Source organism: Tamandua tetradactyla, chromosome 5, assembly GCF_023851605.1.
Source record: "Tamandua tetradactyla isolate mTamTet1 chromosome 5, mTamTet1.pri, whole genome shotgun sequence".
NCBI classification, from domain to species: Eukaryota; Metazoa; Chordata; class Mammalia; order Pilosa; family Myrmecophagidae; genus Tamandua; species Tamandua tetradactyla.
This window is the reverse complement of record NC_135331.1, coordinates 142,675,698-142,747,786: the sequence shown is the minus strand read 5'-3', so window position 1 is coordinate 142,747,786 and position 72,089 is coordinate 142,675,698. Positions and strand designations below refer to the sequence as shown.

At 38.2% G+C, this 72,089-nt stretch overlaps 1 long non-coding RNA gene, 2 other non-coding genes and 2 pseudogenes across 4 annotated transcripts; 3 read left to right on the top strand and 2 right to left on the bottom strand.

Annotated features, from left to right (window-relative positions):
• The first annotated feature begins 4,891 nt into the window (after positions 1-4,891).
• On the top strand, positions 4,892-6,540 carry LOC143682784 (uncharacterized). Of its 2 annotated transcripts, none has more exons than XR_013175277.1 (6): positions 4,892-4,983; positions 5,112-5,525; positions 5,607-5,700; positions 5,788-5,854; positions 6,143-6,191; positions 6,409-6,540. It is a non-coding gene; the product is annotated as an uncharacterized LOC143682784 (long non-coding RNA). The 2 variants fall into 2 exon arrangements; XR_013175278.1 differs by having other exon boundaries at positions 6,121-6,191.
• Positions 5,948-6,018, top strand: LOC143685436 (small nucleolar RNA SNORD50). Its single transcript, XR_013176661.1, has one exon. It is a non-coding gene; the product is annotated as a small nucleolar RNA SNORD50 (small nucleolar RNA).
• LOC143685435 (small nucleolar RNA SNORD50) lies at positions 6,246-6,315 on the top strand. Its single transcript, XR_013176660.1, has one exon. It is a non-coding gene; the product is annotated as a small nucleolar RNA SNORD50 (small nucleolar RNA).
• Positions 6,541-43,611: 37,071 nt separating the features above from the next.
• On the bottom strand, positions 43,612-44,344 carry LOC143682783 (gamma-secretase subunit APH-1B-like; annotated as a pseudogene).
• A 21,392-nt stretch (positions 44,345-65,736) lies between these two features.
• LOC143683344 (serine/threonine-protein phosphatase 6 regulatory subunit 3-like) lies at positions 65,737-70,503 on the bottom strand (annotated as a pseudogene).
• Between the last annotated feature and the right edge of the window lie 1,586 nt (positions 70,504-72,089).

Below are 72,089 nucleotides of genomic sequence, written 5' to 3'. Positions count from 1 at the left end.
AATGAAAGAATGAATAATATCCTATGTATATCTATTAGTTGGAATCACAGCAAGGTAGATCTAATATATTCCACCACCTAGGCAAGTTAAAAGAAAGCACTCCCTCTAAAGATAGCCCGCATTATAGAGTAAAAAATTTCCATAGCCACAAATCACATCCCTCAAAGTCAGTTTACTGCTCAAGGAAAAAGTCCTAAATGCATTTCCTATTAGTAGTAGATCAGCAGCATCATTTTCATACATAAAAGAAGACTTAAGCAGAGAACATGCATTACTGAGAAGTAGTTATAGAAGAGCACATTCTACCACACGTGGAGAGGGTTCAGCTTCTGTAAAAGGACTTTATGTCAAGAAAATCTCTAATGAAGTTGCTTTTGGATAAATTTAACAGTGAACTGAAACTGGAGGGGATCTGCCACTGAGCGTGCTTAAAATTGCCCCACCACCACCACCAAACCCAAAACGAATATAAGTAATGTACAGAAATGACAAGAGAAATGCACAAATAACCAGAGTTCGGGATTGTGGTGAAGGCTCCACAAGGAAACAGCGTGTTACAGGAGACCAAGTTGGGAAGGGTAACATGTGATACATGAAAGACTGCCCCAAGATAGCAGGTTATGATGGGCCAGAGAGGAACTAGAGGGAACATCTCTTCTATCATTTGTACAACACCAAAAACAGGAGACCCAAAAACTAGGGAGATTATGGTAAAACCCCAAAAAGGAAATGGAGAAGTTCTTGGAGGGGCAGAAGTACTTTTTAGTCCTAAGGCGACGCACTGTTGAAGAGGTAAGCAAACTTTGGCAGGGGTAGCCATTCTGCCTTTCCGAATCATGAGCTGAAATATGGAAGTGATTTCCGATCATTTTCTGCTTCTTTGAGGATGTTCGGACAAATACAGTGCAATTTATGTGGAAGCATAGGTGAGCTATATCAGACTGATTCAGGTGAAAAGGAGTTTGCTATATAACTAACCAGCCAATATGTGACATGAAAGGGAGAACTGAAAATTATTTTGGCATCTGCAAATGTGAAAAGAGACAGGGAGTAAAGAGAGAAGAAAAAATTCCAGGATTCCATTCCACCAAGACACTGCCCACTGCCCACAGGTAGATTCAAAATATAGAATCACCACCTCTTAGTTGTCTCCATGTCTTTCAGAGTAATCCCTGGGAAACTCTTAAAAGCATGTGGCTCTGGTCAACTTGATATAGTCCAAAAATAGGTCATTCAAGAAAGTTGGAGGAAAAAAGGGCAAAATCAGATGAAATCCAAAGTAAATGTACCCCTTCCAGGACAAGCACATTGAAAAGTGCTACCTCCTTCCTGCCCCTCCACAAAATGCATGTGCAAGGAGTAATTGGAAAGGTCCTTGTGGTGGCAAGTACCAGACTTCTGGTGCTAGGTGGCAAGAAGCATTATTACAAACAGTTTAGAGATACAACAAAACCTTGTGGGCTAGAAAACAGGAAGAGAGAACCAGTGACTAGACAGGTACAGTAACATAATAGAGCTCCTTGGGTCGGTACTATGAGGGTATCTGGATTCAAGTCTAATACAGATTCCACCCAGACAACCACACTGAGGCTGAAACAACAGTTTTTCAGAACCGGTGGTGTATATGAAGGTCAGAGCCAGGATAGTCCTGAAGGGTATGCCCCCCCCCCGCCCCCAACAAAGGATATGGTACCTACAAAATCTTCTTAAATGGTGGGTAAGTTTCTATTCAATGTGAAAGTGGAAACTAGAAGATCTCTTAAGACCTAGATTCAGAAGTCTCAGAATGTAACTTTGCCACATTCTATTGATCAAGAGAAGTCACAGATTCAGATTAGATTCAAGGGGTAGGGAAATAGACTCCACTTCTTGAATGGAAGGCCACTATGTGCATACAAAGAGCGGAAGGACTGTTGGCAGCCATCTTTGGGGATATCTGTCACATCTTACTAAACTATAAACTCTTTTAGGAGGGACAAGTAATTTTATGTATTCATATGTCTTCCCTGAAACACACTGCAGGAACCAGGGGCTCAATGAACATTGCATTAAAAAAAAAAAAATTAAAATGATCTCATCTGGAAGTTTGTTACTTAATATGAGAATTATTTTCAGTATGCTGAATTCTTCAAAGACACTTTTAATTTCAGTACTGATCTTCATATGGTCTTTCTTAAAACACTTCCACTCTTTTGGTGGCCATTTGTTTGATGTTTTAAGTGTGGGAGCAATGACAGATGGCTTCATCCTTTATTTTGTTTTTCTTAAAGAGATCCACATCCTTAGAGTTGTATAGTAGCTTCACAGTTATTCTACATGTTCACTGGAGGGCCATGTTGTCAATGATCAGGCTCTGGATTAATTTCTTCTTACATTCCTTCTGTTGGAGCTACTCATTTATAAATCAAAAGTAATAAAGAACTCCTGTGACCCAACAACAACAACAAAACAATTTAAAGGTAGGCAAGAACTCAAATAGATATTTCACCAAAAAAGATAAACAAATGATTAACAAATGCATAAAAGATGTCCAACATCAATGATCATTAAGGAAAGACAAATCAAAACTACGAGACACTATTCACATAGACTTTGGGGGATTTTTCTTTAGTAGTTCTAGGTTTTGGCTCCCAAATCTTTCCATTTTTAGCTTCTAGGTAATATAATTGATAAATCAGGGTTGAGAATCATTGTTTTATATCCCTTTTGACCAGGTAATATTGAGTCTTCAACACAGCACACATTGATTCAAAGATAACAAAGAGAGTAATAGTTCTCGATTTCAATTATATAGTAGTTATCACCCTATATGGCAAACCTATTGTTTTTCAATTAGCAAAATACACTGCAAAATAAAATCGTAACACAGAACCTTCTTGTGGGGGGGGTTGGAAGAAGGTGGGAACAATTAGGTAATATCTATCACAAATTTAAGTGCATATAATCTTTGACCCACTTTCACGAATTGATCTTGCAGAATTCTCACAAGCCCACTATGATATAACTAAAGTTTATTTCAGCACTTTTTGAAAAAGTGAAAATTTGGAAACTGATTAAATAAATTATTAAATATCTGACTGAATACTATACAACCTCTGAAAAAGAATAAGGTCTTCTATATGTTCTGATATGGAAAAATGTCTACAATATTTGTAAGGGGGGGGAAGCAAATTGGAAAAAGAGTATGTAAATCCCACTTCTTTGTAAAAAAAAAAATGTACATATATTTGTATATGCACAGAAAGTTTCAAAAAAGTTAATAGTGGTTACTACCGGAGAATAAAACTGGGGAGATTTCTATAGGTGTGGGGAGAATTTTTACTTTGCTTTTTATATCCTTCTGTACTATTTCTTTTACTAAGAGCAATATACAAATTTTACTAAGAGCAATATACAATATACAAATATACACTGTACATTACAAAGCAATATAAAAAAAGCCTATATAATTCTCAGCCACATAAATTCTTCATATGGTTCCTGCTTCAGAAATTTGCTTTTCACTATTACATTTGTGGTCTTCATCCTAATTTTCTAAAAGGCCCCTGCATAGATTCATCCATTCATTCAGCCAGCAACAACTGACAACCTACTTCAAGCCATACACTGTTCTAACCAAAGAGAAATATGAGTGCATAAAACCAGACGTTTTCCCTGCATTCTAGTAAGAAGAAAAACAATAAGTAAACACATAAATTATTCTAATTATTAAGTTCTACAGTGTAAAGAAACCCAGACCTGAATTTTCAAATGCGGAAACATTGAAATGACATGTATTTATATATGTGTGTGTGTGCATATACATATATCCACTCACACGCAAATGAAGACAATCATTGCTTTTGATTTTTTTTTTCTTCTTCTGCACAGGCAGGCACAGGGAAATGAACCCGGGTCTCCGTCATGGCGGGTGAGAACTCTGCCACAGAACCACCTGCTTTTCTGCAAATTCTGCTTTTGAATTTTTTAAGTTTGTCATTTGGACAAACTATTTTAGGATACTTCTCAGGTAAATCCTTCTCGTGCACTCATAACTGATTTAGTAGAAATAAATCAAAAATAGCAAATTTTTGTTTGTGACCTTAAGTAAATTACTCAACTGATGTAGGCCTGTTTCCTCTTCTGCTAAGTGGAATGTGTGCTGTCTTAGTGAGAATTATATAGGATGATTAGGATGATTACAGAGCGCTTGGAAAGTTGCTCGGCACAACGAAACATTGGTGAACAGGACTTGGGGGGGGGGGGTGCGGTGGGCCCCGTTAGGCCTTGCTGCCCGTCCACGGTTCCGGGGGGCCTGCTGCATTGCGGGGCGACCCTCCCGAGAGTCTAATTACTCTCGCTGTGGGCAGGAGGCTAAACTCCGCACTTTCGCACACTGTTCACTTGAGCACTTCTGCCAGCCACCTTCACTTTCCCGGCGAGTTGCAGCCAGTGCCCTCCCGAAGTTTCTGGAGCGGCCGCTAGATGTCAACTCCCCACTGGCGCCAGTCAACTACAACGGCTTCTCTAATCGCTCCTAAACTGAGGCCGCACTGCAGGACGAAACTCAGGTGCACGCCGGCCGCCGGGTCGCCCAATCTGTTCTTGGCGGACTTGGCTCGAGCCAGGCGGCAGCATAGCCTCCAACTACAGCTGTCAGTTTGAATTCTGGCGCCACTCCCACGCCACGTAGAGATGGGTAACCAGCCAGACTGAGAAACGACCGACGGCAGCACGCCGGCGCGCGCGCGCAGCCGACAGGGAGTCCGGCGCAGCACGCTCCGGCACGACAGCGTGCGGAAGGGGCGCTGAAGGAAAGAATCGCCGCGCGCGCTCCCGCTTGCTCGCCCCTGGAAACGGCCCCGCCCCCGGCCCTCCTGCGTCCAATAGTTGCGAGAGGGAGGTGCGACCTCGTTCTGACTCGGCAGAGGCTATATAGGGAGCTGCTGGCCGGCTTGCTCGGTCTTTTACGTCGGGAATTGGCGGTTCTTTCTCTGCTTACAGGTGAGTGGACATCGTGGGCGAATAACCGAACGAGGGAAGGTGACTCGCATGTGGTTGGGTGTCTGCTGTACTGTGAGGCCATTTTAGAGGTTTGCGCTAAAAGCAGCATATTCTTTTTCACGTGATAGACATGTACCCAGACTGCCATGTGCCTCGAGTCAAAGCTGCTGGCTTCCGGCTTAGATATGAGGTGGCAGCTGATCTACTGCGGGCGCCGCGCGCGAGAACTGTGTGCTGGTCTCGAGCAGCCGGATAAACCAGAACGGCGACGGGAGAGCCCTTTTCCAAGCTTTGGGAGTCAATGAACCATTATTAATACAGCGAGTACTTTTCAAATAGAACGGGTGGATTTTTTAAAATACGTAACACGAACCATACTTGAGAATATGCTCTGTATTATGCCCAGCCGGCGTTCGAGTGCAATTCAGATTACTGAAGGAGCCTGGAGATGAAACTTTATTTTAAAAGATACAATTTTAAGTACCGCTCCTCCTTAGGCGCACTATCAGCGATATATCGGAGCTGGTGTGTGCCATGCTAAGGTAAGGTTTTAGAGGGCTGGTGAGATTATTGTGTTTTGCTGTTGTTGTTTTTAACTAAATGAGGAATGTGTTGATTTCCAGGAATGGAAAATGATGAATCTTCTGAAGTTTGCTTCAATTTGTAGATACAAAACCGCGGGGAAACTAGGTCGTTAAGAGCTGACAATTTAAAAAGGTGTGTGTTGAACTGACTTTTACAATTGAGCATGTGTATGCATAAACCATATATAAACTAAATGGTTTTTTGTCGTTTGAACTGCAGCATCCTTGGCTGATATCTAATGAAACTATTGAAGTCTAATGAAACTTATTAACAGCTTCATTTTGAAGTAAGTATTTCTAATATTGTGAGATTTCACCGTGGCTTTGGTTTAGGGTAAATGTCAGTGGAGTTGCTTAATATGTACGCATGTGATTGGTCTGCTCAATGATGTAACCTATCCCGAAACTGATTGCCTGAAGAAAAAATTACTACGGATTCGGCTTCTGAGATAAGACCAATGCTCAGAAAATTTCTTTGTGGGTATTCCTTATATAATTAACGGCTTTGCTAGCTTATAAGCCATCTGGGGTTGAAACTACTAACTTAAAATAGGTTGTCTTTTTTCTGCTAACAGTGAAGGATTGTTGTCCATTGAGGGGCCAGCTGATTGTGAAGTTCCTAAGGTAAGCATTTCAGTGACTAAAGGTTGCTTGCTTAGGAATTATTGTCCTTGGTCTTATCTATGATGATCCTATCCCGAACCTGAATTTCTGTTGAAAAAAGCTATACGGATCTGGCTTCTGAGATACATGATTACAAGGGCAATACATTTAAACACATTTTTTTAAATGTTCTAAGGTTGACAGTCATGGTAAATCTCAAATGTTTTATCTTTTCTAGGGCTCAAACGTGAGGTTGTATTTCAGCAACTGGCAATGAAAATAAGAAAAAACACTTCCTTTGACAGACACGGAGAGACATCACATTAAATGTACATTAATGTATCAATAAAATTCAAAACGTTTCTTTTAACAGTACCCTAGAGTCAAGTTATTAACAATTTGCTTAAATTATAAAGGTAAAAACCTTGTACGTGATGTGTCATGTTAAAAATTCTGTATTTTAGTTTGAATAAATTGAGGAATTCCTACAAAACAAAGGATTTCTTTTTAACTGCTATAGTTTATTGGCCAAATACAACATGAATTGGCCCAGGTATAAGACAATGTAGAAAATGTTAGTGGATATGAACACCTTATCTTAGATATTAGATCTATAATAGATAAGTTATTTCGAGTGTCTTGAATGTGTATAAACTGCCAAATACTCAGAAATTAACATTAAAATATTAATCCTTGTTCAAAGGAAAAATACCTGCATGTGCATGCATTCTTAGATAGGAATAAACACCATTCACAAAATGGGAAAGATTTTTTAATTTATCCTTTGAAGACATAGAGCATTGCTTTGCTGAGGTCAGAAAGCTATGTGCTCTTGCCTCCTAACTTGATGGATCAAGATGTGCCATGGAAGGGTAAAATAAAGTCCTTCCCAGGTATACTACTTGTTCTAGTTTGCTAGCTGCCGGAATGCAATATACCAAAACGGAATGGCTTTTAAAAAGGGGAATTTAATGAGTTGCTAGTTTACAGTTCTAAGGCCGAGAAAATGTCCCAAATGAAACAGGTCTATAGAAATGTCCAATTGAAGGCATCAAGGGAAAGATACCTTGGTTCAAGAAGGCCGATGAAGTTCAGGGTTTCTCAAGTGAGAAGGCACATGGTAAACACAGGGCCTCTCAGCTGGAAGGGCACATGGCGAATACGGTGTCATCTGCTAGCTTTCTTTCCTGGCTTCCTATTTCATGAAGCTCCTCAGGAGGCATTTTCCTTCATTACAAAGATCACTGACTGGTGGATTCTCTGCTTCATGGTGCTGCAACATTCTCTGCTCTCTCTGAGTCTCATTCCCCAAAATATTTCCTCTTTTATAGGACTTCAGAAACTAATCAAGACCCACTCAAATGGGTGGAGACATGTCATCCCCTAATCCAGTTTAACAACCATTCTTAACTAAATCACATCAACCAGGGAGATGATCTCATTACAGTTTCAAATATACAATATTGAATATGGATTATTCTACCTTTAAGAAATGGGATTTATATCAAAACATGGCTTTTCTTAGGGGGCATACTTCCTTTCAAACCAGCACACTACTGAATTTCTGTCTGGCCCTAGTGTGTTTTTTTTTCCTCTAGCAAAAACTATGCCTTTTCATTTCTAAACTCTGCTTAGGACAAAGTGATCACTAAAAATGTGTGTTATTAAATGAAATCAATATATTTAGCATAGGTACTGGTGAAATAACTTAGTTTCTCCGGAACATAAAACATTGATAAAGGTTGGAAACAGGATAAATGGCCACAATTTTGGGAGTATATAAAAGCTAAAGAATTATAAGTAATAGTTATTTTAAAAGCCCTTTTTTCTTTTAGTTCTTTAATTGAAATTGGATCTGTGCTATACTTTTATCATATATTACCAAACAGCTATGCTTTCTCTGTACATTTCAATGTCTAATTTAGTTAGAAAAAATCATTTTTCTAACTTAGAAAGTGTTGGGCGGGCCACTGTGGCTCAGCAGGCAGAGTGCTCACCTGCCATGCCAGAGACTCGAAAAAACGATTGTTGTCTGAAGTTAATGCTTTGCAGTAAAGACATTTTGACATAAATGAAAATAGTTCTTTCATAGTATAACAAAATAATTTAGTCTAAATATTACTTTAGTGTAAATTTCCTTTTTTACATATGAACATTTTGTAGCAGGTTTATTTGAAAAGGAATGTTTTTCTGTAAGAAGTTATACCTAATTTTTTCCCTATTTAAAAGAAAAATCATGTGGCATGAAATAAGTGCTGACTAACATTTATATAGTTCTTTATACTTTCAGAACACCTTGGTATACATCTTGTTGGCTTCTTGCAGTAGCCCTCATCTTAAAGTAGGCATTTAGTATTTGTACATTTTATATATAAGCAATTCAAGATTGAGAGATTTAAAATAGGTTGCTTAATGTCCAGATCACTAGAGGGAATGATCTCACTACCTGTATATATAATATGGCTAAAGCCTAACGATCTAGTAAAAAATATTATAAATCATGATACATGAGCTTCCTCAGAGGAGCAGTTCACTTGTGTTTTATCTAGAAAGCAGTGAAATTGCTAAACTACAACATGACCTAAAAATAAATTTCCCAACATCATGTACTGCCTCCATATATCTCAGTGTGCATTGAATGAAAGTTGGCCTTAACTTGAATTACCTTCCCAAATTTAAATAGATTGTTGACTTCCCAGGGAAATTCAGCTAGTTAGTAATCAAAATAACACTCAACATCTACCTCACTTTTAGTTCAGTGCACAATCCACAAAATGTGGGGCCCTGGCTTCCCAGTGGAAATGAAAACCTGTAGTACAGCATTGTGAATGTAGTTGATTGTATTGAATCATATACTTGAAAGTGATTAAAATGGGAAAATTTATGTTGTATTTTACCATATTGAATTTTTTTAAGTTAGATTTCTTCAGAATTTATTAGTCTGTGGGAATTGGTAAATGCACGTTATATTGGACCTCCAGCCCCTACAAAATACCATTTAAGAAGGAATCCCAGTGAGGGTGTCTCAGATGTGTTCAAGATGTGTTCAAGCAATAGTTTTCAAAGCACTCTTCAACAAGTAGTTACAGGACAGATCCTAGAGTTTGTCATGGGCTACCATACAATCTTCATATTTTTCCTTCTACCTGCTCCAGAATATAGGAGGCTAGAGGACTATTGTATCATCACAATCAACTTTTTTAACTTCCTTTTTTGTGAAAAATAATATGTACAAAAAAGGTATAAATCTCAAAGCACAGCACCACAATTGTAGAACATATTTCAGAGTTTGACATGGATTGACGATTCGTTTTGTCATAAACGTTTTTCCATAGCACTGAGACCTGATTCCTGGGATAAGATTTGGGAGTAATAGTATTTTCCACCATTCTCTGCCCCTTTTTAATTCTTAATTAAAAAAAAATTACAAGAAACAAACATTCCCAACACATACACTCAGCAATTCACAATATCATCACATAGTTACATATTCATCATCATGATCATTTCCCAGAACATTAGCATCAATTCAGAAAAAGAAATAAAAAGACAACAGAAAAATATAACAAACAGAAGAAAAAAAAATTTACATGCCATACCCCTTACTGATCCCTTTCATTGATCACTAGCATTTCAAACTAAATCTATTTTAACATTTGTTCCCCCTTTTTAATTTTTATTCCATATGTTCTACTCATCTGTTGACAAGGTAGATAAAAGGAGCATCAGGCACAAGATTTTCACAATCACAGAGTCACATTGTGAAAGCTATATCATTGTTCAATCATCATCAAGAAACATGGCTACTGGAACATAGCTCTACATTTTCAGGCAGTTCCCTCCAGCCTCTCCATTACATATTGGATAACAAGGTGATATCTACCTAATGCATAAGAATAACCTCCAGGATAACCTCTCGACTCTGTTTGGAATCTCTCAGCTATTGACACTTTGTCTCATTTCACTCTTCCCCCTTTTGGTTGAGAAGGTTTTCTCAATCCCTTGATGCTGGGTCTCAGCTCATTCTAGAGTTTTTCTCAATCCCTTGGTGCTGAATCTCAGCTCATTCTGGGATTTCTGTCCCACGCTGCCAGAAAGATCCACACCCCTGGTAGTCATGTCCCACATAGACAGGGGGAGGGTGGTGAGTCTGCTTGCTGTGTTGGCTGGAGAGAGAGGCCACATCTGAGCAACAAAAGAGGTTCTCTTGGGGGTGCCTCTTAGGCTAAACTTTAAGTAGGCTTGACCTATCCTTTGTGGGGTTAAGTTTCATATGAACAAACCCCAAGACTGGGGGCTCAGCCTATAGCTTTGGTTGTCCACACTGCTTGTGAAAATATCAAGAATTCAACTTGGGGAAGTTGAGTTTTCCCCCGTTCTCACTATTCCCTGAAGGGGACTTTGCAAATACTTTTCCACTCACTGATCAAATCACTCTGGGATTCATCAGGGCATCACCTGGACAAACCAACAAAATCTCATGTTCTATACAAAGTTCCATGTACTTAAGGTGTTCAATCAACTATCTACATAAGTTATATTAGGAGATGCACTAGTCAAAGTATAGATTTGTACCAAATAAACATTTTTTGCTTTAGTCTCACACATTAGTTGAAATTTTAAAATATTAAGTACCATCTATTTTCAGCACACTGCAGTAATGACATTCTTTTGTTCTTCCTCATGCAAAAACATTTTTAAATTTGTACATTTAGTCACTATCATTATACACTCTAGGCATTCCTAGATTACACCATCTCAATCTTTATCGTCTATCTTTCTTTGTGATTTCATTTATGCCCCAGCCCTCCTCCCTCTATCATTCTCATATGCAGCTTCATTCAGTGTTTTAACATAATTGTATTACAGTTAGGTAATATTGTGCTGTCCATTTCTGAGTTTTTATATTCAGTCCTGTTGTACAATCTGTATCCCTTCAACTCCAAGTACCCAATATCTTACCCTATTTCTATCTCCTGATGGTCTCTGTTACCAAGGAAATATTCCAAGTTTATTCACTAATGTCAGTTCATATCAGCGAGACCATACAGTATTTGTCCTTTTGTTTCTGGCTAATCACACTCAGCATAATGTCCTTAAGGTCCATTCATGTTGTTACATATTTCATAACTTTATTCTGTCTTACAGCTGCATAATATTCCATCTTATGTAAATGTCACAGTTTGTTTAGTCAACTGTCTGTTGATGGATATTTTGGCTGTTTCCATCTCTTGGTAATTGTTAATAATGCTGCTATAAACATTGGTGTGTAAATGTCCATTTGTGTCCTTGGCCTCGTGTCCTTTGAGTAGAGACAGCATATAGATGGGTCCTATTTTTTAATCCATTCTGCCAAACAATGTCTTTTGATTGGAGAGTTTAATCCATTAACATTCAGTGTTATTACTGCATGGGTAGTACTTTCTTCTACTATTTTGCCTTCTGGATTTTATATGTCATATCTAATTTTCCTTCTTTTTACCCTTACTCCTAGTCTTCCTTTCTACAGTCTTCTCCACACCTCTCTCTTCTGTCTTCGTATCTGTCTTTACTGCTCCCTTTAGTATTTCTTGCAGAACTGGTCTCTTGGTCACAAATTCTCTCAGTGATTTTTGTCTGAAAATGTTTTAATTTCTACCTCATGTTTGAAGGAAAATTTTGCTGGATATAGAATTCTTGGTTGGCAGTTTTTTAATAATTTAAATATATTATCCCACTGTCTTCTCGCCTCCATGGTTTCTGCTGCGCATAGTCTTATTGGGCTTCCCTTGTATGTGATGGATTGCTTTTCTCTTGCTGCTTTCAAGATTCTCTCTTTCTCTTTGACCTCTGACATATTGATTAGTAAATGTCTTGGAATACTTCTATTTGGATCTATTCTGTTTGGGGTGCGCTGTACTTCTTGGATCTGTAATTTTAAGTCTTTCATAAGAGTTGGGAAATTTTCAGTGATAATTTCCTCCATTAGTTTTTCTCCTCCGTTTCCCATCTCTTCTCCTTCTGGGTCACCCACAACATTTATATTCATGCGCTTCATATTGTCATTCAGTTCCCTGACTCCCTGCTCATATTTTTCCATTCTTTTCCCTATAGTTTCTGTCTCCTATCAGATTTCAGATGTTCTGTCCTCCAGTTCACTAATCCTATCATCTGCCTCTCGAAATCTACCATTGTAGGTTTCCATTGTTTTTTTCATCTCTTCTACTGTGTCTTTCATTCCCATAAGTCCTGTGGTTTGTTTTTTCAGACTTTCAGTTTCTTCTTTTTGTTCTTTCCTTGCCTTCTTTATATCCTCCCTCAATTCATTGATTTGGTTTTTGATGAGGTTTTCCATGTCTGTTCGTACATTCTGAATTAATTGTTTCAGCTCCTGTATGTCATTTGAATTGTTGGTTTGTTCCTTTGATTGGGCCATATCTTCAGTTTTCCTATTGTGATTTGTTATTTTTTGCTGGCATCTAGACATTTAATTACCTTAATTAGTTTATTCTGGAGATTGCTTTCACTTATTTTAACTAGGGTTTTCTTGCTGGATGAATTTGTTGTCTTTCTGTTCTTTGACATTCAGTTCAGTTTTTTCTGGACCTTTAGCTTAAGTTTTGTTTAACAGAGGAGAATTTTTCAGTTCTTGTTTTCTTGTTTCTTGCCCTGCTTGTCTGGTGCCTTCCCCCACATACACACTTAGGAGGGTCTACTTAGATATTATAGACCCCAGCCAGATTTTCCCAGACCAAACTGGCCTCCTATCAGGAGAAAAGAGTCACCTGTGTTGGTTTTCCCTGAGGGTGAGACCCAGCAGGTTGAAAGACTTTCCTGTGAAGTCTCTGGACTCTGTTTTTCTTATCCTGCCCAGTATGTGGTGCTTGTCTGACTGCAGGTCCCACCAACATAAGATGATGTGGTACCTTTAACTTTGGCAGACTCTCCCTGCTGGGGGCATGGTGGAGACAGAGGAGAGGTTGTAGGCTGGTTTTAGTGACTTCAAATTACCAAGCCCTGGGGTCTGAATTCCTTGATGGAGGGATTCCACCTGGGTGGGGCTTCAACCCTCCCCTGGGGAAGGCACAAGCTCCAGATAAGCCCCCAAAAGTGCTCACTTCTGCCTATGCCTGGGGCAGTTGCAGCCTGGAAAGTCCTGCTGCTGTATCCAGAGGCAGTCAAGCCTTTGTAGATACACAGCCACAAAAACCTCTGTTTCCTTCTTTTTTTTCCCCCTTTTTCTGTCAGTCTTGCCCCCTTGGCGCTGGGGCAAAAATGAGCAACCTCCTCTTTGATCAGGTTCACCTAAGCTGGGGGACTATTTTTAGTAGTCAGAATTTGTTAATTAGTTCCACAATTGGCATTTGATTGTGCCCAGTCCCTGCTGCTGGTAAAGTCCTTTCCTTTCCCCTCTGGGAAGTGGCCTGTGGGGGAGGTGCACTGGCCACCACAGCTTTGGGAACTCACAGTTCTGGGGGGTGTTCGCAGCCAGTCCAACTGGTCCAGACTGGGGTACGCTGTGTGTCTGGTCACTGACGTGGCCCCAGGAGCTGTTCTGTACTGTTTCTGGTTATTTAGTAGTTGTTCTGGAGGATGAACTAAAATGCACATGTTGTTAAGCCACCATCTTGACCCAGAAGTCCCCCCATTTCTTTTTGACAAGACTCCTAACTTGCAGTTCCTCCTACTAAACTGGAAGTTGCAGCCTCAGGAAACCAGACGAGTCAGAATCTCAGATTAGGCTTAATACTATGTCAATAGTGACCCAAAATCCATATGCATATACCAATTTGTTATTGATGGCATGACCTGCAGTTATGAAAATAGGGATTTTTGGCACCTATGAAAACACAAATGACAACTATTTTTATATGAAAGTGCATGTGAGACTATAATCAATGAGAAACTGCAAAAAATGTACAAAATGAGTCATCTTGTAATGGCAGAGAGCAGAAAGCTATCAAAAACTGCTAGGGCTGTGTTAAAAGAACTCGAGCCAATTTGGGAGTGGCTCCTACAGTCCAAAGATGAATAATTTGACCATTCAGAATAATAACAATAGATTAAAATACTCAAAAAATGTTCAATACTATGAATAACACTTTTGAAAAAACTGATCTTGATAATAGAGGCTGCTAATGAACCAACTCATTTTCAGAACTGACTAATAAAGAACTTTCCAATATCAACTGAACTGATAACCAAATAAAGCATGACAAAAACTTCCTCTTTATAAAAGTAGTACAGCTAATAAATGAAAAAGATGGATATAACTAGAAGATCTTTTTTTAACTTAATTTATTTATCTTTTGGAAAACATCAGATGTGAGCAAAATTATATTACTACAATTGCACACTCTTTTGCTTTATACAAGTTGTAAACATTAAAGTGGATAAAATTCTTGCCTAAAGTCATTTTTCACAAATCTGACATACATTTTGAGTTAGGGCAAAAGAAAGCTTATGAAATTTCCATGAGATCATCATAATGCAGCAAACTAAATTAGTATATGCTGCTTTTAAATTAACATCTGCCATTTTTTTAAGACTTAAATTTTAGATTATAATTAAAATGATATTTATCTGAAGTTTTATGAAATAACAGAAGCCAACCATACAAATCTTGTTCACAACCATATTGGTCCTTTCATTTAAAAAATAATAAAAGTAAGAAACCCATAACCAGGAAAATTCTACTTAGTTTCAAATAAAAAATATCTTCCAGTAAATTATTTTAGAATATTTTAGGTGTAGATAGAATTCATGAAAACTAGGTTTCATGACAACTTGTTTATATTACTTTTTTTTTTTTTTTTTTTTTTGGCATGGGCAGACTCGGGGAATCGAACTCAGGTCTCCAGCATGGCAGGTGAGAATTCTGTCATTGAGCCACAGTTGCCTGCCCTATATTATATCTTTTTTTTCTTTGACTTTTTTTTATTGTATAATACAACATATATGTAAAGCAAAGAAATAAAAAAGCAATAGTTTTCAAAGCACTCTTCAACAAAAAGTTAAAGGATAGATCTCAGAGTTTGTCATGGGCTACCATACAATCTTCTCATATTTTTCCTTCTAGCTGCTCCAGAATATAGGAGGCTGGAAGACTTATCATCACAATTGACTTTTTTTTGTGAAAAATAATATATGTTCAAAAAAGCTATAAATTTCAAAGCTCAGCACCACAATTAGTTATAGAAAATATTTCAGACTTTGATATGGGTTGCAATTTCACAATTTTAGGTTTTTACTTCTAACTGTTCTAAAATACTGGAGGCTAAGAGAGATCAATTTAATGATTTAGAATTCATATTCATTTGTTAAATCCTATCTTCACTGTATAACTCTACCATCACCTTTGATCTTTCCATACCTTTCTCTAGGGTTATTTGGGCTATGGCAATTCTGAATTTTTGATATTGGAAGTGTTTGTCACTAATATGGGGTGGGAAGATGGAACTATCTGATGTTCAGGAGAGGTTGGGTTAGGTGTTAGGACTTATCTGGACCAGGGATGCATCTGGAGGTTGTAGGTTTCTGGAAAGTTACTCTAGTGCAAGGAACCCTTGTGGAATCATATATTGCCCTAGGTGTTCTTTAGGATTCATTGGAGTGGTCCTGGTTGGGGGTTGGCAGATTATGATAGGTAGCAAGGTCTACCTAACCTGAAGCTTGCATAAGAGCAACCTCCAAGGTAGCCTCTCAACTCTATTTGAACTCTTTCTGCCACTAATATTTTATTAATTATGCTGCTTTTCCCCCTTTTGGTTAGGATGGAATTGTTGATCCCACTTATATTACTTTTTTTTTTTTAACTCAAGGATAATTTTTTATTGCTCAACATTCAAATATCTTTAGACTAGGCACTATGTGGAAATGGTGGCTTTCATGAATACAGGAGTATAAATGGATGATGAGGTAAATTCTATTGAATGAATATACATTTAGCTGTAATAATATACAGTTTTCCCATTAATTTTCATTTAATCACAACGCAAATTTGGGAAGAAATATTTATATCATTTCTAATTCTTCCACATTTCAAACAAACAAACCAAGCATCTTCCTATTGTAAATACTTTTCTCATCCCATTCACATCATTAAAGGGACTAAGTACAAGAGAAAATGTGACTCTAATCACAAACAAGTAAGTAAAAATTAACATAATGCTGACAGTGCTCTGTTTTTTATCCAATCTCCATAAAAGCATTGGGCCTCTATTCTAGAAATGTTCAAATTTTTACATTTATATTGGAATTTTACCTTTATTTTCTGATAAATTAAATTTTATGTGACAGAAGTACAATAACATATAATGAACTAAAGCAGAAACATCATTAGAAATATAGAATGATTACATATTTTGACAAGAACTGAAAGTTTGAAAAATTAAAGCATTCAATTTCAGAAAAGGTACTATAGTAAAACAGAAGAGAGAACAAAATACTATATTTGGAATATATTATTATTTCATAAATAAAATTAGAAATTTAGTTTGAATTTACATTATAACTATAATAATAGTATCCTATATGCAGCTTGAAAGTAACTATAATAATAGTATTCTATATGCAGCTTGAATGTAATAATAGGGTATAGTATAGTATAATATTATAAAATATATATATTTTGTATACATATTATTATATATAAATATATAGTATAATATTACAAAAATGATACTTAGGATGTCCAAAATAAAACTCAAGTCCATGTGATCTAGGGATTTGACATTTATTACAGCAATAAAAAGAAAACTGAGCTCAAGAATATTGATTTCAGATTTCAAAAATGTGCATGTACATGTATACACATATGCAGACAAATATATAGTATGGACTAAATGGGTAATGACTAATGTAAATAACATATTGGGTAGATTTTACACTCATTTTTTCCCACCGTTTGTCTCCTGTGAACAGTACTGTGAATATTTTCTTCTAAGCATTTCACTGACTTGTCCTAAGCATTTGCTGAGTTGTTTTGTGTATGTACTTAGTAATATTTGTGGGTCATATGATTCTATGCTTAACTTTTTTTTTAAATTTTTTATTAATTAAAAAAATTACAAGAAACAAACATTCCCAACACATACACTCAGCAATTCACAATATCATCACATAGTTGCATATTCATCATCATGATCATTTCCCAGAACATTAGCATCAATTCATATATTACTTCTTAATGCTTATATTTTAAAGTAATATTATTTCAAAATAGAACCAAGGCATTTAATACTTTACAATTTCATTCTTTTATAAATTTCAGATTCCAAAGATATTCAAATTAATATTTACAAAACAGACAGCATTCTGAATATATTGTTTGGCAGGCAGAAGGCTTTTTAAACTTTTTAATTGGAATGCCTTCAGGCAGGGCTTACTTGTTCAAGTTGACCACAGTCTCTAGCAGCTTCCCACATTTGTTACCTGCTGGACATGTGAGACTGACACCCTGTTTTATATATTAAAATCTATATTTACTTACAAAAGTCAGTTGCATTCATGGAGCAAAATTTGGAATATTACAAACTTGAGGCTAAATCTTACTAGTTTTATTTCCACTCTGGGATGAATAGGTCAAACCAAAAAGGTCTCACTTTCAGACATATATCATTCCTTACATAAAAAATGATCAGGGGCGGGCCATGATGGCTCAGTAGGCAGAGTTCTCACCTGCCTTGCCAGAGACCTGGGTTCGATTCCTAGTGCCTGCCCATGCAAAGAAAAAAAAAAATTATCACATATATTTGTATATGTGGATATAATATTTTTAAAAAGAATACTGCTGGGCGGTGCAAAGGTTGCTCAATGGCAGAATTCTCTCCTGCTATGCTGGAGACCCGGGTTCAATTCCTGGTGCCTGCCCATGCAAAAAAAAAAAAAAAAAAAAGCTGCTATGAGTAACCTGAAATCTGAGCTGGATAAATCATTCACACCTGAAACTGTGGTATACTGACTTTACCATACAGGTCTTGGCTCCAAACAGTGGGTTTCAAATTAATGCATAAATGCAACATAAAAGTTTTCAAATATTTGAGTTAAAAGAAAAGTTATATTAATGAGGCTAACAGAATAACAAGTAACAAAGATTTTCTTCTGATCTTTGAAATGAAGCAAAAAGGGAGAGAGCTTATAAGGTAAATTTGAAATGTGATCTTGGACCTCATTCCATCGCTACTCCCTCAACTTGTACAAGGGAGAGGAAAGAAAGGCCACAAACTGTTTCTTAGTAGAGAAGCCTGCAAGGAAAGCAAACCAGCTGATTAGTAACAAGGAAAACATAACAAAGAACGTAAAAATTTGTAGTTAGTCAAAAAATTAAGAGATGATGGTAGTTAGTTCAGTTAGAGGTTTAAGAAATGGCAAGGAATAACTAATGAATTAGAAAGGCACAGTAGTCTTATGGCTCTTTCTAAATTACACACAACTAAAAGGCCAAACACTAATTTTTTAGAGGTTTAAATCTGAAAGAGAACACCTAAATACCTTTGAATGTGCCTCCTTTAAGATTAACTTTCTCATCTGAATAAATAGTTTAAAGTTCTTAATTTTCAAAACAAGCTTCTTAGCTACACTTGATGGGGTTATATGAAAAGCTTCATATCATTAATCCCATCAATGCCAAGTTCACTGCGTCTATTTATTAGCATTAATTAGATTTGCTACCACTATCACCATATTATGCAATGAATAGAGACTGAGCCAATTCATTTCTTCAGTAAATATTACACTGAAGTGGTTACTGAAAGCTTTTAGAAACAAGGAAAAAAATTAAACTTTATTCCTACACAGAACAGAATGTCAAAGGTCCTATATTGATAAAAAATATCAGTGAACCAGGAACTATCTTGTTCTATGAATAATGTTCTCCACGACAGAGTTACAAGTTTTTAAAATACCAAGAAGTGGGCACCAGTTTTAAAGTTTATCTGACACAGTTCTCAAAAACCTGGTAGTAGCTTTGTCATAAAACTGATTTAAGGTAGTCATGTCTTTCAGTAATGTTGGAAACAATCCAGCACTTAGTATGAATAATCAAATCACACATTGTACTAAACTAAATGTACAAGGTTTTGTAAACTAGCAGCAATTTTCAGTAGCTATATCAATCAACCATGTAATAGAATTGTAATGTCCTTCTAAGCCATATACATGTCTCATATACAAGTATTAATGGTTTTTTAGATATTTTCACCAACTGTTATAGGAGGAGATTCTGCCTGTGTTACTTCTATTGGTATTTATAAGATAGGAGACCATGTTCTTAGCTCAAGCTGACCTCTCCATGCAGCTGTGTTTACAATATTGTTACAGTACTTTCCAAACTCTTCTGGAATATATATATATATATATATCTCCTTTTTTGGGTTTGTTAAAAAATGGCAGATAGCCTTCCACATGGCTTTGTATATATTTAGAAATTTGAGTTCTTAAAACATTCACAGTTAGAGTACAATCCTGTTCCCCAGAAAAGCCATGCCCTGATCTTGTGGGGCAGACCTGTTGTTGGGTGGGACCCTTTGATTAGGTTATTTGCATGGAGATAAGACCCCACCCATTGAAGGTGGGTCCTAATCCACTTACAAGAGTCCTTTTTTTTTTTTTTTTTTTTTTTTTTTTTACATTTTCTTGTTTTTTTATTGTATTCTGTTTCTCCGTTTTTGTTACATGGGCTGGGGCCGGGAATCGAACCGAGGTCCTCCGGCATAGCAGGCAAGCACTTTGCCCGCTGAGCCACCGCGGCCCGCCCACAAGAGTCCTTTAAGAGCAGAGACATGATAGATGTGTGGAGACAGAAAATGCCCTGGGAGATGCTAAACTAAGAGATGAAATCCCCAGCTTGCCCCAGAAAAGCAAGAGAGGACCCACAGACACTTAGAGGAGGAAAATGCCCCAGGAGAAACCACAAGGACCCATAGGAGCTGAGAGAGTCATTTTGAAACCAAACCAGGAAAGAAGGGCCAGCAGACATCGCCATGTGCCTTCCCACGTGACAAAGAAACCCCTGTCACAATCAGCTTTCCTTGAGTAAAGGTATCTTCTTGTTAGTGCCTTAATGTGTACATTTTCATTGCCTTAGAACTGTTAATTTGTAACCTAATAAATCCCTTTTGTAAAAGCCAATCCATTTCTAGTATATTGCATTCTGGCAGCATTAGCAAATCAAAACAAATTATATCCCAAAAAAGGGAGAGAGGGTTATAAGAACATAGTTTATATATGCTGTTGAAATTGTTAAATTGATATCAAAGCAAACAAGATTGTTATACATTTAAGATGTTAAATTTAAGCCCCATGCTAACCACAAAGGGAATATAAGAGAAGATACAAATTGACAGAGTAAGAAAGTAGAGTTGAGGCTACCAGGAATGGAGAGGAGGTACAATGGGGAGTTAATGCAAAATGGATATAGGGTAAGGACCACCAATTCAATAGGCTGGACTCTCAATCTTGGGGCTCACCCCTATGAGACTTATTCCTACAAAGGAGAGGCTAATCCTACTGATGATTATGCCTAAGAGTCACCCCTAGAGAGTCTCTTGTTGCTCAGTGCAACCTTTCTCTCTAAGCCAACTTGGCAGCTGAACTCACTGCTCTCCCCCCTACATGGGATATGATTCCCAGGGGTGTAAATCTCCCTGGCACCTGACTCCCAGGGATGAGCCAAGACTGGGCATTACCGAAATGAGAAAGTTTTTTTGACCAAAAGGGTAATGAGAGAAATGTGACAAAGTTTCAGTGGCTGAGAAACTTCAAGCAGAGTCGAGAGATTGCCCAGGAGGTTGTTCTTATGCATTTCATAAGAATTTTAGTTTATGCTGTGTTGGTGTGGCTAGAGGGAAGTACCTGAAACTGTTGAACTGTGTTACAATAGTCTTGATCTTTGAAGACAGCTGTATAACTATATAGCTTCAATATGACTGTAATTGTGAAAAATTTATATCTGATGCTCCTTTTATCCAGGGTATGGACAGATGAGTAAAAAAAAAAAAAGGGATAAAAAATGAATAAATGATAGGGAAGGAGGTGATAAAGGTTAAAAAAAAATGCATAGATTGACTACTATAGGTCAATGAGAGGAAGGGGTAAGGAGTATGGGTAGTATTAGTTGTTGGTTTTTTTTCTTTTTATTTCTTTTTCTGGAGTTATGCAAATGTTCTAAAAATGATCATGGTGAAGAATACACAACTATTTGATGATATTTTTAGCCATTGATTATATAATGTGTTTGAAGTGTACGTGTGTGGGTATTTCTCAACAATGTATATATTTAATGAATATAGGATTTCTGTTTGGAGTGAAGGGAAAGTTTTAGGAATGGATGATGGTGAGATACAGCAATATTGTGAATGTGATTAATGCCACCGAGTGATAAACATAGGAGGAGTTGAGTTGAGAAGATCTATGTTGTATACATATATATCCACAATTTTAAAAAAAGAGATAATGAAAGAAATAATGACAGTTAAATGCAATGCATGATACTGGTGGAGTCTAAGAATGACAGGAAAAAGACTCCAAATTTAATTCCTAAGACATAAAAATTGGAATATAGAATGTAAACTTTACATATGTTAAAGTTCTTGAACTTGATAACTGCACTTAAGGTGATTATATATGTGAGTATCCTTGTTCATAGGAAATATCCATGGAAGTGTATGTTCAAGGAGTATGATAGGAACAACCTGCTCTCAAATTTTCAGAAAATAGACAGATAGATAGATGGATAGATAGAAAGATAGATAGATATTATGATACAGTAAAGTTGGCAAAATGTTAAAACTGGTAGATCTGAGTACCAGAGGGTGTTTGTATATGTTTGAGTTTTCTGCATGGGGTTTTTATTATTATTGAAACTTTCCTATAAGCCTGAAATTTTTTCAAAATATAAGGTTTTAAGAAGCATGACCCAAGTATATGCTATATATATATGAGATTTACCTTAAATTCAAAGACACAAGAAGTTTGAAAGTGAAAGAATGGAGAAAAATATACCATGCAAATAGCAGCCAAAAGAGTTCAGGAAAAGCTATACTAATATCAGATAAAATTGACTTTATTTGAAAAACTGCTACAAGGGACAAAGGTCATTATATATATAATTATATAATGATAAAGAGGTCAATTCATCAAGAAGACATAACAATTAGGAATACATACATACCTAGTAGTAAAGCTCCAAAATATATGAAGCAAATACTGACAGATTTGAAATGAGAAATAGACAGTTTTATATTGATGGTAGGAAACTTTGATACACCACTTTCAATAATGGATAGAACTTTTAACAGAAGATCACTGAGGAAATGGAAAATTGAATGATACCATAAACCAACCAGACCTAACAGACATATAGACTATTTCATCCAACAACATCAAAATACATTCTTCTCTAGTGTACATAGATCAGTCCCTAGAATAGACCATATGTTATATCACAAAACAAGTTTCAATATATTAAAATATATGAAATCATACAATGTATTTTCTCATCCACAATGGAATGAAGCTAGAAAGCAATAACGAAGTGAGAAATGGAAAATTCACAAGTATGTGGAAATTAAGCAACATACTCAAAATTGGATTAAAGAGGAAATCAGAAGTGAAATTCTTAAGGTAAATGAAAATGAAAATACAACATACCAAAACTTACGGGATGCAGTAAATGCTGTGCTGAAAGGGAAATTGATAGCTTTTTTTTAATGGTTACATTAAAAAAGAAGAAAGAGGGTGGGCCACAGTGGCTCAGCAGGTAAGAGTGCTTGCCTGCCATGCCCGAGGACTCAGATTCAATTCCCAGTGCCTGCCCATGTAAAAAAAAAAAAAAAGAAAGAACGATCTCAAATCAGAGACATAGCCTCAGAACTTTAGAATCTAGAAAAAGGAAAGCAAATTAAACCCAGTGTGAACAGAAGGAAGGAAATAACAAAGATTAGAGCAGATATAAATGAAATTGAGAATAAAAGTACAATAGAGAGAATCAACAAAATCAATAAACCTTTAGCTGGAATGACAAAGAAAAAAAGAAGACACAACTAAAATAAAAACTAAAAGGGGAGACATTATTGCCAACTCAACAGAAATATGAAAGATTATAAAAATACCTATAAAACACTAAACAACAAATTAGGTAATCTAGATAAAATGGATAAATTCCTTAAAACACAAAAACTACTTACACTGACTGAAGAAGAAATAGGAGAGCTTAACAGAGCAAGTAAAAGGATTGAATCAGTCATCAAAAACCTCCTAACAAAGAAATTGTGCAGATTTTCTATTTGGGATGATGGAAAATTTTGGTAATGGATGGTGGTGATGGTAGCACACATTGTGAACATAATTAACTTCCCAGGACCAGATGGTTTCACTGGTGAACTTTATCAAACATTTCCAGAAGAGTTAACATCAGTCCTTGCTCAAACTCTTCCAAAAAATTGAAGATGAGGGAACACTTCCTAGCTCATTATATGAGGTCAGCACCACCCTAATACCAAAGGCAGATAAAGATACCATAAGAAAAGACAATTACAGAAAAGAATACAGTATTGCTTACGAATATAGATGGAAAAATCCTCAACCAAATCCAAGAGCACATTAAAATAATTCTGCACCATGACCAAGTGGGATTTTCAGGGTGGCTTAACATAAGAAAATCAGTTAATGTAATACCTTAATAGAGTGAGGGGAAAACCATGTGATTATCTCAATAGATACAGAAAAGGCAGTTGAAAAATCCAGGACCGCTTCTTGATAAAAAAACACTTTGAAAACTAGGAATAGAAACAAACGTCCTCAACATGATAAAAGGTACATATGAATAACTTCCAGCTAACATCATATTCAATGGTGAAAGACTGAAAGTTTTCCTATAAGATCAGGACAAGAAAGGGATGCCCACTGTCTCCACAAAGGGTAGGGAATAGAAAATTAATAATTGTACAGTTTCTATTTGAGATGATGGAAACATTTTGGTAATGGATGGTGGTAATGGTAGCACAACATTGTGAATTTAATTAACAACACTGAATTATGTATGTGTATGTAGTTAGAAGAAAAAATTTTAGGTTGCATATATATATTGGTTTGCTAAAGCTGCTGGAATTCAATGTACAAGAAATGGAATGGCTTTTATTAAGGGGTTTATTAAGCTGCAAGATTACAGTTCTGAGGCTATAAAAATGTCCAAACTAAGGCATCCAGGGAAAGATACCTTGACTCAAGAAAGGCTGATGACATTTGGGGTTATCTGTAAGCTGAAAAGGTACATGGCAACATCTGCTCACTTTCTCTCCGGTTTCTTCAAACATCTTACCCAGGGGCGTTTTCTTTCTGCATCTCCAAAGGTTTCTGGCTGTGTGGGCTCTCAAGTTTTTTCCAAAATGGCTCCCTCTTGAGGGACTCCAATAAGTGACCCCAACTTGAATGGGAGGAGATACATCTCCATGGAAACTACCTAATCAAAAAGTGCCACCCACAATTGGGTAGGTCACATCTTCATGGAAACAGCTTAATCAAAAAGATCTCACCCTACAATATTGAGTCAAGATTAAAGAACATGGCTTTTCTGGGGCATACAACCATTTCAAACTGGCACAGCACATGTAAAAAATAACAACTGCTGGAGAGGATGAGTTAAAATAGCAACACTTGTTCATTGTTGTTTGGAATGTAAATGGTGCAGCCACTGTGGAAAAGTTTTGTATGTGACCTGGAAATCCCACTTCCAGGTATATACCCCCAAATAAATGAAAGCAGATACATGAGCAGATATGTGAACACCAATGTTCGTAGCTATGTTGTTCACAATTGCCAAGAGATGGAAGCAACCCACGTGTCATCAACCACTGAACTGACAAATAAAATATGGTGTGTGTGTGTGAAATTCAATATTATTCACTCATTCAGGAGTGAAGTTGCGATACATGCAACAATATGGATGAACCTGAAGACATCATGTTGAAGGCAATAGACCATACAAAAGGACAAATGTATGATCTCACTATTATGAAATTATTAGAATAAACAAATTCATAAAATCAGAAACTATAATACAGGTTACTTAGGAATAGAGTGGGGCTAGGGATTTGGCAGTTAATTGGTACAGAGTTTCTCTTTGGGGTGATGGAAATGTTTTGACAATGTATGTTAATGATGGTAGTACAACATTTTGGATGTCACTGACACCACTAATTATATATTTGAATGTTGTATTAGTCAGGGTTCTCTAGGTGAGCAGAACCAACAGGAGATAACTGTAAATATGAGATTTTATAAAGATGTCTCATGCAACTATGGGGAGTCAAAATTCCATAGGGCAGGCTGCAAGCTTGCAACAGTGATGAAGGTCTTTGATGAATTCCCCAGTAGAGGCTGGCTGGCTGAAGTAGAGGCAAAAGTTCTCTCTTTGACTGCTGAAGTCATCACCTCTCCCTTAAAAGTCTTCAGCTGATTGGATTCTTTCATTGCAGAAGACACTCCCCTTAGTTGATGGTAGATGTAATCAGCTATAAATGTAATCAACTGACTGATTATTTGAGTCCACAAAATGTCCTTGCAGTAGCAGTTAGGCTTGCCTGACCAGACAACTGGACACTGTCACTTGACCAAGTTGACACATAAACCTAACCATCACAGTCCACCCCTTGTAAATTTGGCAGTTATAATTACTTAAACCATACTTACTCTCTAAATAGAGCACAATAGCAGACATATTTTTCACCTAACAATAATCAATTGTCCTACATACAACTGGAAATAAACTAAATCTCTCCAGAATAGGATGCAAGTCCTTTGATAACATTTACTCTTAAACTTGATATCCTATAACTTAAATGAACAATACAACTTATGTCATATGATAATGGGATAAGATAGAGAAGAAAAGAAAAATATTTGCTTTATGTACAAATACAAACATACTCATAGCAAAGCAAGAAATAAATATTCATGCCATACTACCTAACTGTAATGCAATTATGTTAAAACACTGAATGAAGCTGCATGTGAGAATGATAGAGGGAGGAGGGCTGGGGACATAAATGAAATCAGAAAGAAAGATAGATGGTAAAGATCGAGATGGTATAATCTAGGAATGCCTAGAGTATATAATAATAGTGAAATGTACAATGTATAAATTTTAAAAATGTTTTTGCATGAGGAAGAACAAAGGAATGTCATTACTGCAGGGTGCTGAAAATAGATGATAATTAATACTTTAAAATGTCACCTTATGTGTGAGACTAAAGCAAAAAATGCTTATTTGTTACAAAATTTATATTTTGACTAGAGCATTTCCTGATATAACTCATGTAGATAGTTTGATTGAATGTCATAAGTACTTGGAATCTCAGGTAAGACATGAGATTTTGTTGGTTCATCCAGAGTGATGCCCCAATGAATCCCAGAGTGATTTGATCAGTGACTGGAAAAGTATTTGCAAGCCCCTTTCAGGGAATGGTGAGAGCGGGGAGAAATTCAACTTCCCCAAGTTGAATTCTTGATATTCTCACAAGCAGTGTGGACAACCAAAGCTATAGGCTGAGCCCCCAGTCTTGGGGTTTGTTCACATGAAACTTAACCCCACAAAGGATAGGTCAAGTCTACTTAAAATTTAGGCCTAAAAGTCACCCGAAAGAGAGCCTCTTTTGTTGCTCAGATGTGGCCTCTCTCTCCAGCCAACATGACGAGCAGTCTCACCACCCTCCCCCTCTCTGCGTGGGACATGACTCCCAGGGGTGTGGACCTTCCTGGCAACGTGGGACAGAGATCCTGGAATGAGCTGAGACCCCACATCAAGGGACTGATAAAAACCCTAGAATGAGCTGAGAATTAACATCAAGGGATTGAGAGAATCTTCTCGACCAAAGGGGGAAGAGTGAAATGAAACTAAGTGTCAATGGCTGAGAGATTCCAAACAGAGTTGAGAGGTTATCCTGGAGGTTATTCTTAGGCATTAAGTAGATATCACCTTGTTGTTCAAGATGTAGCAGAGAGGCTGGAGGGAACTGCCTGAAAATGTAGAGCTGTGTTCCAGTAGCCATGTTTCTTGATGATGATTGAACAATGATATAGCTTTCACAATGAGACTCTGTGAATGTGAAAACCTTGTGTCTGATGCTCCTTTTAGCTACTATATCAACAGAAGAGTAGAACATATGGAATAAAAATAAATAATAGGGTGAACAAATGTTAAAATAAATTTAGTTTGAAATGCCAGTGGTAAATGAAAGTGAGGGGTAAGGGGTATGGTATGTATAATCTTTTTTTTTCTCTGTTATCGTTTTATTTCTTTTTCTGTTATCTTTTTATTTCTTTTTCTAAATTGATGCAAATGTTCTAAGAAATGATGAATATGCAACTATGTGATGATATTAAGAATTACTGATTGTATATGTAGAATGGAATGATATCTTAATGTTTTATTTGTTAATTTTTTTTAATTAATAAAAGTTAAAAAAAAATTCATGCCATCACAGTCCTCATTTCTGTAACTGGTCACATGGTCATACTTCATATTTATCACCTTCTTCCACTACTATTCCATGTTCCCTTTACCCTCAGCAAGCACTTCAGATATCTATGGATCTTCTCCTAGTGGGATGTGATGGTTAGGTTCTGGTGTCCACTTTTAGCTGAGTGTTTATGCCCAGTTCTCTGGTCAGGCAAGCACTGGCCTGACTGTTGCTGCAAGGATATCTCATGGCTGGTTGATAAACCAGAATGTTAGTATATTAAATCATCATTCAGTTGGTTGCATCTGTGGCTTATTATATCTGCATTCAACTGAGGCCTCCCACCATGAGGTAATCCAATCAGTTGAAGGCTTTTAAAGAAGAAGAGAGACTTGTTCTCTGCTTCATCAGCCAATGAGCCTCTCCTGTGGAGTTTGTCCACACACTTCGTAGTACCTGCCAGCTTCACAGCCTGCCCTATGGATTTTGGCCTCCCATTGCCCTGGTTGCACAAGACACCTGTATAAATCTCATATTTACAGATATCTCCTGTTGATGTGTTTCTGTAGAGAACCCTGACTAATACAGCTTGGTACAAGCAGTGGTGTAGTCCTTGAGAAACAGAATCTTAAAAACAGGTTTTTGCATTTGGTTTTTACTCTGACATGACTCAGAGGCACTAATGATTCTATTTCCAATAATCAAGATGGCACTGACAGTACATGGGGTGAATTGACAAAAGAGATACTCAAAATATCACCATTAGATTCTGCTGATTGTACACTTACATGAGACAAGGCTCTGGGTGAGGGTGTTTGACATTTTCATGGAGTTTTGTGGAATTAAGAAGTATAATGATGTTGTCTGGTTGTTATTAGATATGTTGGATACAATGATGAAGGAAAGGGATGAACTGAAGGTTTCAAATTTGCAATGTAAGCACTGTATGAATGATGTAAGTTTCCATGTTTGTTCTGAAAGAAAATCTTATTTCCGGTAGTTACAGACTTGAGATCTCTGAAAACCAGAAACAGAGCCTCATTGTGCTAGTAGCAGATTTACAACATGAACTAAAATCTCTGTTAAAGTAAGGGCTTTGAATGGAAAAAAAAAGTAGGATCCTAAAACATGGGATAGAGATATATGGCCTGATAATGATGGTGGTGGAGGGGTGAAATCCTTGGAATCTGTTGAGCCTTTTCTAGATAGACCTGTAGTGGACTGCCTTGAGAAACAGCTTCCAAGATTCCAGTATTCCCGGAGGAATCTACCATCCAACTTCCACCTAATGAGATTAACCCTTCAGTGCCTCCTAACCCTGTAACCATGTTCCCTGGAGAATAAGCTCTCATTCCTCTGTGTGCAGACGATAACCCTGTTTTGCCAAATGAAACTGTAAGGGAATGCCCTGTGGAAATTGACTTGAAAGACACTGTAAATTCTTTTAAAGACCCACCCACACCACCCCTCTTTTATTAGAGACATATAACTAGACTAAAATCCCAACAGACCCTGAAAGGTGACATACAAAGTGTGACCCATAAGGAGGTATCCTATACTCCAAAATAACTGCATGAATTTTCCTATTTATATAAACAGAAATCAGGGGAATATGTGTGGAAATGGATATTAAGGGTGTGGGGTAAGTGTGGGAGGAATGTAAAGTTGGATCAGGCTGAATTTATTGATATTGGCCCACTAAGCAGAGATTCTGCATTCAGTGATGTAGCTTGAGGGATTAGAAAGGGTGTTAACAATTTGTTTGGATGGTTGGCTGAAACATGAATCAAAAGGTGGCTAACATTATCTAAGCTAGAAATGCCAGAACTGCCCTGGTATAATGTAGATAAGGTGATCCAGAGGCTTAGAGAGATTAGAACATTAGAGTGGAATTATCATGGAAGATCTCCTTATGCACCCCAGGAATGACCAGAGGACACATCTTTCACCAAAACCTTGAGAAATAAATTCTGGAGACTAGCTCCATCATCCCTGAAGAGCTCTGTAGTTGTCCTTTTCTGTAGATCAGATATTATGGTGGAAACTGCAGTCACTGAGCTGGAATCCTTAAACACAATGGAGATGATCAGATCCTGAGTTGGCAGAAGCCATGTGGTGACAGTTAATTACCATAGACAAAGTGGACATGGCCACCATAATAGTCAGCAGACTCAAAGCAGCAGTCAAAATAACTGGCTTGCAGAGACTTGCGGCATTGGCTAGTGGATCATGGGGTACCTAGAAGTAAAATAGTTAGTCAGTCTAAATTCTTACTTGAGATGTATAAGCAGATGAATTCTAGGGCAAGTGAACAGAAGTCTAACTTGAATTACAAAAAGGAGAGTCACAGGTCCTTAATCAATTCCCAGACTTGAGACAGTTTACAGACCAAGGGCACCTTGAATGAGGGGAGGACCAGGTACCCTTAGGGAAAGACCTTTTTACACCACCCAAAATTTACACTGTCAGTCTTCCTCCCAGCCTCCCCCAAGAAGACCTTCAGACCTTTACCAGGATGGCTGTGCACCGGGGAAAAGGAAATGATGAGATATTTGGAGGATTATTGGACACTGGCTCAGAAGTGACACTAATTCCAGGAGACCCAAAACATCATTCTGATCCACAAATCAGAGTAGGGGCTTAAGGAGGTCAAGTGATCACTGAAGTTTTTGCTCAGGGCTATCTCACAGTGGGTGCCCAGACCCTTCTGTGGACATTTCCCCAGTTCCAGAATGCATAATTGGAATCAACATACTCAGCAACTGGCAAAATCACCACATTGGTTCTCGGACCTGTGGACTAAGGGGTATTACGGTAGGAAATGCCAAGTAGAAGCCACTAGAACTGCCCGTATCTAGCAAAATAGTGAATCAAAAGCAATACCAGATTTCTGGAGGAATTGCAAAGATTAGTGCAACTCTTAAGAACTGGAAGGATTCAGGGGTGGTGATTACCAGTACATCCCCATTCAACTCTTCTTTTTGACCCATGCAGAAAACAGATGGGTCTTGGAGGATGTCAGTTGATTATTGTAAACTTAACCAGGTGGTACACCAACTGCAGCTGCTATTCTAGATGTGGTATCATTGCTTGAGCAAATCAACACATATGCCTGGTATGCAGTTCTTGATCTGGAAAATGCTTTTTTTCTCAATAGCTACCAGTAAGGACCACCAGAAACAGTTTGCATTTAACTGGCAAGGCCAACAGTATACCTTCACAGTCCTGCCTAAGAAGTATAGCATTCTCCAGCCTTGTGTCACAATCTTGTCCACAGGGACCTTGATCATTTCTCCCTCCTGCAGGACATCACACTGGTGCATCACATTGATGATATCATGCTGATTGAATCTCGTGAACCAGAAGTAGCAACTACTCTAGACTTATTTGTAAGGCATTAGCATGTCAGAGGACAGGAATTAAATCCAACAATAATACAAGGATTTGGCCTCAGTGAAATTTCTCAGTGTCCCTTGGTGTGGGGCATGTTGAAATATCCCTTCTAAGGTGAAGGATAAACTGTTGCATTGGGCCCCTCCTATGACCAAAAACTAGCACAACACCTAATTGGCTTTTCGGATTTTGGAGACAACATATTCCTCATTTGGGTGTGCTACACCAGCCCATTTACTGAGTGACCAGAAAAAGTGCTAGTTTTGAGTGCAGACTGGATAAAGAACAGGCTCTGCAACATGTCCAGGCTGTTGTATAAGCTGCTCTCCCACTTGGATCAAGCAGATTCAATGGTGCTGGAAGTATCAGCAGCAAATAGGGATGTGGTCTGGAGCCTTTGCAGGCCCCTACAGGAGAATCACAATGCAGACACTTAGGACTTTGGAGTAAAGTCTTACCATCTGCTGCAGATAACTACTCTCATTTAGAGAAACAGCTTTTAACCTGCTACTGAGCCTTAGTAGAGCCTGAATGCTTAACCATGGGCCATCAAGTTACCATAAGACCTGAGTTGCCTATCATAAGCTGGGTGTTGTCTGATTCACCAAGTCATGAAATTGCATTCAAACAGCAGCACTCCATCATAATATGAGATATACTCATCATATGTGATAGGGCTCAAGCAGGTCCTGAAGACATGTAAGTAAGTTACATGAGAAAGTGGCCCAAATGCCCATGGACCCCACTCCTGTCACATTATCTTCTCTTTTCCAGACCAGAGCTATGTCCTCTTTGAGGGTTCCTTACAGTCAGTTGACTGAAAAGAAAAAACTTGGGCATGGTTTACCAGTGATTCTGCATAATATGCAGTTACCACCCAAAAGTGGACAGCTGTAGCATTGCAGCTCCTTTCTGGGATATCCTTCAAAGATAGGGGTGAGAGGAAATCCTCCCAGTGGGTGAAATTTCGAGCAGTGCACCTGGTTGTTCATTTTGTTTGAAAGGAGAACTGGCCAGTGGTGCATTTATATACTGACTCATGGGCCATTGCTAATGGTTTGGCTGGATGGTCAGGGACTTGGAAGGAGTATCATTGGAAAATTGGTGACAAAAAAGTCTGGGGAAGTGGTATGTGGACAGACCTTTCTGAGTGGCAGAAGAACATGAAGATATTTGTGTCCCATGTGGAATGCTCACCAGAGAGTGACTTCAGCAGAGGATAGAGTATGAGTCTATTCCAGTTAGAACAAATCACTGCCCCTTCCATGATGGAAATGGTCCAATGTAATCAACCCGCCACCAGATCGCAAGCTGATCACCTTGGGGAATGGTGCCATGTCAGGGACTGAGTGTGGGTCTCTGTTGCTGGCAGATTAGGCACTCAGCAGTGGCTGTAGCCAAGTTGGCCTTGGTCAGTGGAAGTTCATGTTGCTACCACCATTACCACTTTGTTCATGAGCCCATTAGGCAATGGGAGGAGTGACTGGGGAAAAGAGGCTGACTGTGTCCAGAGAATGGGTCATGTTATCCACCTGATTATTAAAATCTTCCTCTGCTGAAGTCATTCTCTGGTAAGCATTCACATAGAACGCAAATACCTTCATGCTTTTTGCCCATTCAGAAAGTTCTATCCACATACCTCTTCCCCAGACCTCTTTGTCACCAATTTTCCAATCATGCTCCTTCCAAGTCCCTGACCATCTAGCCAAACCATGAGTCAGTATACAAATGCACTTCTAGCCAGTTTTCCTTCTAAGCAAAATGAACAATCAGGTGCACTGCTCAAAGTTCCACTCACTGGGAGGAAGTGCCCTCACCACTGTCCTTCAGGGTCATCCCAGAAAAGAGCTGCAATGCTGCAGCGGTTCATGTTCAGGTAGTACCTGCATATCATACAGAACCTTTGATAAACCAGGTAGAGTTTTCTCTCCCTCAGTCAACTGATTATAAGGAACATTCCAAGAGCTTTGGTCTGGGAAAGAGAAGGTAATGTGGCAGCAGTGGGAAGCCAGGGACATTTGGGCCACTTCCTCATGTATCTTACTTGTGCCTAGAGGACCTGCTTGAGCTCTCTCTCATATATACCATTTCCATTTTATGATGGAGTGCTGCTCTACACACCCAACTTTATGGCTTGGTGTGTCAGGCAAAACCTAGCTCATGATAGGTAACTCAGATCTCATGGAAACTTGGTGACTCAGTTAAGCCTTCAATCTCTACTAAGGCTCAGTAGTAGAGAGTAGTAGGCCAAAAGCTGTTTCTCAAAGGAGAGTAATTATCTGCAGAGGATGCCAAGGCTTTACTCCAAAATCCTAGGGGCCTGCATTGTGATTCTCCTATAGTGGCCTGCTAAAGGCTCCAGATAGCATCTCTATTTGGCACTGCCATTTCTAGCACCTTTGGATCTGCTTGATCATATGGCCCAAGTGGCAGAGAAGCTTACAGAGCAGCCGGGATTTGTCACAGAGACTCCTCTTGTTCTGGTCCCCACTCAAAACTAGAAACTTTTCTGGTCATTTGATAAATAGGCCAGAGTAGCACACCCGAATGAGAAATATGTTGTCTCCAAAATCCAAAGAGGCCAGCTAGGCACAGTCCCTCCTTTTTGGTTATAGGAGAAGCCAGATGCAACAACTTATCCTTCATCTTAGAAGGGATATCTTGACATGTTCCATACCACTGAGCACTAGAAGTTTCACTGAGGTGGAAGGCCCTGTATTTTTGTTGGATTTATCTCTCATCCTCTAATGCAAATGTTTTACCAATAAGTCTAGGTAGTTGCTACTTCTTGCTTATTAGGGCCAATCAACATGATTTCATCAATGTAATGGACTAGTGTGATGTCTTGTGGGAGGGAGAAATGATCAAGGTCCTTGAGGACAATTTAATGACATAGGACTGGAGACCTGATATACCCCTGAGGTAGGACAGTGAAGATATACTGCTGGCCTTGCCACTTGAAAGCAAACTGTTTCTCATGGTTCTTACTAACAGCTATTGAGAAAAAAGCATTTTCCAGATCAGTAGCTGCACATCAGATACTAGGGAATCTGTTGCTCTCCTAAAGCAATGAAACCACTACTGGAATAGCAGCTACAATTGGAGTTGTCAACTGATTAAATTTACAATAATCTGCTGTCACCCTCCAAGATCCATCTGCTTTCTGTACAGGCCAAATAGGAGAGTTGAGGGGGGTGTGATAGGAATCACCACCCCTGCCTTCATCAAGTCCTTAAGGAATCCCTCCAGGAACCTGGTATTGCTTCTGATTGACTATTTTGCTAGGTATGGGATCATTCTAGTGGCTTCCATTTGGCATTTCCTACCATATTAGATCTGACTCCATGAGTCAGTGAACCAATTCTGGGATTCTGCCAGAACTGGAGAAATGACCACATATTGGGTCTGGGGACCCAATGGAACCACTGTGAGAGGGACCTGAGGTAAAATTCCATTGGTCACCTGGCCTCCATAAGCCCCTATACTGGCCAGTGGACCAGAGTGACATTTTGGGTTTCCTAGAATTAATGTCATGTCTGAGTCATTGTCTAATAATCCCCCAAATATTTCCAAAGTGCATAGGTACCCTGGTAAAAGTTCTAAGATCTCCTTGAGAAAGGCTGTGAGGAAGATTAACAGTATAAATTTTAGGTAGTGTTGTGGAGTCCTTCCCTTAATGTACCTGGCCTTCCCCTCATTCAAGGAGCTCTGGTAAATATCTCATGTCTTGGAAATTAAGGGACTGTGACTCTCTGTTTTTGTAATTTGTTAGACTTTCATTCACTTGACCTAGAATTCTTCTGCTTATACAGATCAAATAAGAATTTGGTAGATTGCCCATTTATTTTACTTCTAGGTACCCCATGGTCTACTAGCTAACATCTTAAGTCTCTGCAAGTCAGATTATTTTGACTGCTGCTTTAACACTGCTGTCCATTGTGGTAGTCATGTCCACCTTGTTTTTGGTCATTAACTGCTTAGGATCTAAGCATCCCCATTCTGTTTAGAGAATCCAGCTCAGTGACAGCAGCTTCCACATATTTGACCTGCAGAGAATGGTGACTACAAAGCTCTTCAGGAACAATGTAGCTGGTCTCACAAATGTATTCATCAAAGTCCTGGTAAAAGGTATGTCCACTGGACATTCCTGTGGTGTGTGCAGAGGTCTTCCATGATAAATCCACTCTAACATTCCAATCTCTCTAAGCCTCTGGATCCCCTCATCTACATTATACTAGGGCAGTTCTGACATTTGACCTCATATAATGGCCACCTTTTAATCCATGTATTCAACCAACTGTCCAAAAAAATTGTTAACACCCTTTCTAATGCCTCAAGCTACATCATTGAATGCAGAATCTCTGCTTAGTGGGCCATATCAATAAATTCAGCCTGACCCAGCTTCATATTCCTTCTGCACTTGCCCCCACACCCTTAATATCCATTTACACACTTATTCCTCTGACTTCTGTCTATATAGATAGGAAAAGTCATGCAGTTATTTTGGAGTATAGAATACCTACTTATGGTCCACACTTTATACTTCACCTTTCAGGGTCTGTTGGGACTTCAGTCCAATTATATGTCTCTAATAAAAGAGGGGTGGTGTGGGTGGGTCATTAAAGAATTAACAGTGTCTTTCAAGTAAATTTCCACAGGGCATTCCTGTGCAGTTTCATTTGGTGAAACAGAATTAATCGCTCCAGAAAGAGGAGTGAGAGCTTTTTCCCCAGGGGAGGTGATTATAGGTTTAGCAGACATTGAAGTGTTAATCTGTTTAGGCTGAGGTTTGGATGTCAGACTCCTCAGGAACATAGGAAAACTCTTTCCTCAGGGAAGCCTGGATATTAGGTGGGTGTTTCCTCAGAACAGACTGGAGGTGGGATGGCTGTTTCTCCAGGGCAGATCATTACAGGTTTATCTAGCAAAAGTTTAGCAGAATCCAGGATTTCAAAGTCCCCATTTTCATCATTATCAACCCATATGTCCCCACCCTAATTTTCAGGATCCCATTTTTTTCCATTCATTGTGCTTGCTTCATCAGCAAGGTTGAGAATTTATTTTGTAAATCTACTACTCACACAATGTGGCTCTGTGTCTGGTTTTCAGAGATCTCAAGTCTGCAGCCACAGGAAATAAGATTTTCTTTCAGGGCACGCATAGAAACTTAAACATCTTTCATATGGCATTTAAGTTGCAAATTTGAAACTTTCAGCTTATCCTTTTCCCTCATAACTGTATGCAGCATATCTAAGAACAACCAACCAACGTCATTATGCATCTTAACTCCAGAAAACTCTGTTAAGATATCAAAAACACTGTCACCCAGAATCTTGCCTCATATAAGAGTATGACTAGGAGAATCAAATGGTGATATTTTGTGTATCAGTTTTGCCAACTCATGCCATGAACTGTCAGTACCAACTTGATTATTGGAAATAGAGTCATTAGTGCCTTACAATCTAATCAGAGTAGAAAAGCAATGCAAAAACCCAGTTTTAAAATCGTTTCTTAAATTCACTCCCAGTACCAAAGCCGTATTAGTAAGTGTTCTCTAGGGAAACAGAAACAACAGGAGATTTTTTTAAAAAACACTTTTTATTGTGAAATATATACACACAAAAAGCATAAATTTCAAAGTACATTGTAACAAGTACTAACAGAACAGATTTCAAAGTTTGATATAGGTTACAGGTCTACAATTTTAGGTTTTTCCTTCTAGCTGCTCTAAGACACTGGAGACTAAAAGAAATATCAATATAATGATTCAGCAGTCATGATTCATTTGTTAAATTCGATCTTCTCTGTTATGAGTCCACCTTCTCTTTTGATCCTTCTCCCAATCTTTAGGGGTATTCAGGCTATGACCATCCTAACTTTTTCATGTTGGAAAGAGCTGTCAATAATATGGGATAGGGGAATGGAACTAATTGACGTTCTTTGGAGAGGTTGGCCCCTCTGCATTTCAGGACTTATCTGGCTTAGGAACCCATCTGGAGGTTGCAGGTTTCTGGAAAGTATCTTAGTGTGTGAAACTTTTGTACAACATCAGCCCTAGGTGTTTTTTAGGGTTAACAGGAAAGGTTTTGTTTGTGGTTTGACAAACTGTGGTAATTAGCAATATATAACTGAAGCTTGCATAAGAGCAGCCTCCAGAACAGCCTTTCTCTTTTTTAAAATCTCTTAGCCACTGATGCCTTGCTTTGATACATTCATTTCTTTTTCCTCTTTTGGTCATAAAGGCATTGTCAACCCCACAGTACTAGGACCAGGCTCATACCTGGGAGTCAAGTCCCACATTGCGAGGGAGACTTTCACCCCTGGATGTCATGTCCCATGTTGGGGGTAGGATAATGATTTTATTTGCAGAGTTGGACTTAGAGAGAGACTACATCTGAGCAAAAAAGAGGTTTCCTTGAAGTAACTCTTAGGCATAATTATAGGTAGGATTCCATCATATGTATACATCACAGTTTGCCATTCTACTTCTCAGACAGTATATCCTATGGCCACCTCTATCCATTGGGTATCATGTCTAATGTCCAAAGTTAACAATCCCTGTCTCACATTATCCTCATTTAGTTGTACAATCATCACCACTCTCAATTTTAGACAATTTTCATTGCTCCAAAAAGAAAATTAACCAATAGATACACTATCACCAAATAGAAAGTACAAATCTCCCCTTAACTCTTTTTTTTTCTATAAAGCAGTTTTATTGAGATAAATGCATATACTATGCAATCTATCTCAAGTGGGCACTTCTTGTCTTCTAGTGTATTCACAGAATTGTGCACACAACACCACAATCAATTCCAGAACATTCTCAACCTGACGAGGGTTCTTTTTATTATACAGTCCCACGGTTCATCCTCTGGCTTTCCTTCTAGTGACATACACAACCCTAAACTTTTCCTTTCAATTGTCATCATACCCACATACCATTACTGTTATTTACACTCACTATATTGTGCTCCCATCATACCTATCCATTTCCACACATTTACATTCAACATAATTGCATATTCAGCACAAATTAAGCATCAGGTCCCCATTCTCTGCCCTTATACTATCTTCTGGTGACCTAAGTTCTAGATATTAACACCATGTGCTTGCTAGTTGTATTTAGATAATATTAGTGAGATCACACAATATTTGTCCTTTTGCATCTGACTTATTTCTCTCAATATATTGTCATCTGGGCTCATCCAGATAGTCACATGCACCATGACTTCACTTCTCATAGATGAATGTGTTACATCATATGTACATCACATCCACTTATCTATTCATTGATTGATGGGCACATGGTTTGTTTCCATCTTTGAGAATTAGTAATTAATACCACTATGAACATCAGTGTGCAAATTTTGTTCACACCTCTGCTTTCAGTTCTTCTGAGTCTATACCTATATGAGCAGGACTGCCAGATCATATGGCAGTTTTATACTTAGCTTCCTGAGGAACTGCCAAAGTGTCTTCCACAGTGTCTGCACCATTCTGCATTTCCACCAGCAGTAAGTGTTGCTATTTTTCCACATCCTTCCCAACATTTGCAGTTTTCTATTTTTTTAAAATAGTAGCCATTCCACTAGATATGAAATGATATCTTATTGTATTTTTTATTTGCATTTCCCTAATACCTAGTGATGCTGAACATCTTTCCATACAATTTTTAGCCATTTGTATTTCCTCTTTGGAAAAATGTCTATTCACGTCTTTGGGCCATTTTTCAATTCAGTGACTTGTCTTTTATAATCAATCTGCAATATCTATTTCTATATCCCAGTTATTAAACTTTTATTGTATATATGCTTTCCATAAGTTTTCTTCTATTGAGCCAGCTGCCCTTCCTCCCTTTTCACAAATTTCTCTGAAATACAAAAATATTCAATTTAAGAGGTCCCATTTATGTATTTTTTTTTTTCATTGCCTGTGATTTGGTGTAAAGTCTAAGAAACCACTTCCTGCCACAAGATCTTGAAGATGCTTCCCTACATTTTCTTCTAAGATTTTCATGGTTCTGGCTTTTACATTTAGGTCTTTCATCCATTTTGAGTTAATTTTTGTATAAGGTATAAGCTAAGGGTCCTCTTTCATTCCTTTGGATTTGGATATCCAGTTCTCCATGCATCATTTGTTGAAGAGACTGTTCTGTCCCTGTTGGATGGACTCAGCAGCCTTGTCAAAAGTAAATTGACCATAGATCTGTGGTTCTAATTCTCAACTCTTGATTCAATTCCATTGGTCAATATTTCTATCTTTATGCCAACACCATCCTATTTTTTTTTTTATCACTATAGCTAGGTAATATGATTTAAATCAGGAAGTGAGAGTCCAACAACTTCATTTTTGTTTTTCAGTTGTTTTTGGCTATTGAGACAACCTTACCATTCCAAATAAATTAAAAAACGGATTTTTCCAGTTCTGTAAGGTAAATCAATTGAATTGTTTAACTTTTTAAATTGTGAAATATAATATATATACAAAAAAGCAATAAATTTCCAAGCATCTTTTTTTTTTTTTTTTTTTTTTTTACATGGGCAGGCACCAGGAACCAAACCTGGGTCCTCGGGCATGGCAGGCAAGCACTCTTACCTGCTAAGCCACCGTGGCCCTCCAAGCATATTTTAACAAATAGTTATAGAACAGATTTTAATGTTTGGTATGGGTTACAGTTCCGCAGTTTTGGTTTTTCTTCTAGCCACTCCAAGACACTGGAGACCAAAAGAAATATCAATGTAATGATTCAGCAGTCATAATCATATGTTAAATCCTATCTTCTCTGTTGTATTCCTTCTTCTCCTTTTTGTGAAAAATAGCATATTTACAAAAAAGCAAAAAATTTCAAAGTACATTGCAACAATTACTTTAGAACAGATTTCAGAGTTTGGTATAGGTTACAATTCCACAATTTTAGGTTTTTACTTCTACCTGCTCTAAGGTACCAGTCGAAAGAAATATCAATTTAGTGATTCAGCAATCATATTCATTTATTAAACTCTATCTTCTCTGTGTAACTCCACCTTCTCCTTTGAGCTTTCTCCCAGTCTTTAGGGTTATTTGCCTATTCTAACTTTTTCATGTTGGAAGGGGCTATCAATAATATGGGATGGGGGAGGTAACTAGTTAATGTTCTGGAGAGGCTGGCCCCTTTACATTTCAGGATTTATCTGATCCAGGGACCCATCTGGAGGTTGTAAGTTTCTAGAAAGTTACTCTAGTGCATGGAAACTTTGTTGAATCTTATATAATGCCCTAGGTATTTTTTTTTTTTTTTTGCCAAACAATCTTTTTATTGTTCACCGAAAAATACAGGTCTGGAAAGATTCTATGGCATCATGTATTAAATGCAAGGTCTGATACTGTAAGATATGACCCATAACATATAAAATGCACACACTTTACATAGATAGTACCTGCCTTTAAAAACTAATAGAATGAAGTAAAGACTCTTATTAAAGGAGAAATATAAACATTGTAATTATAAACAAAATACTCAAAGCAAAACACATTAAAATGGTTTTGTTGTGACATCTACCTTATTTACCATATCTATGTGGAGTTAGGAATGGTGCAGCCCAGAACAAACGTAGCTAACAAAAAGCCAGCATTCTCAAGGAGCGTGTTGCAGAGAGGCTGGCTGCTGATGCCCCCATGGGCAGCGCCCTTCCCAGTTGGCAAGCGAGATCTTGGTGGGCCCCTCAGGCTGGTGCTGACAGCTGCTAATCCCTGATTTGGGGCTAGTTCAAGGTGAATGTATTCAAGAGCACTAGGATGGAGAAAGCTTTCATCACCACTGCTTATACTGCATCAACTCTACAGATAAGAACACTTGGCAGTTTGGATGTGAATCTGCCCCTCTCAGCAAGCATTAAAACATGCTGGAGAATTAAACTATTTACACTGGGAACAAAAGCCATTTTTGATGCAGTCTGCAGGTATCATGATTTATGCCTTTCAGCTATGTTTTCATTAAGAATATCTAAAAGTGACACTACTTAGTGCCAGGCAGGAAGCACAGGAGAGAGGTAATAAAACTTTTCCAGTTACTACTACTAATTCTAATGAATTAAAGATAAATACAGCTTTTACTAGAGAGCAAAAAAATAACCTAGCTTTGACATGGCAACATATTCAAGCACTGTAACAATATACACAATTCCAATGTCAACTTTAATTATACCCACATTTTCCCCCAAACTGAGAAAAATCCTACCTGAAGGAGAGCACACATCGCCATCTCTCTTTTTTCCCAAATACTATTATCATGGCTCAGAAAGTTCATTACAGATAAAAAATGCAAATAATAACAACAACATCATCATCGTCGTCAATACATATGCAGCAACAGGGTAAAACTAGACCCTTCTTCTGGGCTTCCCTGGCACGTGGCAAAGCAAGCCTATTTGAAACAACGGTTCCTAAGCTGACTATGGCTGTGCTCACATTCTAAGACAAATAAGCTTTGTAATAAAAAATTATGAAATAATTTCCTGAACTAAAACAGCAGTCTCACTATCAAATAAATTTTTCTTTTCACCTGAGAAGTTTCTATGAGATGCTGCAATATCCTAGCTTCTTAAACTATTACTGTATAGAGGCCATCCTCAGAGCTCAATTTATTTGAATATTAATATTCTCAGATTTTCTACACTTTACAAATCAACAAATATTTTGTTAGACTATTCATTTAAGAGATTTGTAAATCGATAGTAGTAATCAATTATATATATACACATTTATTCTATTCATCAAGGAACACTACATTCTAATAAGAATAAACCCCAGTTCAATGGGTATCCTATTTCTCTTGAGTCAGCCCAGTAAATTTCACTCTTCAGACTCTCTGTCCTTGACTCTTTATTCTAAGAAAAATCTTGCATAAAACTAAAAAATTACAAACTACATGGCAGAAGCATTGGCATTAGTGCTGATGGAAACTTTAGGGGAATAACTATAATTGTTTATGAGCATTTTCACTGCTTTCTTGAAGCCCCACTCCTTTTGAATCTCTAGACAGAAATTCTAATAAAAACATGGGGTAGGAGGGCAATTCATTGGTAAAAGTCTAGTTGACATGCAAGGTTCTGGTCCCTGGAATGACAAGGGCCAGCCAAATATTGGCCATATTTCTGTTTTAAACATGTTCATATTCTTTCTACAAAAGTATTGTCAAATTCATCCACCTGTCATGTCACTTTTGAGCCCTCTCATTGCTGCATGCCTATTTCTTTTGGTTATTCTACTGCACATACAAGATTCACTGATTATTACTTTAATGTGTAGGTAATTTCAATTTTATACTATCAGCTCCTCCAAAGCTATCCACTGAGAATTTTTTATTAGTATAGGCACAATTCACTGGCATTTCTTCTTTATAAAGGAAATCAAAAGGGTTGATTAAAAGTTGAATGAACAACTTGGATATTCCCACACAGGGAATGCTAAATGTGTTACCAAAATTCAGAGAAGTTAAATAGATCTAAAGATGATAGAGATTATGTAAAACACGAATTTGGCAAATAAGAAATCACATTACTCCCTTTTGGGTGAAAAGCTGTTTAGTATAATAGGAGCAAAATAAGTGTCACAAACACCCTATTGGCTTATTTGGGCATACTTTTGGTTAATTGTTCATACCCAGCTCCAATGAAGCCTGTTCCAGGACACAACATTCAGCTCCCTGCACAGCTGCCCAAAGATAAAACAATGAGCTCCACCTCACAAACCCAGCAGCTAGTATTCTGGTGTTAGACACTGCCACAGTGGCCTAGAGCAAAGCCCAAGAAAAACACTTAATGGAGGACAGACTTTAAAAAGTTGTACAAAAATTCTGATTTTGTGTTAGCGTCCCCAGAAGTCAAGACGTAATCATTTTTAGTTAAAGAAACTGAATCTATTATCAAAAACAATGAAATGCCACAAAAAGCAAAAACAAAATAAGAAAAACTTCAGGAAAATACAGGCTATTAATCAATATCTTCTTTGGGCTCAAATATCATAGGGAATCAGTATAATTTATTATCACATGTAGAAGCTCAGCACACCATTTTCTCATAGACATGGTGCTAGTGATACACATGGAAAAAGATCACAGAGATGATGGCCCTTCTAGCCTTTTGGGACTTCAGAACGGAAAAAGACAAAGGCTATCAGGATTTGACCTTAAGATATTTACTTGTTGAGCCCAAATTAGGAGAGAGCTACTCATCTGATTCTAATTTATTTATAAAGTTTTCATGAAGTTCCCACTCACGACACCAGTGGTTCACAACTTGGCTGCAAACTGGAATCCCTTGGGAGGTTCTTAAAAAATACCAAATGCCCAGACCTACTAAACCTGGAGGGTAGGGCCCAGAACTCACACTCTTTATGTTTACCAGGCAACTCTAATGTTCAGCAAGGATTGCCCCCCTGACTTATGGCTTTAAGAGAGATGTTGCATGAAAGTCATGTGAATGGGACCCATATCTAGATAGTTGTGAGTTGTTTTTTTTTTCCCCTAAATTCCACCAGGAAAATATATTTTTCAGAAAAAGGCACAGTTGTGCTTCCTCTAAAGACACAAAGACACAGCCAGCTGCTTGGGAGGTGTAGGTTCCGGAAGGTTATCTGGAGCACTGGTTGAAAAGGAGGTAGTCCTTGTCTTGGCAGAGAAGACATAGCTTCAGGCTTTGGCAGGCTCCTCCAGCAACAAAGAATGCCCAGATACCCATGAGCACCAAGATTATATATGCGGACACCAGGCTTATTACATAATAAGGACTTAAGACAGTCAGGGCTGATACTAGTAGATGGGTCAAGAGAACTATTAGAAGGGTGCACCGATGTTTCTTCTCACAGCCATCCAAAAATATAACACCCCAGAAGACGTGCAGCAAAATGACAACCAGAGTCATGAAAGTATAGGCCAGCAATCGCATTGACAATGCTGTCTCAAACAGGCTTATGGTCTTCAAACCCTCATTGGCTTTTATGGTACGGCCGGATTTTCAACAAGGATGCCAACTCCACTCAATGGGGAAAGAATAGTTTCTTCAACAAATGGTCCTGGAAACATTTAAAAGGTGATAATATGAAAACCGGAAGGCTTCCTGGATAGTGACTGAGACCAGCACTCCAAATATCAGTAGATATTTCTTTAATGGTTCATCGTTGTTGCTAATAATGGTTCCTGCCATGAACCAGATAAGGGAGGAAAGCAGTAGGGACACCAACCAGAAGAAAGCTCGGGTGATGAGGAATATGACATAGCGAGTGGGTGGCAATGGTGAAGATGTAGAGGGCGAGCGCAGGCCCGAAGGCAATGAAAGCGCAGCGGAAGAACACAGCCGCCGTCATGGCGACCGCAGAAGCCAGCCCAGGTAGCCGGCCCGGACGCAGGGAGCGCACGGCCCTAGGTATTCTTTATGATTAGCAACAATGGTTTTCGTTGGGGTTTGGCAGGTTATAATAGGTAGCAATATCTAACTGAAGTTTGTATGAGTGACCTCTAGAGTAACCTCTCAACTCTTTTTGAACTCTCTCAGCCTCTGATACTTTATTTTTTACATTTCTTTTGCCCCTTTTGGTTAGGATGGTCTTGTTGATTCCATGGTGCCAGAGCCAGGTTCATCCCTGGGAGTCATCTCCCATGCCACCAGGGAAAATTCCAACCCTGGATGTCATTTCCCATGTAGGAGGAAGGGAAATGGTTTTACTTGCAGAGTTGGGTTTAGAGAGAGTGAGACCATATCTGAGTTAGATTATAGTTACAGGAAATTTAGGTTCTAGACAAAATAAACCTTTCTTCTTTTGGTCTCAAAGAATAGGAGAGGTTTTAAAATGCAGACAATGTCTTCCTTACCCCTGTATTCTGAGTTACTTTAATCCTGACCTGGTTGGCTTCATTCTTATCTCTAAATACCAAATTATACATGTAGAAAATAGCCTCTCAAAATCCAGAAGTAACAATTATTGCTCCAGAATAAATGTGACTGCTATACAAGCTTACAATCCAGTTTTCTTATAAGTATTTTCTAAATGAGATCATACAATATTTGCTGTTTTATTTCTGGTTTATTTTTGCCTCACCACATGTTCCATAGGTTCATTCACATCGTTGTATGCATCACGACTTCATTCCTTTTCGTAGCAGCACAATGTTCAATCATATGTATACCTCATCATTCACCAATCTACTTCTCTATCAGTGCTTCCTTCAGCCAATCCATCTACTGGGCCTCATGTAGAACATCCAAATTCAACAGTCCATCAACACTCTCAATTTTAGATAATTTAATTGTTCACAAGAGAAAGATAACCAATAAACACACTCTCACCAAATGTGAAATCCAAGCCTCCCCCTAACTTTTGTCCCTCCCCCCATTATGTACCACTGGTATTGCTGTGGTACCGTTGTTGTTTTTCTGTTAAAAATAGCCCATAGCATGCCATAGGATTTTCCCCCATACCCTGAAATTATCACTCTTTGTACAAGATTCATACCTTTGCAGTAGTTCATGGAAGAACTTATATTTATTTGTAGTGTTAATTGGTGGGATACATGAGTCTATACAACCCCCTTTCAATCGTGTTCACCTTTGATATGGTAACAGTACTTATAGACCTATTAGTGAACCACCTTCACTTCTATCTATTCCCATACAATTAAGTCAACCTCATTAGCTAACTGTTCACCCATCTCAAGCTTCTGTCTATCGCTAGGTCCCTATTCTAGTTTGCTAGCTTTCAGAATGCGATATACCAGAAACAGAATGGCTTTTTAAAAGGGGAATTTATTAAGTTGCAAGTTTACACTTCTAAGGCCATGAAAATGTCCCAATTAAAGCGAATCTATAAAAACGTCCAAATTAAAGCATCAACAGGAAATTACCTTTACTCAAGAAAGGCCAATGAAGTTCCGAATTTCTCTCTTAACTGGAAAGGCACATGCTGAACATGGCGACATCTACTAGCTTTCTTTCCAGGCTTCTTGCTTCATGAAGCTCCTCCAGGGGGCATTCTCCTTCCTTATCTCCAAAGGTCACTGGCTGTGGACTTGTTGTTCTCATGACTGTTATGAGACAAAAGGGGCTGCTCTCCAAAGATGTTTCCTCTTTTAAAGAATTCCAGTAAAGTAATCAAAACTCACCTGGAATGGGTAGAGTCATGATTCCACGGAAGCCATCTAATCTAAAGTTACCACCCACAATTGGGTGAGTCACATCTCCATGGGAACAATCAAAAAGCTCCCAGCCAGCAATATTGAATGATGATTACAGGACATGGCCTTTCTATGGTCCACCACTGATTCAAACCCATGCATTCCACCCTTTGAACCCCCAAAAGACATGTTCTTTCCAAATGCAAAATACATTAATTCCATAACAATATCAGAAAGCCTTAAAGCATTTCAATAAATATGTATATACAATGCAAAGTTACAAACAGTACAAAATCTCATCAGAGTCAGCTACAGGCATCGTTTGTCCTAAGGCAAAATTCTCCTCTATCTCTGGACCTGTAAAACTTAAAACAAGTTATCTACTGCCAACATAAAAAGAAGAAGCAGTCATAGAATACATATACCCATTTCCATAGGGAGAAATTGGAAGGAACAACAGGGATCACTGAACCCAAGGAGCTTAAAAAACCTGGAGGGCAAACTCCATTAGATTTCAAAGTCTGAAAGTCATTTATCTGTGGGGCTTTAGAAAGTGGCAGTCCCACCCTTTCCAAGGAGGAATGCAGCAACCTTGCAGGGACATTGGGAACACCACCTTTTTCTTGGCTCTACCCTTTCCAAGCATTGGGGCCTCACCCGGGCTTTCTGTTATGTTTGGGGCATATGCTCAACCCCTCTATGTGATGGCAGCCAGGCTATCCCCAGTCTCCAAAGAATGTGCTCCACCCTCTCCAAGGCCTGAGGCAGCACCACTCTTCCATTGCAAAGAGGTGGAAGGCCCATCCTCTGCCTTCAGGGAAAACTCACCCTTCCCATGTGCTTTCTGCTTTCCCGGTCTGAGGTTTCTTGACTGTAGACTTTTGCTTCCATAGTTCTGCCTCTGAAGTTATTTTACCTTCACTTTGTCTGTCTGAGCCCCCAGTCCAGACTGGCAGTGGCTCCATTTATATGGGTCCCGCAGCAAGCTTTTTGACTTTCTATGTAGTATAAACAAGGATCATGCCCATCAGACAACAGGAGTTTCCACAAATCCTTCTTGGATAACTCCATTTCCAATTATGGCTTCTTCTGAAATGGCTGACTGGTTCCACATTTAGTTAAATTCTTATGTGGGGCACTACTCTTTGCTGTTTCCCTTCCTAGAAGCCCAGAATTTTCCAATGTCTGGTTTCTTTGTACCCAAGAGTTCAGTTCTCAGCTCATCTTTCCTGTCACATTTTGCTATAAGCTGTGTGGAGAAACCAGGCTGCACTTTCCACATTTGTAGCTTCCTGTTTGTTTAATAGCAGCCATTCTTATAGATGTAAAGTGGTATCTCATTGTAGTCTTGATCTGCATTTCCCTTATAGCTAATGAGAATGAGCATCTATTCATGTGCTTTTTAGCCCTCTATACTTTCTTTTCAGAAAATGTCTATTCATACCTTTAACCCATTTTATAATTGGGTTTTCTGTTCTTTTGTTGTTGAGTTGTATGATTTCTTTATGTATACAGGATATCAAACCTTAGTCTGATGTGTGACTTCAAAATATTTTCTCCCACTGAGTTGACTGCTTCTTCACCTTTTTGGCAAAGACTTTTGAGGGCCCAAAGCATTTGATTTTGAGTCATTCCCATTTATCTCTTCTTCTCTTGTTACTTGTGCTTTGGGTGTAAGCTTTAGGAAGCTACCTCCTATTATTAGGTCTTTAACATGTTTCCCTACATTTTGTTCAAGGAGATTTATGGTATTGGCTCTTATAGTTAGGTGTTTATACAATTTGAGTTAATTTTTGTATAGGGTGTAAGGTAGGGGTCCTCTTTCATTCTTCTGGCTATTGATATGTAATTCTTCCATGCTCATTTATTGAAAAGACTATTTTGTCCCCATTCATTGGATTTGGGGGCCTTGTTGAAAATCAGTTTACCACAGATATGGTGGTCTGCTTCTGTACTGTTGATTCAATTCTACTGGTCAAAACTCATATCTTTGTGTCAGTACCATGCTGTTTTGAACACTGTGGCTTTATAATAAGTTTTAAAATTGGGAAGTGTTAATCCTCCCACTTTGTTCTTTTTAGGATGCTTTTAGCTATTCAAGGTCTCTTTACCTTCCAGAGGAACAATAACTAGCTTTTCCAAGTCTTCAAAGTAGGTTGTTGGAATTTTTATTGGTGCTGTGTTGAATCTGTAGATCAGTTTCAGTAGAACTGATATCTTAAGTATATTTAACCTTCCTATCAACAAGCATGAAATGTCTTTCCATCTTTTTAGATCTTCTTTTATTTCTTTTAGCAATGTTGTGTAGTTCTCTGTGTACAAGTCCTTTACATCCCTAGTTAAGTTCATTTCTAAATACTTGATTCTTTTACTTGCTATTTTGAATGGATTTTTTCCTTAATTGACTCCTCAGGTCATTGCTTGTGTATAGAAACATTACTGATTTTTGCACATTAATTTTATAACCTGCCATCATGCTGAAGTTGTTTATAGTATCATATAACAACTGCAAATAATGTATTTTATTATTATAAAAACATATAGTATCATGTCATCTGCAAATAATAAAAGTTTTACTTCTTCCTTTCCAATTTGGATGCCTTTTATTTCTTTTTCCTGCCTGGTTGCTCTCAGTAGACCTTCTAGTACAATGTCAAATAATAGTGGTGACAGAGGGCATCCTTGTCTCTTAGTGGGAAAGCTTGCAGCCTCTCACCATTGCTGGTATGGGTTTTCATATAGGCTCTTTATCATATGTTTGATCAAAGTTACCTTTGATTCTTTTGGAGTGTTTTTATCAGAAAAGGATGTTGTATTTCATCAAATACTTTTTTCAGCATCAATCAAGATGATCATATGATTGTTCCCTTTTGATTTGTTAATGTGCTGTATTACATTAACTGATTTCCTTGTGTTGAACCATCCTTGCATTCCTAGTATAAAACCCACTTGTTAGTAGTACATTATTCTTTTAATGTTCTGTTGGATATGATTTGCTAATATTTTGTTGTGAATTTTTGCATCTTACGTTCATTAGGGAGATTGGTTTGTAGTTTTCCTTTTTTGTAGCATCTTTACCAAGTTTTGGTATTAAAGTGATGTTAGCTTCATAGAATGAGTTAGGTTGTGTTCCTTTTCCCTCATTTTTGGGGAAAAGTTTGAGCAGGATTGGTTCTCATTCTTTTGCAATGCTTGATAAAATTCCCCTGCATAGCCATCTGGGGAATAGGAAGATTTTTGATGACCATTTGAATCCCTGTACTTGTGATTGTTTTTTTTTTTTTTTTTTGGATCTTCTATTTCTTCTTTTGTCAGTATAGTTTTTTATGTGTTTTCAGGAAGTTGTCCATTTCATCTAAGTTGTCTTGTTTGTTGACGTATAATTGTTCATAGTACCCTCTTATGATTTTTTTAAAATTCCCTCAGCGTCTGTGGTAATGACCCCCTCTCATTTCTGATTTGGTTTATTTGCATCCTCTCTCCTTTTTTCTTTGTCAGCCTTGCTTGTCATGTGATTCAGGATGTCATTTCATCCTGCAGCTGTGTAATATTTCATCGTATGTACATACTACATTTTCCTAACCACTCATCTGTTAATGGGCATTTGGTTTGTTTTCATCTTTTGGTAGTTGTGAATAATGCTGTTATGAACGTCAGTGTGCAAATGTCTGTGTCATTGCTTTCAGCTCTTTGGGTATATAGCAAGTAGTGCTATTGCGGGTCATAGGGTATCTCAATATTTAGTTTCCTAAGGAACCATCAAACTTCATTGTGTCTTCATTGTGGCTACACCATTTTACATTTCCATCAGCAGTGCATAAGTGTCCCATTTTCTCCAAATCCTCTCCCACATTAATAGTTTCCTGTTTGTTTAATAGCAGCTATTCTTATAGGTGTGAGGTGGTAGCTCATTGTAGTTTTGATCTGCATTTCCCTTATAGCCAATGAAAATGAACATCTGCTTTTCTGCTGTCTGTTTTTGCTCTTTGGAAAACATGCCTATTCATATCTTTAGCCCATTTTATAATTGGGTTGTTTGTTCTTTTGTTGTTGAGTTGTATGATTTCTTTGTGTATACAGGATATCAAACATTTGTCTGTTATGTGATTTCCAAATATTTTCTCCCATTGACTTGGCTGCCTCTTCACATTTTTGACAAAGTCTTTTGAGGCGCAGAAGCATTTGATTTTGAGGATTACCCATTCATCTATTTTTTCTTTTGTTGCTTGTGCTTTGGGTGTAAAGTTTAGGAAGCTACCTCCTATTACTAGGTCTTGAAGATGTTTTCCTATATTTTCTTCTAGAAGCTTTATGGTGCTAGTTCTTATATGTAGGTATTTTATTCACTTTGAGCCAATTTTTGTAAAGGGTGTAAGATGGGGATCCTCTTTCATTCATTTGGCTATTGATTCTATGCCCATTTATTGAAAAAACTATTTTGTCCCAGTTCAGAGGATTTGGGGGCTTTGTCAAAAATCAGTTCACCATAGATTTGGTGGACTATTTCTGCACTTTCAATTTGAATCCATTGGTCAATGCTTCTATCTTTATGCCAGTACCATGCTTTTTTTTTTTGTCTTCACCACTGTGTCTTTATAATAGGTTTTAAAGTCAGGGAGAGTTAATCTTCTCACTTCATCCTTCTATTTTATGACACTTTTAGTTATTCAGGGTCTCTTTCCTTTCCAGATGAATGTAGTAACTAGCTTTTCATTTATGTATTATTTATTTATTTATTTTGCATAAGCAGGCACCAGGAATCAAACCTGGGTCTCTGGCATGGCAGGCAAGAACTCTGCCTACCGAGACACCATGGACCGCCCAGTGACTAGCTTTTCCAAATCTTCAAAGTAGGTTGTTGGAATTTTTATCGGTACTGTGTTGAATTCATAGATCAGTTTGGGTAGAATTGACATCTTAACTACACTTAGCCTTCCTATCCATGATCAGGGAATGTCTCCCCACCTATTTAGTTCTTCTTTGATTTCTTTTAGTAATGTTATGTAGTTTTCTGTGTACAAGTCCTTTACATCCCTAGTTAAGTTCATTCCTAAGTACTTGATTCATTTAGTTGCTATTTAGAATGAAATTTTTTCCTTGACTGACTCCTCAGTTAGGTCTTTGCTTGTGTATAGAAACATTAATGATTTTTGCACATTAATTTTATATCCCACCACCTTGCTGAATTTTTTCATTAGCTCAAGTAGCTTTGCTGTAGATTTTTCAGGATCTTCCAAGTATAGTATCATATCATCTACAAATAATGAAAATTTTACTTCTTCATTTCCAATTTGGATGGCTTTCCTTTGTCCTGCCTGTTTGCCCTCCCTAGAACTTCTAGCACAATGTTGAATAATAATGCTGACAGTGGGCATATTCTTCCTGATCATAGGGGGAAAGTTTTCAGTCCCTCTCCAGTGAGTTTGATGCTGGCTATGGGTTTTTTCATATATTCCCCTTATCATATTTAGGTAGTTACCTTTGATTCCTATCTTTTGGAGTGTTTTCACCACAAATGGATGCTGAATTTTGTCGAATGCTTTTTCAGCATCAATTGAGATGATCATGTGATTTTTCCCTTTCTATTTGTTAATGTGCTGAATTACATTAGTTGATTTTCTTGTGTTGAACCATCCTTGCATTCCTGGTATAAACCCCACTTGGTTGTGATGGATAATTCTTTTAACACATTGTTGGATTTGTCTTGCTAATATTTTGTTGAGAATTTTTACATCTATTTTCATTAGGGAGATTGGTCTGTAGTTTTCCTTTCCTATGGCATCTTTACCCAGTTTTGGTACTAAAATGGTATTAGCATCATAAAATGAGTTAGGTAAAGTTCCTTTTTTCTCAATTTTTTTGAAAAGTTTGAGCAGGATTGGTGTTAGTTCTTTTTGGAATGTTTGATAAAATTCCCCTGAGTAACCATCTGGCCTTGGGCTTTTTTTGTAGGAAGATTTTTTGATAACTGATTGAATCACTTTACCTGTGATTGGTTTGTTGAGATCTTGTATTTCTTCCTGAGTCAGTGTAGCTTGTTTGTGTGTCTCCAGGAATTTGTCCATTTCATGTAAGTTGTCTAGTTTGTTGGCATATGGTTGTTCATAGTATACTCTTATGATTTCTTTTATTTTTTCAGGGTCTGTGGTAAGGCACCCCTTCTCATTTCTGATTTGGTTTATTTGCATCCTCTCTCTTTTTTTCTTTGTCAGTCCTGCTAATGGCCCATCAATTTTATTGATTTTCTCAAAGAGACAACTTTGGGTTTTATTAATTCTTTCTATTGCTATTTTATTCTGCCATCCATTTATCTCTGCTTTACTCTTTGTTATTTCTCTTCTTCTATTTGCTTTAGGGTTAATGTGCTGTTCTTTCTCAATTTCCTGCAGGTGTGCATTATGCCTTTGTGGATTGGGGGCAGATGTGACCTGGCTGCACAAGTCATCACTTCCTCAGAGCTAGGAATTGTGGCTGAGGGCCATGCACATGCGTGGTTCTAAGACTGCTGTAAATTGAGGTTCCCAGAGCTGAATGATGTGGTTGGGGGCCCATGTGCATGCATGGGCCTAGAAGTGCCAAACTGATGGGCAGAGCTCAGGGTGGTGCAGGGTGAAGCTTTGCAACACTATGGGTAGGGGACAGGAGTAGCCTGAGTATGGAGGTCAGTGCCTGCAGCCTTTATGTATTGGAAACAGCCTGCCAGGAACAGGGAGGAGGATGTAGTGCTCAGGAGGGGTACAGGAGGGGTGGGTTGGGCTGCTCTTGGAGTGAGGGTTTGGGGCAGGTACATGCACTGGGGGTTGGTGAGATGGGGGTGCCTGGAGCACAAGGAATGGGAACAGGTGACAGGGTTTAAGTGTGTGGCCTGTGGGGTGAGTCGCCCATCACAGGACTGCCCTGGTGTGGGTAGCACATCCAAAGAATGTGGCCTGCCTTACTTCCTAGTCTCTGGCTCCTGTTTTTGCACTCCTGTGGGCTTCATGCCTCCATGCCAGGCTCCAGCTTTCTGCACCTCAGTTCCTTGGCCACTGCAACTGAGTGGTGCAGAAGGCTCTCCCAGGTCAGCTGCACTCCTGAATCACCACCTCAGTTGCCCTCCTCTCCTTTCTCTAACTTTTCCATGGAGCGGGGTTAATCTTGAGCTACTCTATTTGGACATCTTCCCAGGTGTTGCATGTAAATATCTTGATTGGTTTACCTTTGGAGTTGATTTCCTTCAGTAGTCTAAAGCTTTGTGTTTGCAGGATGTGTGTGTAGTCAAATGCAAGATACGGGGTGGATAAAACTGTGTGGTGATGCGTTGTAGCACAGGTATAGTCAAAGGTTGGGATGGTGCTTGTGAATGTGGGCACCTAGTGGCCAGGACTGATGCAGCTGTGCAGGTGCACAGGTCTGGGGGGCATAACCCTGGTGTGCACTAGCCTAGGGTGTAGGGCCCTTTGTGTGCATGTGCAGAGCTATGGCAGCAGATTGACATTATGCCTCATGGGCTAGGGGATGGGTATGACCTGGCTGTGCAGGTCAGCACTTTCTCAGAGTTGAGAAATGTGACTGAGGGCCCTGTGCATGCGTGGGGTCTAAGAGTGCTGTAAACTTAAGTTCCCAGAGCTGAGGTGCATAACTGGAATCTAAGAGCATGTGCACATCTAGGAGCACCTTGAACTGATGAACAGTTCTCAGGGAGGATGGGGTGAGGGTGTGTGGCACTATGGGTGAGGGAAGGGGGCAGTGTAGCCTGGGTATGGAAGTCAGTGCCTGTAGCCTTTATGTTTTGGTGACAGCCTACAGGGAGCAGGGAGGGGGAGGTACATGCAATGGGGGGGGCACCTAGAGCACAGGGAGCAGGAGCGGGTGATGGGTTCAGGTGGGATGTGAGGTGAATGGTGGGTCATGGGACTGCACTGGTGATGGTAGCGTGTTCAAGAAATGCAGCTTGGCTTAATTCCTAGTCCCCATCTCCCCATCCATGCACTCCTGTGAGTTCTGTACCTCCATGTTAGTCTTCAGTTTTCTCATATGATAGAACATTATGTAGCTGTAAGACAGAATAAAGTCATGGAGCATGTGACAATGTGGATGGACCTTGAGAATATTATGGTGAATGAAATTAGCCAGAAAGAAAAGGACAAACACTTGATGGTCTCCCTATAATATGAGCTAAGATTAATGAGTGAACTTGGAGAATTTAAGTTAAGAGCACAGGTTATCAGGAGCTAGAAATAGGGTAGAGAATGGGCAATTGGTGCTGAAGGAATACAGATTGTGTAACAGGGTTGATTGTAAAAATTCAGAAATGGATAGTACAATACTACCTGATGATAGCACAATAAGATGAGCACACTGAATGAAGCTGAATGTGAGTATGATAGAGGGAGAAAGGCTGGGGGCATGTATAAAACCAGAAGGAAAGATAGAGGATAAAAACAGAGACAGTATAATTTAGGAATGCTAAGAGTCTACAATGATGGTGATTAAATGTACAAATTAAAAAATGTTTTTTGCATGAGGAAGAACAAAAGAATGTCAATATTGCAGGGTATTGAAAATAGATGATAATTCATATTTTAAAACTTTACCTTATGAGTGAGACTAAGGCAAAAAATGTTTATTTTGTACAAAATTTCTATTTTGACTAGTGCATTTCCTAATTTAACTCATATGGACAGTTTAATTGAATACTATAAGCATACGGAACCTTGAATAAGGCATATGATTTTGTAGGTTTGTCCAGTGTGATGCCTTGATAAATGCCAGAGTGATGTGAACAGTGAATAAAAACATATTTGCAAAGTTGCCTTAGGGGAATGGTGAGAAAGGGAGAAAATTCAACTTCCTCATTTGGCGAATTCCTGACATTCTCACTAGCAGTGGTGTCATAGTTAGATTCAGTTGTCAACTTGGCCAGGTGAGCATACCTAGTCTTGTTGCTGCGGACATAAGCCAATGGTACGTGAACCTCATCTGTTGCTAATTACATCTGTAGTCAGCTAGGAGGCGTGTCTGCTTCAATGAGTGACGTTTTTACTTAATTGGCTGGTGCTTAAATGAGAGAGCACAATGTTGCACAGCCTAGCAGCTCGACATTCCTCATCTCAGCACTAGCAGCTCAGCCCAGGCCTTTGGAGATGCAGAAAGAAGTCATCCTGGGGAAAGTTGTTGGAACCCAGGGGCCTGGAGAGAAGACCAGCAGAGACCATCTTGTGCCTTCCACGTAAGAAAGAACCTCAGTGGAAAGTTAGCTGCATTTCCTCTGAAGAACCAACAAAATAAATCTCCTTTTATTAAAAGCCAATCCATCTCAGGTGTGTTGCATTCCGGCAGCTAGCAAACTAGAACAAGTGGGGACGACAAAATCAATTGGCCAAGATTTCAATCTTGGGGTTTGTTCATATGAAATTTATCCCTGCAAAAGATAGGCTAAGCCTACTTAAAATGAGGCCTAAGAGTCATTCCCAGAGAACCTCTTTGGTTACTCAGATGTGGCCTATCTCTCTGTCAGCCAACATGGCAAGCAAACTTACTGCCCTCCCTCTGTCTACATAGGACATGACTCCCAGAGATGTAAACCTCCCTGGCAATGTGGGACAGAAATCCTAGAATGAGCTGAACTCAGCATCAAGGGATTAAGAAAACCTTCTCAAGTGAGAGGGGGAAGAGAGAAATGAGACAAAATAAAGTTTCAGTGGCTGAGAGATTTCAAACCGAGTCGAGAGGTTATTCTGGAGGTTATTCTTACACATTATATAGATATCCTCTTTTTAGTTTAAGGTGTATTAGAGAGGCTAAAGGGAAGTGCCTGAAACTGAAGAGCTGTGTTCCAGTAGCTATGTGTCTTGAAGATGAATGTATAATGATATAGCTTTCACAATGTGACTGTGTGGTTGTGAAAACCTTGTGTCTGATGCTCCTTTTATCTATGGTATGGGCAAATGTGTAAAACATATGGATTGAAATAAATAAATAACAAAGGGAACAAATGTTAAAATAAATTGGGTAGAGGGAAGTATTAGTGGTCAATGAGAAGGAGGGGTAAGGGATATGGTGTGTATGAGTTTCTTCTTTTCTCTGTTTCTTTTTGTTTCTTTTTCTGGAGTGATGCAAATGTTCTGAGAAATGATCATGGAGATGAATATACAACTATGTGATGATATTGTGAGCTACTGATTACACACCAAGTATGGAATGTTAACCTCACTTTGGGATTTGAATGAGTATTGACCAGTGGATGTGACAGTTCAGCACTAGAAGGGCTACCCCTAATAAAGCAACTCATAGATCAGGCAAATGGCAGGATTGTAGTAATGCCAGGGGATAACAGACATAAATCTGTAAAGGATCCTTGAGGGTTCAGGAGCTACCGAATTGCATTGTTCTTTTCAGTCTGCCAGAGACTCGAGAATGAAGTTTCAAAATTCCTCTGTTGCCATGGGAGCCTCACTTTCTAACTCAGCATATTCTCTAAAGGTAACAGATGTGACAAAAGTAAGGACTTTGAAGGCTATTGCAAAAAAATATCCTGATTTAACCAGACCCCTTTAAGAGACATGGATGTCTCCAATTTTCTATGATGCAACTTTAACTTTATTCTCTGGCCAGGACAGTCACAATCTTTCTGCACATGAAGAACATTTACCAAGGAGAAAAATAACCTGAAACAGAGCTATAGTCACTTCTTTTGCTTAGTCTTGCTAGCCATCATATCATCATGGTTGAACCTGGTCTGTGCTACTTCCACAGAGGCTTAGTCTGTTAGCAGAGGAATTAATTGATGAACTTAGAAAATCCAACTGCAAAGTATGATTCAGAGTGTGACTTCAGGGTCAATTAAGTAGTGGTATTTTGCTTTATTATTTGTAAAATAAAATTTCTATTATGTTATGATATAGTCTTATCCAGAATAGTCTATAACGAAGTATTAAAGGGGAGGTTTTATATTCTTTTGTTTATTTTTCTTCATTTTTTTAAATTACATACTCATTGGATAGGTGGCCCTGGGCAAGATGCTAAGGGCACAGTAAAATGGTACAGTATAAAAATCCCTAGACTTTGGAAGCAGGCATAAAAGTTCCCAGAATTATAAATGCAGAAGTGATTTCCTGAGTTTATCAGGTGTTTCAGTTTGCCAGCTGCCAGCATGCAATATACCAGAAACAGAATGGTTTTTAAAATGGGGAACTTAGTAAACTGCTAGTTTGCAGTTCTAAGGCTGAGAAAATGTCCCAATTAAAACAAGTCTATAGAAATGTCCAATCAAAGGCATCCAGTGAAACATACCTTGGTTCAAGAAGGTCAATGAAGTTCAGGGTTTCTCTCTCATCCAAGAAGGCACTGATGAACACAGTCAGGGCTTGTATTAGTTACGGTTCTCTAGAGAAACAGAATCAGCAGGGAACACTCACAAATATAAAATTTATACAAGTGTCTCACATGACCACAGGAATGCAGAGTCCAAAGTCCATAAGGCAGGCTGTGAAGCTAATGATTCCAATAGAGGATCTGGATGAACTCCACAGGAGAGGCTCACCAGCCGAAGCAGGAAGAGAGCCTGTCTCTTCTGAATCCTCCTTAAAAGACTTCCAGTGATTAGACTGAGCGTCAGTCATTGCAGAAGACACTCCCCTTGGCTGATTACAAAAACAGTCAACTGTGGATGCAGCTGATGTGATCATGATTTAATTCTATGAAATGTCCTCATTGCAACAGACAGGTCAGAACTTGCCCAACCAGACAAACAGGCACCACCACTTGGCCAAGTTGACACATGAACCTGATCATAACATCAGGTTACTTCTATCTCTGTTCCAGGAGAGAGAAATGGCTTAACCATAGGTCCATCTGAGAAATTTACAAAGACCTATGTAGTAAGAACTGGTAATAGTAATTAAGGAGGTTATCAAAGTAGTCATTTTTTCTTTTTAACAGAAGTTGTAGATAGGAGAATAGGTTCTAGAAATGGAAGTTGTTTTCATATAAGTAGGTACCAGTGGTGAAGTTCATCACTGGCTTTATCTGTCATGGTCAAAGTTACAATCCCATTTTATGCTAACAACCCACCGGTAATAGAACTGCTGTTTCTATTTTAGGAGAATAATGGAAGTACATTATAAAGAGCTTCACCTTGTTTAGGAAGCTAGTTGATTTAGCCTCTATGAATAGTATGCAAAGGTTTCTTACTAATGAATATACGTATCAAAAGCCTTGCCTTTATTTAAATGCGTCCCTTCCTTCACCCTTTTAAAAACGTTCCTCAATTTTTCAGGTACAGTTTCAAAATTGCTAAGAAATTTTTGAAAATATGAGAGGCAAACTATTTAAAAACAAGCAATAACCTCAGTGGTTTCTTTTCTTGCTTGTTCATACTATTACTAAAGATAATAAATATTTCAAAAGGCAAAGAGAGAGAGAGAGAGAAGAAAGAGCAAAAATTGAGGACTTAACTGCTCACCTGGAGGAACTTGAGAAAGAACAGCAAACTAACCCAGAGCAAATAGGAGAAGAGAAATAACAAAGAATTAAACAGAGTTAAATGAATGAGAAAACAAAAGAACAATAGAAAGAATCAGTAAAACCAAAAGTTGGTTCTTTGAGAAAATCAATAAAAACTATGTGCAAAGATAAGCCTTAAGGATATAATGTTGAGTGAAATAAGCTAGACACAGAAGGATAGATTCAGTATGATTCCACTTTTATAACCATAGAAAAGGTAAAATCAGAAGTTTATAATACAGAATATAGGGGACTTAGAGACACATAAAAGCTAGAGATGGGTGACTGGTTAGCTAATGAGGTTGAACTACAATGTACAGGAATAGATAGAAGTGAAGGCAGTGGATCAATAAGTAATATTACTATATTGAAGATGAACAAGATTGAAAGGGGTTGTATAGACCTACATGTCCCACTGATTAACACTAGAAATATAAATTAGTTCTTGCAAGAATGACTTCAAAGGTATTATTTGTGCACAAAGAGTGTTTAAGTCCAAGGTACAGGAGGAATATGACTATTGCATGCTATGGGCTATGTTTAAAAGGAAAACATCAGCTCTACCACAGCAACAGCAGAGGTAAATAATTGTGGGAGGTGGGGACAAGAATTAAGAGGAGATTTAGATTTCCTATTTGGCGAGGGTGTGTTTATTGGCTTTTTTTTTCTTAGGAACAATGAAATTATCTAAAATTGAGAGTGTTGATGGACTGTGGACTTTGGGCAGTATACATGATCCCTGATGAATGCAGGTGAATAAATGATGCACTGACTGAGTAGATTGGTGAACAATGGTATATAGTCATAAATACCTGCTGCTACTAAAGAAGGGGACAAAGTCATGAGGCAACCAACAATGTGAATAAACGTGTGGCACATTTAGCGAGGCAAAATAAGCCAGAAACTAAAGAACAACAATGGTATGGTCTTTTTTAGAAAATGCTTATAAGAAAATGGGGCCTAGATTGTAAGTTTTTATAGCAGACCCATTTAGACCAGAGTGGTAAATATTATTTCTGGATATTACAGGCTGAATATATTTAACCTGATATTAAGAGGTAAGAACAAAGCCAATCAAGTTGGGTTTAAAGTAATTCAGAACACAGGTGTAAGGAAGACAATTTCTATATTTTAGAACCACATATACTCTTTGAGACCAAAGGAAGAAATGTTTATTTGGTCTGGAACCAAAATTTTCATAACACATAATCTAATCTTAGCAATGGAATTGGTGGATCATATGGCCATTCTATAATTAGCTTCCCGGGGAACTGCCAAACTGCTTTCCACAGTGGTTGTACCATTTCACACTACCACCAACAGTGGATATGTGTGCCTCTTTCTACACATCCTCTCCACCACTTGTCATTTTCTGTTTTGTTTTTTTTATAATGGCCATTCTAGTGGGTGAGATGATATCTCATTGTGGTTTTGATTTGTATTTCCCTAATAGCCAGTGGAGTTTAGCATTTTTTATGTGCCTTTTTGCCATTGGCATTCTTCTTCTGAGAAGTGTCTGTTCATGTCTTTTGCCCATTTTGTAATTGGGTTTTTTTTTTTCGTCTTTTTGTTGTTGAATTGAAGAATCTCTTTATATATTCTGGATACTAAACCTTTATCTGATATGTGGTTTCCAAATATTGTCTCCCATTGCATAGACTGCCTTTTTACTTCCTTGACAAAGTTATTTTATACTCAAAAGTGTTTAATTTTGAGGAGTTCCCATTTATCTATTTCTTTCTTCAATGTTTGTGTTTTGGGTGTAAGAGCTAGGAAACTGCCTCCTATTACAAGTTTTATAAGATATTTCCTACATTTTCCTCTTAAAGTTTTATGGCCTTAGCTCTAATGTTTAGGTCTTTGACCCATTTTGAGTTAATTTTTGTATAAAATGTGAGAATTGAATCCTCTTTCATTCTTTTGCATATGTATATCCAGTTCTCCAAACACTATTTATTGAAGCTGTTCAGTACCAGGTGAGTTGGCTTGACTGCCTTTATCAAAGATCGATTGTCCATAGAAGAAAGGGTCTATATCTGAGCACTCTATTCAATTCCATTGGTCAGTATATCTATCTTTATGCTGATGCCTTGCTGTACTGACCACCACAGCTTCATAATATGCTTTAAAATCAGGTAGTTTGATACCTCCCGTTTCATTGTGCTTTCTCAAGATATTTTTAGCTATTCAGGGCACCCTTCCTTTTGAAATAAATTTTGTTATTGTTTTTTCTATTTATGCAGAGTATGTTTTTGGGATTTTAATTGGTATTGCATTGAATCTATAAATCAATTTGGGTCGAATTGACATTTTAACTATATTTACTCTTCCAATCCATGGACATGGTTTGATCTTCCGTTTATTTAAGTCATCCATTATTTCTTTTATCAATTTCTTGTAGTTTTCTGTGTATAGATCTTTTGTATCCTAAATTTACACCTGAATATCTTATTCTTTTGGTTGCTATTGTAAATGGATTTTTTTTCTTGAATTCCTTCTCAGATTGCTCATTACTAGTGTATAAAAGCAGTACTGATTTTTGGGTATTGATCTTGTGCCCTGTACCTTTGCTATACTCATTTATTAGCTCTATTAACTTTGCTGAGGAATTTTTAGGATTTTCAACATATAGTATTATATCATCTGCAAATAGTGAGAGTTTTACTTCTTCCTTTATAATTTAGATGCCTTTTATTTCTTTTTCTTGTCTAATTGCGCTGACTAGAACTTCCAGCTCAATGTTAAATAACAATGGTGACAGTGGACATCCTTGTCTTGTTCCTGATCTTAGGGAGAAACTTTTCAGTATTTCCCCTTTGAGGATGATGTTAGCCTCTATCATGTTGAGGAAGTTCCCTTCTATTCCTATCCTTTGAAGTGTTTTCATCAAGAAAGGATATGGAACTTTGTCAAATGCCTTCTCTGCATCAATCAAGATGGTCATGTGATTTTTCTGCTTTGATTTGTTGTTATGGTGCATTACATTAATTGATTTTCTTATGTCAAACCATCCTTGCATACCTGGAATAAAGCCCATTTAGTCGTGGTGTATAATTCCTTTAATGTGCTGCTGGATTCAATTTGCAAGTATTTTATTGAGGATTTTTGCATCTATATTTATTAGAGAGATTGGTTTGTAATTTTCTTTTCTTGTAATACCTTTGTCTGGCTTTGATATGAGGGTGATGGTTTCATGGAAGGAGTTAGGCGGCCTTCCCTCTTCTTCAATTTTTTTGAAGAGTTTGAGCAGGATTGATACTAATTCTTTCTTGAATGCTTGGCAGAATTCACATGTGAAGCCATCTGGTCCTGGACAGTTCTTCTTTGGCATTTTGTTAATGACTGGTTCAATCTCTTGTGATTGTTTTGTTGGGCCATCTATTTCTTCTCAAGTAATGTTAGTTGCCCCTGCCTTTCTAGGAAGTTGTCCATTTCATCTATGTTGTCTAGTTTATTAGCATAAAGCTGTTCATAGTATCCTCTCATTACCTCCTTTATTTCTGCAGGGTCAGTGGTTATGTCTCCTCTTCCATTTTTTATTTTATTTATTTGCTTCCTCTCTCTTTTTCTTTTTGTCAACATCACTAAAGATCCATCAGTTTTATTGATTTCCTCAAAGAACCAGTTTCTGGTTTTGTTGATTTTCTCAATTGCTTTCATGTTCTCAGTTCACTTATTTCTGCTCTAATCTTCATTATTTCTTTCCTTTTGTTTGCTTTGGGGTTAATTTGCTGTTCTTTCTGTAGTTGTTCAAAGTGAACAGTTAATTCCTCAATTTTTGCACTTTCTTCTTTTTTAATATAGGCATTTATTGCAATAAATTTCCCTCTTAGTACTGCCTTTGCTGCAACCCCTCAATTTTAATATGTTTTGTTTTCATTTTCATTTTCCTTAAGATATTTACTGATTTTTCTTGTGATTTCTTCCTGTATCCACTGTTTGTTTAAGTGTGTGTTGTTTAGCCTCCACATATTTGTGAATTTTTGGCCCTCTGCCTGTTATTGATTTCCAACTTCATTCCATTATGATCCAAGAAAGTGTTTTGTATATTTCAATCTTTTTAAATTTATTGAGACTTGCTTTGTGACTCAGCATTTGATCTATCCTTTAGAATGCTCCATGAGTCCTTGAGAAAAAGGTTTATCCTGCTGTTGTTGAGTGTAATGTTCTGTAAATACCTGTTAAGTCTAGTTCATTTATTGTATTATTCAAATCCTCTGTTTCTTTATTGATCCTCTGTCTAAATGTTCTATCCACTGATGAGAGCAGGGAATTGAAGTTTCCAACTATTATGGTAGAAGTTTCTATTTCTCCTTTCAGTGTTTTCAGTGTTTGCCTCATGTATTTTGGAGCACTCTGGCTTGGTGCATAAATATTTATGATTGTTATGGCTTCTTGTTGAATTCCTCCCTTTATTAATACATGGTGTCCTTCTCTGTCTCTCTTTTTTTTACATATGAAGTCTAATTTGTTGGATATTAGTATAGCTATTCATGTTCTTTTCTGATTGTTGTTTGCATGAAATATCTCTTCCCATCCTTTCACTTTCAACCTACGTTTGTCCCTGGGTCTAAAAATGAGTCTCTTTTAGACAGCATATATATGGGTCCTGCTTTTTTTTCCCCCATGGCCAAGCTCTTGGAATTGAACTGGGATCTTCAGCATGGCAGGTGAGAACTCTGTCTCTGAGCCACCTTTGCACCTCCTGATGGGTCCTGTTTTTTAATCCATTCTGCCAACCTGTGTCTTTTAACTGAGGATTTTAACCCATTAAACTTTAGTGTTATTAATTTCTTCCACCATTTTGCCTTTTGGATTTTATATGTCATACCTAATTTTTTACTGATAGTCTTCATTTCTACATTCTTCTCAAGACATTTCTCTCCTACCCTTTCCAACCCAACTGCATTGCTCCATTTAGCATTTCTTACAGAGCCAGTCTCGCTGGAAGATGGCGGCTTAGTAAGACGCGCGGATCTTAGTTTCTTCTCCAGGACACCTACTAGGGGAGTAGAAACGATACAGAAAGCGCCCAAAGCCACAACAGAGATAAAAAAGACAGCGTACCCCATCCTGGAACGGCTGGCTGGCTGAGAGAAGCAGCTCGGGTGAGATCGCCGAGGCGCGCGGGCCTTACCGGGCGGGGTGGCAAGCAGCCGGAGTTACTCCCTTCCCCCTTCCCGGGCCTGCTGGGAGAATTGGAGAGGCGGTCCCCTGAAACAAAGACGGCTGGCGCCCACACCACGCGCAGCCCCCGGACCAACTGAGAGAATTGGATCGGAAACCCCCAGGCCGCAGAGAACGGTGACGGGTGGGGGAGGCCCCTTCCAAACCCGTGACTCCCGGGGAACGTGCACTCTCTCGGGCGGGCCGCTGCCGCTGGCGCCCTCCCGCCACGCTTGTTGCCCAGGGCCGACTAGGAAATTCGGACGGGCTCTTTCCCTGGCTGCGGCGACCAGCAACCCTCCCTGCGTTCGGACACCCTCCCTGCGTTCGGACACCCTCCCTGCGTTCGGACCCTGGGCCGGCTCAAGCCGCTTCGGCTAGCGAACCCCCAGGACGGCGAGAGTTTTCCAAAGTTAAAGGTCCCACAGCACCTTTTACTGGTGGGACCCGCAGACAAACGTGTGCCACGAGCGCCACCTACTGGGCAGGATAAGAAAAACAGAACCCAGAGATTTCACAGAAAAATATTACAACCTTGCTGGGTCCAACACCAAGAGAAATCTGAATAAATGCCCAGACGCCAGCAGCAGAAGATAACTGTCCACGCTCAAAAGATTGAGAATATGGCTCAGTCAAAGGAACAAACCAATAGCTCAAATGAGACACAAGAGCTGAGACAACTAATGCTGAATATATGAACAGAAATGGAAAACCTCTTCAAAAATGAAATCGATAAATTGAGGGAGGACATGAAGAGGACATGGGCTGAACATAAAGAAGAAATAGAAAAACTGAAAAAACAAATCGCAGAACTTATGGAAGTGAAGGATAAAGTAGCAAACATAGAAAAAATAATGGATAGCTACAATGATAGATTTAAAGAGACAGAAGATAGAATTAGTGATTTGGAGGATGGAACATCTGAATTTCAAAAAGAAACAGAAACTATAGGGAAAAGAATGGAAAGATTTGAACAGGGTATCAGGGAACTCAAGGACAATATGAACCGCACAAATATACGTGTTGTGGGTGTCCCAGAAGGAGAAGAGAAGGGAAAAGGAGGAGAAAAACTAATGGAAGAAATTATCACTGAAAATTTCCCAGCTCTTATGAAAGACCTAAAATTACAGATCCAAGAAGTGCAGCGCACCCCAAAGAGATTAGACCCAAATAGGCGTTCTCCAAGACACTTACTAGTTAGAATGTCAGAGGTCAAAGAGAAAGAGAAGATCTTGAAAGCAGCAAGAGAAAAACAATCCATTACATACAAGAGCCAGTCTCTTGGCCATAATTTTTTTCAGTGATTGTTTGTCTGAAATGTTTTAATCCCCTCCTCATTTTTGGGGGTAGGGTGCATGGTCCGAGAATCAAACCCTGGTCTCCTGAATGAAAGGTGGGCATTCTAACCACTGAATTACCTGTGCACCCTCCCCCTCATTTTTTTCCATGAAGTAGTGTAATTGCCTTCCACTATGGAGTGAGTAATAAGAGGTTTACTTTGATGAGAGTAGCAAGATAATAATCCTAATACCTTCAAAAAGTTATCAAGGTATTGCTTACATTATTTTAAAACATGACAAAAAATTACAGATACAATCCAACAATTACTATATAGATGAAGCAGTGTTACCACATTGCCATTTCATTATTACTGATCAAAGAGATAAAGCAAACCAGAAATAGAGATTAGGAATTTAGGAAGTAGGGATTGGTAAGGTTGTATTCACCATTTCACTAGCAACCAAAGTTACATCATTAAAAGTAAATCCAGAAACTATGTTGGTTAAAAGTTTTTCATATGCTATGAGCAGACGCTTTCTGTCCTCCTCTTCTTGCACCCTGCTTTCTGGGGTGAATCCAACAGTAAGGGAAAAGATACAAATTCTAATCTCTAAAATCACACAGTCCTCAATTGCTTCCTTATAGATGTACATCTTCAAATTCTCATACCCAAGAAAGTTGGTTGGCATGTCTCAAGAAGAGTTAGCAATATCTGGATTGCACTGAACATGGCAGATTCATTTTTCTCTTTATGGAAAATATTTGAGAGAAGCTGCTCTATAATTTCTTGCTTTTCTAGAGTGTCAAGCAGGGAATCTGATTCTGTACTGTTCTGAATTTGTAACATCTGGTCTCTGCTCAGGCATATAATTTCACAAAGTGACTGTGATGCATTTGAATGTCGGTCTTCTTCTTGCGATGGATGAACTATTTCCACAAGCCTCTGGGTGATTTTCTCCTCATTTAACCAATTCAACACATCTTGCCTAGGCTGTGGAGGTTCAATACATGTCATGAGTCTGAGCAACAAATCCATGTTTGCTGAAGTTTCTGTATGTTTTATAATGAGGTCTACAAAATCACATTTCTCTTTTAAGAATCCACAATCTTCATTATTAAAGAATGGGGATCAAGAATTGAATACACCTGCTCTGGTTTTCTGCTGTTAAGAATACTTAGCACCTTGCTGAAGAAACTGGCAGGTAGTGGGTTCAAGGGGAAATCATTTAGAAGGAAGTTATGCAATTTCATTAGCAAAGATTCATCTTCTCCCAGTCTATCTTTCATCTGGGAGACATCAGAAGTGAACAGCTCACAAGATATATTTGGATACTTGTATCTGATCTTTTCATCCATGTCTTGAGGTAGTTCTGCTATAATGAATAAAACTAAATCTTCGAGACATACTGCTTTTAACAGAAACTCTATAAGTTTGCAGTTCTGAGCTTTACGTTCCTGTAAAACATCTTTCTCATCCATTAACTCTTTCAGCATTACATCTTTTCTCTCTAGAAGTATGTCTATGTGGGATAATGAGTGAAGATCAAATTTCCAAAATATACTGGTCGTTTAAACCAAAGTTTAAGAATTAAAAGAAACGTTTCCTTCTCTGTGGTTCCTTGCCCATTACAGATTATCCTGGCAACAGTTATCTTCCAATTTATTGCAGTAGCAGATTAGCAGGAATAAAGTAGAATGTGTAACAGAAGCTTTCCTGGAGGTGCCCACGACCTGCTGCTAGTTGCACTCAGGTGGGAAATGCACTCACTGACACCATCCCCTCCCACTCATTTTTGAAGGACAGTTTTGCTGGATATAGAATTCCTGGTTGACAGATTTTCTCTTTTAGAATCTTAAATATATCTATCATACCACTGCCTTCTCACCTCCAAGGTTTCTGCTGAGAAATTCAGATAGTCTTATTGGGCTTTCCTTGTAGGTGATGGATTGCTTTTCTCTTGCTGCTTTCAAAATTCTCTCTTTCTCTTTGACATCTGAATTCTGATTTGTAAGTGTCATGGAATATGTCTATTTGGATCTATTCTGTTTGGGGTATACTAAACTTCTTGGTTCTGTAATTTTATATCTTTCATAAGAATGGGGAATCTTCAGTGATTATTTCCTTTGTTAGTCTTTCTCCTCCTTTTTCCTTCTCTTCTCCTTCTGGGACACCCACAATATGTACATTCATGTGCTTCATTTTGTGATTCAGTTCCCTGAGACCCTGCTCATATTTTGCCATTCTTTCACCTATCTTTTCTTTTGCATGTTAAATTTCAGATGTCCAGGACTCTAGTTCACTAATCCTTTCTCCTGCCTCTTCAAATCATCATTATAGGTTTCCTTTTTTTCTTCTTCATCTCTTCTATTGTGACTTTCATTCCCATAAGTTCTGTGATTTATTTTTTCAAGCTTTCAGTTTCTTCTTTTTGTTAACCCAGTGCCTTTTTTTATATCCTCCCTCTGCTCATTTATTTGATCTCTGAGATTTTCCATGTCTGTTTGAACATCTTCAATTAGTTGTTTCAACTCCTTTATCTCATTTGAAGTGTTGGTATGTTCCTTTGACTAGGCCAGATCCTCAGTTCCCAAGTATGACTCATTGTTTTTTGTTGGCATCTAGGCATTTGATATCCTTAATTAGTTTGTTCTGGAGATTGCTTTCACTCTTTTATTTGGATTTTCTTGCTGGATGGCTTTGTTCTCTATCTGTTCTTTGATATTCAGTTCAACTTATTCTAGACCTCTAGCATAGGTTTTGTTTCACTGATCAGAATTTTTCAGTTCTTGTTTTTCTGTTGCTTGCCCTCCCTAAATGGAGCCTTTTATTTTTGAGGCATGTCTTCTCATATATTATAGACCCCAGTCAGATTTTTCCAGTCCATACTGAGCTCCTCTCAGGAGAAAAGAGTCACCTGCATCTTAGACTTTCCTATGAAGCCTCTAGACTCTGCGCTTTTCCTATCTTTCTGGTAGTTTCCCACCAGCATAAAGTGGTGTGGTGCCTTTAACTTCAACAGACATTCCTGGCCAGGAGTGTGGTTGAGATAGAAGTGAGGTTGTAGTTGGGCATTAATTGCTTCAGTTTTCCAGTCCCTGGGACCTGAATTCCTTGAGGGAAGGATTCCACTTAAGCTGGGCCCCACCTTTCTCTTGGAGAAGGTACAGCCTTTAGGGAATTAACTCCTTTCACCTGAATAATTACTTTGTCTTTCAAACAAGCTTAATTCCAATCTGGTCTGAGATAGTGCTGGAGCTTTAGAACCCTTCCAGTTCTATCTAATGAGCTGTTAAGTAGTAGAAACAAAGTGAAAAATTCCTTTTCAGAGTAGGACCCCCTGTCCTTGGGATTGTCAACCAAGAGGTTAAGTTGGTATATGCCTCTATGTATCTCCAGGCTCTATGTACCCCCTTTTTTAGGGTCCAGCACTTTTCAAGTATTTTGTGCTATCTGACTCAAAAAGTCTCTTTCTTTTCCATCAGCCCCACCCTCTCTCTGCTGAAACAAAAACCTCTAGACTTTTAGTTCTTATTCCAGGTTTATCTGAGCTGGGGGGCCTATTTTCAGTAGTGAGAATTTGTTAATTATTTCTGCAATTGGAGCTTGGCTGAGCTAAGCCCTTACTACTGGTAAAGTCTGTTTCCTTTCCCCTTGGGGAACCAGCCTGCCATGCCCATGGGGGAGGCGCACTGGCCTCCCCAGCTTGAGGAACTTATAGCTTTGTATGTGGTCTCAGCCAGTGCAGCTTGTCCAGACTGGTGTACACTTTGTCCAGTCACTGATGTGCCCCCAGCAGTTTGAACTCATCTTCTACATGTTTAGACCAACCATCCCATAGGCAGAATATTTCTGCTTACTATTGGATGTGTGATTGTTAAATAGGAGAAACACTATAACTAGCTGAAAATAACATCCTGATCCCTCACACAGATACCCCTCCTTGGCTCAGATAGGACAGTTTGATCAACATACATTATACCATACATCTAAAATTCTGAGTTTCTTTCCATTATCAGTACTGATTAATGGTATTTCTTCATAATCTCCTTACCCAACAAGTTCTACATTTTCCCTTACCTTTTTATTATAAAAATGTTCAAATATAATAAAATATTGAAAAAATAGTACAATGATTTCTGATCTCATAAACATTTTCTTCTCCTTTTTAAAAACATACATATTTTCCTAACCCAAGTAGCAAAAATTCTGTATAATATATTCTATGATTGCCATATAAGTTTTAAAAATTCATATTAATTGAATATCCCCAGTGATCTTGCATTTTGAAAAATTAGATAGTAGAATACACTTTTTACAGCAGCCTAAATATGATCTAATCTGTATTTAGGATCTTTTTTTAAAAACAAAAGGTTTTTAGACTTTTTATTTCATTAGAGAAGTTGTAGATTTACAGCAAAGTCATACATAAAATACAGAGTTCCCGTATATCACCCTACTATTAATACCTTGCATTAGTTTGGTACATGTTCAAGTTTGCTAGCTGCCAGAATGCAACACACCAGAGACAGATTGTCTTTTAATAAAAGGAGGTTTATTTCATTAGTTCTTCAGAGGAAAGGCAGCTAACTTTCAACTGAGGTTCTTTCTTATGTGGGAAGGCACAGGGTGATCTCTGCCGGCCTTCTCTCCAGGCCTCTGGGTTCCAACAACTTTCCCCGGGGTGATTTCTTTCTGCATCTCCAAAGGCCTGGGCTGAGCAGCAAGTGCTGAGATGAGGTATGCTGAGCTTCTTGGGCTGTGCTACATTGCGCTCTCTAATTTAAGCACCAGCACCAATTAAGTCAAACATCATTCATTGCAGCAGACACACCTCCTAGCCGGCTGCAGATGTAATGAGCAACAGATGAGGTTCACGTACCATTGGCTCATGACCATAGCAACAGAACTAGGTACTTTCACTTAGCCAAGTTGACAACTGAATCTGACTACCACAGTACATTTGTTACAATTCTTGAAAGAACATTTTTATACTGATGGTATTAACAATGGTCCATCATTTACAATAGGGTTCACTAGTGATCATCTTCTTAGCAACTAATATAAATTTAATAGAATCGAAATTGTACTGCGCATGGTTTTTTATCCTTTTTTTCATTTAATAGTCTATTGTGGCATTTTTTTCAATGCCGTTAACAATTCTTCCATTCATTCTTTTTGGTAATACCAAAAACATTCCATTTTTTATGGACAACCAATAATTATTTAACCAATTCTATAATATTTGCAAATTTAAGATCCCTTTGAATTCTATCGTAATAATAAATTTTACAGAAATGAATATTCCAAACGATTAATACTGCAATTGTTATCTCTGAGTAGTAGGATTTATGTGACCATCCAATAATTAAAACTCTTTGGTCATCCATCATCTCACATCCACTTGCAGTCTTTACAGTCCATATTGCCCCTCAACAGTTTCCAACTCTCCCAACCTTTTCTACAGCCTGTTATGCATGCATAAGTAACCCCACATACACACCCTCAACCATTTCTTGTGCATTCCTTCTACCCCCTTGCCCTAATTGAAATCTGACTGTCCCCTGAATGTTCTGTTTACACTTGCAGCTTTCTTTAGTTATCTTTTTCAGTTTTGGAAGTTAACGTCAGTATCAACTTAACTCCTTAATACGACTTCTTGACAATTTCTTGATATTTATATAAAACATTTTGATTTTTTTCATGTTTATGGTACCTGGCTTGCCACCTTTGTCTTGCCTCAAGGCTATTATTTTCCAACTCTCTGGTTACTAATCCCTATTAGTTTTGAAGAGTTTGAGACCTGATTCTCAGTCCTATCATGTCATATGTCTCCCGTGTCCACATATCAATGTCCAAACAATCTGACTTTTCACTTCTTTGACTTCTTCCACTTTCTTCCCACATTCTTATCAGGAAACCACTGCCCCCCAAGTCCATGTCAGCCCAGCAAGGTCATGCTTTCCATCGGGAAACCAGAACTTCCTTTGTAGGCAGAAAGAAGGCAATGGCAGTCTAAGAAACATCAATGACCGATGACCACTATCAGATCCTTTCTTACTTGTGTTACTTCCCTATATTAGCCAACAACTTATGCTGAAAAAAATTGCACAGAAGGAAAGGAAAAGATAGGGCAATCCATACATTCTCTTCTTTTCAGTCCTTTCTTAGTAAACAATAAATCAAAGGTAAAGAGTGTTGGTAGATTGTGTGCCTATCAAGAAGTAAAAGCAAAATAATTTAGTTGGTTTTGTGCAGTGTTTCTTTTATTCTGGTAAGAACATGCTACATATAAATAAACCAGCTATGAAATACAAATTGTGTAATTTCAGTGATTCTGCATACATGTTAAGTGCTTTTATTTACATATAAAATTAGCATTGCAAATCTAAAGAGAAATGGTAAAATCCTTGCTATAACAAAATTTAAAATTTTTCCTTACTTATAACATTAAATATCAAATAAATATAGAAAGTTGAGAGAGAGGCCATGGGAGAAAGAAAAAACTTTATATACAAGTTTTTCTTTCTGTTTGTTTCTTATTTTGATAAAGTAAGTTTCTTTTTGGTGGTGGTGGGGGGAGTAGTGCAGGGTTCAGGAATTGAACCCGGTCTCCCACATGGCAGGTGAGAATTATACCACTCGGTGATACACTTGCACCACCCATACTCAAGTATTTTTAATATCTTTTTTTTTTTTTGCCTTCTTTTGGGCCAAGGTCTTCTGCATTTTCGTTTTGCATGGGCCCAACAAATTACATATCTAACCCTGATGCTCCCAAATAGGAAAGAGAAATCTTCAGCAACTGAGTGATCCCAAAAAGATCAGGAAAAAAATTAGGGGTCAAGCAAGTTTGAATTGGAGTGAAACTAAAAGAAGCTAACTGAAATGAGGACCAGACAAGGATATCTGGAGCCCAGGTAGATAGTCAAGGACCAGAAAGGCTAAATGCATGGTACAGATGCTAATTGGCCTCAGTATATGGGCCTTAGTGAAATTCCTGGACTATT